The sequence below is a fragment of the Sarcophilus harrisii genome, chromosome 2, assembly GCF_902635505.1.
Source record: "Sarcophilus harrisii chromosome 2, mSarHar1.11, whole genome shotgun sequence".
In the NCBI taxonomy this organism is placed as follows: Eukaryota; Metazoa; Chordata; class Mammalia; order Dasyuromorphia; family Dasyuridae; genus Sarcophilus; species Sarcophilus harrisii.
In genome coordinates this window covers 562,993,361-563,065,449 of record NC_045427.1, presented here as the reverse complement: position 1 = coordinate 563,065,449, position 72,089 = coordinate 562,993,361, and positions in this window count along the sequence as shown.

Here is a 72,089-nt window from a genome sequence, read left to right as displayed (position 1 = left end):
AACATACATTTGACACATAGCAGGGCTGTTTTTCATTCCCTGTGACAAAACTGTCCATTCATATCTTTTATAAGGCTCATCTAAGTTCACCCTGGGCACTGAAAAGGCAAATCTTTTCATATCTTCCTTATCCAGAGGGATAGAATAGAAACAATCCTTAATGTCTATAACCCAAAGAGGCCATTCTGTAGGCAATTGAGTAGGAGATGGAAGTCCAGGCTGAAGAGTTCTCACAGTTTCCATCTGTTCATTTACCTTTCTTAAATCAGTCAACATCCTCCAATTTCCAGATTTCTTTTTTGCAACAAATACTGGGGAATTCCAAGGACATAGAGAAGGTTGTAAATGTCCTTGATCAAGTTGCTCTTGTATTATAACTAATAAGGCCTGAATTTTATCGCTACCTAAGGGTCACTGTTCTATCCACACTAGTGTATCAGTTTTTCATTCAATAGGAACAGGTGAAAGTGTTGGCAGGCCTTCAACAGCAGCCCTCCCTAAAAAACCAAAGTACTCATTTTTAACCCTAATTGTTGTAAAATGTCTCTTCCCCACAGATTGATGGGGATTTTTTCAACTATAAAAGGAGTAAAAACTCCTGTTTTGTCTTTAAAAGCCCATCTCATAGGGGCACAACTAATTTCAACTGCTATTGATCCTCCTATGACAGACATGTAGGTGTCTGCTTTAATCTATGCCCAGTAACTGGGCCAGTTGGCATCTCTAATGATTGTACAATCTGCACAAGTGTCTACCAATCCTTCTAATGGTATGGTATTCCATTTATATAGATCGTGAGCAGAGGTTGGTCAGCTGTCACAACTGCTGTCTAGTATATTCCTGGATTTTGTTGCTTGGAGTGAAAATCCGGGCAACTATCACCAGATTGCCTATTAGGAGTCTGTATTGGTAAACCTGATAGTACGACTTCTCGTGGTTGATAAGTCACATATTATCTACCTGTATTAGTGATTAGGATATTCTCTAACCATTCTCCAGTTTCCCACATCAGTGTGTGGATGGACACTGTTTTGTACGTACTCTCAGGAGGTGAAATGATCAAGCCTACTGTACTTGGAGGCAAGGATCCATAGGCTAGAAAGGAACAGGTTTCACTTCTCCAGATGGTATCACAGTTGTCCCAGCTGCATACAACTCTATTCTTCCCAATTGTAATTCCTTTCTCCCATCAGGTTGCTTCCTGGCTGACTGATTGTGTAATCCCTTTCTCCCATCAGATGGCTTCCTGGTTGATTGGTCATGTCTGGGTACTGGACTTCTAGGCACTCTCTGGGTGCACCATCGGCTGCCATCATGCCTCAAATGTTTTTTGCCTGGGGTCCTGGAGCTGGACCCCTCATCCAGTTTCTCTGACTCAGTACATTCTGAGGCCCAATGGAAGCCTCTGTTGCATTTTGGACATGGATTATTGGGTCTTGTTCTCCCACCCTGTTTTCTCACTCTGTCTTTATACCAACATTGAGCTTTCAGATGTCCTACTTTACCACATTGAAAGCATTGACAAGTATCCCTGGAAGTACCTTGCCAAAAGGGATCCTGTCTTCCCATGTTGGGATCTTGGGAAGTCTGCATAATAGCCTGGCTATAAAAGGCATTTGTGCCCACTGTGGCACAGCGTCTTATGATCTCTTCTAATGGAACATCCGTCCATAGTGCTAGTATAATTCTTCTACAAACCTCATTAGCATTTTCTTTAGCAAGTTGCCTTATCAAAATGTCTGTTATTGCATTTTTACCATTAGTTCATATGATAGCTGTCTGCAAACATCCCACAAAATCAGTAAGGGGTTCATTTGGCCCTTGTGTTATTTTTATGAAGGCCTCATTCTTGTCATTTTTATTGTGGAGAGAAACTCACACTTTGATAGCAGCAGCACTAATTTGCTCATATGCTGCTTTGGAGTAATTAATCTATACTGCAATGTTTGCATAAGAACCTACACCTGTTAGTTGGTCATAGGTGATTGGAGTATGAACTCCACTTTGACTATTTTGTTGGCCTGTATCCTACAGAGCTCATTATTATTCAGAAAGCCGCAACAAGTTTTGTTCAGGTTCTAAGCATATCCTTGCAATAGATTTCCAGTCATTAGGGGTTAAGACTTCATAAGCCAAATACTGTAATAACATCTTAACATAAGCTAATGTAGCCCCATAAAGAGTGCAAGCTTTTTTCAGGTCTTTGAGGATTTCTATATCAAAAGGAGAGTATTTTCTACATTCTTGACCTGAAGAGTTAAACTGTTGAATCACAGGATAAATTTGTAGTCTTAACTCAGTTACATCTTTCCCTTCCTCAGTGGGTTTCGGTTGTGCCTTTTGCAATCACTCATCGAAGGGGTTGGTTGCTGAGGGCGAGGTGCTGGTGGTGTCACTGCTCCTCCCACTATTTTTCCTCCCTTCATCCCTAAAGGTGTAGTTGATAGTGAAGAGTCAATTATCTGCTCTGTAGGCTGGGTTGAAGCTTCTTGGTGGGAGGTAAAGTCACCACACCTTTGAGCCTCCCTTAAATCTCCATGCCCTGTGGGGATATGGTCTTTAATCTGTTCATTGTCTTCCTCTTTTTCCTCAGGCTTCCTCATCTGGGTATTCCTAGAACTTTTTTCTATAACTTGCAGAATTCTTTAAGGCCAACTATATTATATTGCATACATAGAATGCTTTGATGGAAATTGAACGAGGACTCTTTTCATTGTAACATTCACAGAGTTGTTGTCCTATTAATCTCCAATTGTCTGGTGAGATTTGTTCTTCCTCTAAAAACCAAGGAGATGTGTGTTCTAATGTACCCAAGAGTCCAGTGATCTGTTCCCAAGTTATATTTAAGCCTTGTCCCTTGATCAACTTAAACATGCTTTCTATAGCACCCCTTTGGTGCAGGGGTGGGGATGGAGGAGAATCTTTTCCTAACATCTGCCCCATTTCAGCCAGAAAAGGTTACTAGTTTAGCCCTTAACAAAGTAAGTTCTCTATTTGTCTATTAAAATACTGACCTAATTTCCTGGTCACCGGAGACTTTTTCAATGAAAGTAAGGGGTTCTTGGTTTGACAATGGGCGCCAAATGTGATGAGCTTGGTTTAGCACCCAGGGTATTTTAAAATCAGCTGGAGTCAGGATAAGTGAAAGTCCTTGATCTTTATTCTTTGTGGAAGTAGGGGGATGGCCATATGAAGTGAGAGCAATTGCTACACAAATCTGGCCAGCAGTGCCTCTGGCTCTCACACTCCACCCACCAAATCTTCTACCCAATCTCCTATACAACACATCAAACTTGCACAGAGAGTGGGTAGGGCCATTCTTTCTCCAAGCATATATTAGTAGAGTATTGTCCAATTGGTAATTAGCTTTAAGTGCTCGGACCTCAGTGCACCCACTCAGTTTCAGCCCATTACAATCACTGATATAGAGCAAGACAGGATCATAAAGATAACCTATTCAATTCATTCTATAAATAAGAATTGCAGCCCAAAATGATGAAAAGACTTTTTACCAGATCACAGAGTCCCTTCAGAATGTCACTAGCATGTAGCTATGCATCTTCCCAGCCATATAAGTGGATGTTGATCAATTGTGAATTTGACAAGATTTCTAGAAAACACTACTTTCATTATAAATAGGTCCACTAAGAATGGGAAAAAAAAATTAAAGAACCTGCAATTGTATAAGGTGAGTAGAAGACTACCATTTTATGAAAGGGGCTTTGCTTATGGTTCCTGAAACAAAGGGCTGTTAAGAACACAACAAATGGACAGTCTATAGGGGTGCTAGTTAAGCTCTATCAGGAGATTCAGCACTCTGGACAGTAAGGCTTGCCAGTAACATTCAAACTAAAGGTATTCTTTAAATCTCTCTTCTTATTTTGGATTATTGACAATTACATTGACAGACATTGAAGTGGCAAGAATATGAAACTGTTAAGTTTCTGCATATGCAAGTTCCCCAAAGTGACTACTCCCTACTTTTTTTTAATTGAATTTTTTCAATTTTCAAAGATCAATTGTCTCTCATTTCCTTCCACTTGGGGGAGTGAAGAAAAAGGAAAATTAGAGGAAATTATCTCACATGATGAGTATACATGTGGAGACTCTTTTTTAGACAAGGTAAATAAAAAGTGCATTGTTGTAATCCATGCTTGTAATAAGGATTTTATTTTTTCTTACTTTCTCAAGGTGGAGTGAGAGGAAGTAAGAGAAAAATATTTTCTGAAGATCATTCAGATAATTCAGAGTCATTCTAAGGTCTTGTTTATTTGAACTACTATAAACTTTAGTAATAAGAGAGTTCAGAGAGATATGTGTTATCATCTCTCCATGTTTGAATGAAGGCACTTTATTGTTTAGTCCTTCATAATGTTTGTTTATTTTTACTTTTTATTTTTCTCTTCATTCTTGAGTTTATGTCTCAAAATTTTCCTATAGTTCTGGTCTTTTAATCAGGAATTCTTGAAAGTCCCTTATTTAAATAAATTCCCTGACCCTATATTGCACAGCATAATTATGCTTTTTTTGTTTTTGTTTTTGTTTTTGTTTTTTTTGTTTGTTTGTTTGTTTGTTTTCTATGTGTGGTATTCTTGGTTGTAAGCTTACATCTTTTGCCTTCTGGAATATCATTCCAAGTTTTCCATCTTTTTTTTTTTTTTTGTAATAGTGGCTACTAAATCATCCTGACTCACTGACTTCTCATACTTGATATCTTTCTTTCTGGAAACTTGAAGTATCTTTTTTCCTTTTGACTGGGAAGATCTGGAGTTTGGCTATGATGTTCCTGGGACTTTTCATTTGGGGTTTTCTTTTAGGAGATGACCAGTGGTTTCTTTCTATTACTTATTTGCTTTTTAGTTCTAAGAACTCTGGGCAATTTTCAGGTTTCTTAAAATGTAATATCTAAGCTCTTTTTTGAGGGAGTGGGATGGGCATGGTGTTCAGATATTCCAATAATTACTAAGTTTTTCCTCTTTGATCTGTTTTCCAGGTCAATTATCTCAGCAATGAGATATTTTACACTTTATCTGATTTTTTTTCAGTTTTTCTTTTAATATTTCTTATTGTCTTTAAGGTAGACAAACGTTTGTCTCATTCCTATGATGTGATTCTTTGAGGGTGAAGCTATAATTGATTTCCCCTTTTAGCTCTACTTATAATAGACAATTATCTAGTAAATCTCTGAAGACACAAATAGTAGACAATCATCTAGAGTATTTGAACAATATTAACCCTACCCATACACCCACCCACAAATTAAAGCCTCACCATAAAATGTGACAGTTTTCCTGAGACTTGAGTGGTCCCTTCCTCCTTTGATGGTATTTGCTAGTCATCTAAAGACAAATACCCCAAACATGAAGAGTCAGGGCCTCTCTATTTGAAGGTTTCACAAGTAGTCTAATACTTAGAGAAATAATTATGGGGGAAACATATGTATAGAAGCTAAATTCCCTTCTCCCAGAGGGGCAAAGTAAAGGTTGCCTCTTACCTTCCTCTAAGAACTCAGAAATATCAAAAAGTGTCTTTGCTCTACAATTTATTTCTGGAAAAACGTTACTTGAACAATTCCATACAATAGTCTGCTAAAGCTGGAATACATGAACAATATATTTTTTTATTGTAGTAAGTTTATTTTCCATACCTATTGCTTTCTGAATAATACTGAGAAAGAAAAATCACAGCAAAAGAGGAAAATCATGGGAGAGATAAAAAAAAAAAAAAAACAGAAAAAAGAAGTGAACAAGGCATTTGCTGATTTACATTTATTCTCCTTTGATCTTTTTTCTGGATGCAGATGGCATTTTCTGTCCAAAGCCTGCTGGAATTGCTTCAGATCACTGAATCACTGAAAAGAACCAAGCCTTTCATAGTTGATCATCGCATATTCTTCCTGCTATTGTGTAAAATATAGTCTTGGTTCTACTTGTTTCACTCAACATTAGTTCATGTAAATCTTTACAGATCTTTCTATAATCAGCATATTTTATAAACAATAATATCCTATTATCTTTATGTACCACAGCTTGTTCAGCCATCTCCAATTCATGGACACTCACTTTTCTTCCAATTCTTTGCTACAAAAAAAGAGCTGCTACAAATATTTTTACACATATCCTTTCCCCTCCTTTATGATTCCCTTGGGATACAGGGATAGTAATGGAACTGCTGGGTCAAAAGGTTTGCACAGTTTGATTGTCCTTTGTGCCTAATCCCAGATTGCTCTCCAGAATGGTTGTATCCTTTCACAACTCCACCAACAATGCATAAGTGTACCAGTTTTCCCACATTCCCTCCAACATTTATCATTATCTTTTCCTGCCTGAAATATATCTTTATCATGTTCTGAGCTTTCTGAGGAACCAATAACCCTGAGGGTAAGTTATTTATTTATCTATTGCAGAGGAAAGAATAGGGAAATACCAGAGAGGATCATCTAAAAGTATGTCTAAAACCAGTTCATTCTTTTTTTTCCCCCAATAACATTTTATTTTTTTTTTAAATATATGTAAAGATAGAATCCAACCCTCATTTTTGTAAGATTTTGTGTTTTAATTTTTTTCCCTTTCTCTATTACCTTCCCTCTCCCCAAGACAGAAAGCAAGGTCAAATTTGTCCAATCATTTTAAACATATTTCTATATTTGCCATGTTGTGCAAGAAAAATCAAAGCAAAAAGGGGAAAACATAAGAAAGAAATAAACAAACAAAAACAATGAAAATATTATGCTTTCATTCACATTCAATTACCACAGTTTTCTCTCTCTGGATGCAATTAGCATTTTCCATGCCAAGTCTATTGAAATTGTCTTGAATCACTCCATTTTTGGGAAGAGCCTCATCCATCACAGTTGGTCATCATATAATCTTGTCATTACTATGGACAATTTTCTCCTTGTTATACTTGCTTTGCTCAGTATCAGCTCTTGTAGGTCCTTTTATGCTTTTCTAAAATTAGCCTGCTCATCATTTTTTATTCTATTTCCTTAATATACTATAACTTATTAAATCTTTCTCTACTTGATGGGCATCTATTTAATTTTCAGTTCCTTGCCACTACAAAAAGAGCTGTTATAAACATTTTTTTGACCATCTGGGTCTTTTTCCTTTTCATTTATTTATTTATTAATTTTTAGGATATAGACCCAGTAGTGAGACTATTGCATAAAAGGGCATATCAAATTTTATAGCTCTTTGGGCATAGTTCCAAATTGTTCTCCAAAATGATTGGATCATTTCACAATTCCACCAGTAATGCATTAGTGGTCCAGTTTTTCCACCTCCCATCCAACATTATTATATTTTCCTGTCATCTTAACCTATCAGAGATGTGAGGTAAACCAGTTCATTTTTATTAGATAATTGCTTCTAGGAACTGAATCTGAAATATCAATGGACTAGAGGTTTCTTCCCCTTCCTGGGATGGCATGGATATGTATGGCAAATATATTTGGGGGGGTGGATAATGAGCCCAAACATTCAAAAGAATAATTGTCATGCTGTTGATTATCAGGGATAAATCTTTTTCTCTATGATGGAAGAATTTAATTTTACCAATTGGGGACAGATTGAAAATAACATGGATTACATTAGTGCCTGCTTGACATCAAGAAAAACTTAATACAGGGAGAGTTATGTTTTTATTTTGAAAATAATATAGTCTCATGCCCAAGATAGCATAACATCACCATCCCCAGTGACCCTATTAGCAATGTATTCACTCCCCCTTTTGGGTCATTTATGTTTGCTATTTGATGTAAGTCATATTTTATAATTTTTAACTATTATTTCATTTTGGAGCTTTAGAATTTTTTAGTTTTGTTTCCCCTTATTCTCTTTTTTCCAAGATTCCCAGTATTTTGGTATAATTGCTCAGTATATACTCCAAGCTATTTATCCTCCTTCCAAGATTTTTCCCAAGAAATTATTGGTCTAATCATTTTTTTCTCCATTTTTCTTAGAAGGCTCTTTGTGCATTCTTCCATAATTCTTGGGATCAATTCATTCTTTAAAAAAATTCACTTTCAATTAGTCCTTTTTTTTTCTGGATGCTCCCTAAACTTTGCCTCATGATTATGCTCCAAAATTTCTTCACGTTAATATTTTTTTCTTTACTTCTTTCTACTTGAAATTTGTGGAAAATCCTTTCCTCTTCTTTCCTATACTTTACATGTTTATTCTGGATATTTTTTTTGGCTTTCAAAATGCTTGAGTTCTTATTCTGTTAGCTTATAGTAGGACCAAAGATGGAAACTAAAGCTTACAAGACAGTGTATAGAGCTCTCAGTCTTTGATTTGAATTAGGCCACCTTGTAATTCAGGCTGATACTAGCTTCTGGCCTCCTCCTTCTTGACACTGGTCCAGAAAGGGCAGATGTAGGCTGATATAGAAAAGGAGGTAGAAGTGCAAACTTCCGTTAAGGATGTTGGTCTTTGGAACCTTCTTCCTTTTCACTTGCACAAGACAACAATCCCTTTTTCATTCCCTCATCTTCCAAGTTTTAAATCATGTCTGGCTTTTCATGGCTATATTTTGGGTTTTCTTGGTAAACATACTAGAGTGCTTTTCTATTTCCTTTTCCAGCTCATTTTACAGAAAAGGGAACTGAAGTTAATATAGTTAAGTGACTTATGCAGGGTCACACAGTCAATGAGTGTCTGAGGCTGCTTTGAACCAAGAAAGATGAATCTTTCTGACTCCAACCATCTCCCTCTTAGTTTTAAAATGTTATAATTCTAAAGTAGTAATACACTAGGCAATAGAAATTAAGCCCTTATTTTGCCCCAGGAAGTGAATCCAGATTTAAAGGAGTTGTAATGATCTTAAAATGATAAAGGATATTGGAATGTTTTTGTCTCATGTATTTTGTACATTTTTGAGTATGAATGTGTGGGGTGAGAAGGGGGGTGAATGTTTATAAAGCCAAGGAATGATTAATAGGGACAGTATCTCATTCATTCACTGTTTAACAAGGATGCTTTTTTTTTTTTTTTTTTTTTGAGATATTGGGCGTTGGGATGGTATGCTCACTTCCTATGCATTTCTTTCAATCACAAGGCAATGATGCTGAGCTGTTGGTGTCCAGCTATGGATCCATTTACTAATCCCCAGGAAAGGAGAATCAATAGTGATATAAGCTAATTGTAGTGCTTGGACATAGGGAATCTTAATTGAAATAAATCAATGGTACTGAAGATAGAATGAAGAAAAGCCCAATTGGAGATCTTGGAAATGGAAAATAGCAATGGCTAAATTATACTTTTAAACTTTCAATGAATTTTTCAGTTGCTTGAGAATAGAATGTTTTGCTTCAGAAAAGTAACTAAGCAACTAGTATGCAAAAAGACAGCTGCATTCCCAAAATTACAGAGTGGCCAAGTACTTATCAGACATTAAGGACAATTAGTGGTTGAAAGTTCACCATAACCCTTTAGCCTAGGAAAAATAGAAAGGAGCTATTGAAATTTGATGGAGAAAGGTCAGTTTCTAGATCACTTATCTATGACATGAAATGTAGCTTAGCTTTTTGAGGCATGTCCTTTTCCTCTCATTTCTTTCTCTCTCTCCAGATTTCAGCAATTATATGTGATCCTTGTTACAGAACAGAATAACTTAGGATACTTGTATATAAAGTGCATTCACTACAATTAGGACAAAAAAACTAGTCTGAAGATAAGTCTTTTGGGTTGAGTATCACAAAAGTGAATGAATCCCCAACATCACTGTGGATTTTGAAAATCTACATTTGCATCAGTAAACAACATGGTCATTTGAATTTATGCTACTGGCTAGAAGCTTGAGAGGTCAACATTCAATAAATTCATTAGAATTTACAAGAAACTGATTAATATTCCTTGTATAATTCCCTGAAAAATGTGTTATATCTTTTGGTTTAATGAAGACAAAGCAGAGTTATTTAGGTGTTTGTTAGTGAAGCTTATTTGCATATAATTGGAATCTTTTTATTTATAATTTTAAAAAACTAGTTTTGCTTCTTTACATAGTCTTTGCTAAACTTCTCTATCATCCAAAACAGAGTTGCTCTTCAAGATTAAAAAAAATATGTCAGTTTGACCCACTTGTTAAAAATTACGTGTGTTCATAGGAAAGTAGAAGGACTCCCTTTATTCAATTTGTGGCTCTATACAGTGGCTCTATACATTCAATTGCTGTCTTTTATTATGTCCTATCATTTCTGAAATAATAGGTACTTTGGTCAAATGCATAGGAATGGATTCTATGGGTAATTTGCACCTAAAAGCATTCTTGGGATTTACTCAATAAGGAGAATGGATAGTAGTTCTAAACTACTGTTTTTGTATAGTCATTCTTATGAAATTATTCCATTCCATTATAGGAGATTACAAATCTAAAATGTTGCAAGAATGACCAACTAGTATATTTTTTGCTCAGTAAACAAATTTACTCATGGTAATAAACTAGATTCATATTCTTATTTATAAATAATTCTACTATTTAACCAAATAGAATAAGCAATGAAATTGCACAGGTAAATCCTTAAAATATTTGTATTCTCTGATTATTATCCTAGTTGGAAAGACCTGGTTGTCCAAACACTGAAATCCCAACCGGAGGCCAGGAATTGGAAAGTGGTGGGAATGTTTCTATTTTAGAAACAAGTTAATAAAATTCAAATTGATCCAATTTTTCTTTTTTTCCATTTTTGTTTTTTTTTTTTTTATTAAAGTGTTTATTTTCAAAACATATGCATGGATTATTTTTCATCACTGACCCTTGCAAGACCTTGTCTTTCAAAATTTCCCCTCCTTCCTCCTATCCCCTCCCCTAGATGGCAAGTAATCCAATTTTTCTTAAACATGTTAAAATATATGTTAAATCCAATATATGTATACATATGTGTAATAAATATATGTATACATATTTATATAATTATCTTACTGCACAAGAAACATCAGATTAAAAAGAAAACCAAATGCAAGCAAATAGGAACAAAAAGAGTTATCCACCCTTAGTTCCCACAGTCCTCTCTCTGGGTGTTGATAGCTCTCTTCATCACAAGATCATTAGAACTGGCCTCAATCATTTCATTATTATGATTCAAATTTTCATAACAATATTAAGATAGTAGAGAACTTCTAGCAATGGAAGAAATCCTGATTTTGGTTTTGTTTTCTGATGGGAAGTGCTGGTATTTACACTAAAAGAAAAATATATATTTCCCCCCAAATTTTAAATGACCATTACACATTATATCAGAATATATATATACATATGTATGTATGTATATATATATATATATATATATATAGGATTATGTATTAAAAAGCTGACTAAATCCAAAGTAATAATACTAGATCTCTACTGATAATGTCAGTAATCAGTAAGTATTTAATATGTTCCTTGATTTTTTAGTTATGTATAACACTATATTATGTGTTCTACTTTTAATGTTTTTATCATCTAACATATCATAAGGTCATTCAATCAAATATCATCTATAATTAAGTTAATGGGACAGTCATTAAATTAAGTCAATTTTTTCTATCAAACCTATCCATGATGTGGCTCTCTTCAATAAGATGATTCAATACAATTCTGATGGTCTTGTGATGAAGAGAGCCACCTGCAACCAGTGGGAACTGAGTGTGCATCACAACACAGTATTTTCACTCTTTTTGTTGTTGTTTGCTTGCAATTTGTTTTCTTTCTCATTTTTTTTCTTTTTGATCTGATTTTTCTTGTACAATATTTGTAGAAATATATAGAAGAATTGCATATGTTTAATATATATTGGATTACTTGGCATTTAGGGGAGGCAATGGGAGGAGGAAAAGACAAAATTTGGAATACAAGGTTTTACAAGAGTGAATGCTGAAAATTATCCATGCATATGTTTTGAAAATAAAAAGCTCTAATAAACATAAATAAATTAATTTTAGTTTTTAAAAATAAATTAATTAAAACAATTAAAAAGAAGACTATCCATGAGATATGCTTCAATGTATTAATTAGATGGAAAATATATTTAGCTGGTGTATATTACTTATTTTTAGGATGTCAAATCCATCATAGGGTTAGCTGACCAGTCAAGGGTGTAATCCCTTTCTGTCCCCAACTCCTTTGGGGGGTTAGTGCACTTGCAAAACATCACAATAGATAATGCCTATTTGGGCTCTCACTCCTTTTTTTTAGTTTGACAGTAAATGGGGTAATACCTCACTTGCCATGCTAAGATGGTATCTTCTTCCTTAATGACATCTTTGGACTGTTGTTAATTGCTAAAATCACTTTCCTTGCTAAAACCCTTATGGATTTAATGAAGTGATACAATAAAATTGTTGCCTCTTGATATGGGAAAAAAAGAATAATTAATGGTATATACATATTTGGTTGAAATTTTCCCCATAATCCCTGTGTACTTTTTGCTCCAAAGAAGAACCATTGAATGATTCATGCATCCAACCAAGGGATTAGAAAAATGAGCTTATTTTTTTTAATAATCATAGTGAAAGAATATGAAAAGGACTTGAATTGCTGCACCAGGTGCCTTTAGTTATCTACTTGATAGTATTAATAGTACATGCTGATATGAGTTGGCTTTAAGAAAATCAATTATTTTTCAATCATGATACTCATTCTCTCATAACTTTTTTCACCTTCCTTGTTTCCTAACATTTTTATTTCTCTAAAGAAGTTAGAAATGGTCTTTAAACAAATTTCCTTAGGTGAATGAATAATTCAGTGAGAAAAAAAAAAAACACTCATTGAGCACTTACTATATTTGAGGCACTATATTAAGTGCTGGAGAGACAAATAGAAAGGTAAAATAATCTGATGTGAAGGAGCTCATTCTTATAGGAGGAGACAATACAAAGATAAGATTTCAACTTCAGTTTAGATAGTCTTGAAAGTCCTTAGAATTTAGAACTTGAGTACTAACTAAAGAAGTTGCTAACATATCTTCTTTACTATTGCTCCCACTAATAACATTTTATCTAGTTCTGCTATTGAAATGTTCATACATGCCAAAATTTTGGTGGTGAGGACTTTTTTAACCAACTCTCCAGGACTTATTACTACTAAGGGAATGAGGACTTTGGCACAAACAAAAAAATAAAAAAAATTTGCTGGAGAAAATCACCCCATGCATTGATTCCTTGAGTAATAGATTTGGGAATGGTCTGGAAGGAGGCTTAAAGGTTTGGGGAGGCTCTTGAGGGAGTAGTGAAATGTTTTGGGGTTATGAGAATGATGATAGTGATAATGATGGTAGCAACAATAATAATATCGCTATGATAGGAGAAAGAAAGACTTCACAATAGTTTCACTCAGTGGTATTTATTGTATGTCTTATACTCTTGGGCAAGGAAGAAACACCACCTAAATTAGAAAGCTAACTTTATTAATTTAAAGCTATTTTCCTTAGAATCACAGATACTCAGGAAAATAATTTCTATTATAGCATATTCAAGAAGTATTCAGTTTGCCATTACTTCTGGGCTTCTAATACATTCTTAGGAAATCCCATTCCACTTTTGTAGCACTTAAATTATTAGATATTTTTCCCTTCAGTCAAGTTAGATTGGCTTTTTTGAATCTCCACCTATTACCCTTGGATTGGCCTTCCACAGTCAAGTCATCAAATCTAATTGCTCTTCCATGACACAGACATTTAAATACTTGGAGTTGGTGATCAAATCCCTTTTAATTCTTTTTTTCCACTCTAAATATTCTAAGTTCCTTAAGTCAAGGTCCAAAGGACAAAATATCCCCTCTTTTCTTTGAGAGGTTCTTGGTGTTATTTTCTACCACCTGCTACAGAAACAACTCTATTTCATGAAGGCTCTAAGATGATCTGTTAGAAAGGGCAGAGAACCAAAGTAATATAGTAAAACTGTGGCACATTGAAATCAGAAGACCTGGGTTCAAATCCCATATCAGGTACTTATTATTTGGGGGACATGGGAAAAGCCACTGAATGTCAGGTCTCTTTCATCATCAATTTAAGGATATTAAGAAGTATATACTGGGTGCTTTTGGGGTCACTTATGTCACAAAATTTATCATCCTATATTGGATCCTAAGAAAAGAACCCAGCTACAATATGCATGACTGGAAGTATTTGGGACAGGTTGTTAGTACATTCTTATAATGCAAATATGACTTGAACATTCCTGCATATACCCATAATTTGGTGATAGGAACCTGAGCTTCCTCTATTAAAATTTTAGTTGGATGTTTGACTTATTGGTTAAAATTACTATTCAAGTCCTCTTGAAACCAATCCCCCCACTCCAATTTTTCCTACTCTTTTTCTTTAGACCAATAATTCCTTTTTCATGGAATGCTTTATCCCTTGTATCCATATTTCCAATTCCATAATAAAAGCTAGAAAATTGCCCTGTAGAGTTCTTGGGGAGAGAAGACAGTGGATCACTAAAGATTAATTTCACTCACCCTTGTATGATACCTAGGTGAAAAAGGAGAAGAAAGGAATAAAAAAGAAGAAAATAGTTTGAAGTTTGGATTTCTATAGAAAGTAACTGCTTAATGTTTTTTTTTTTTTTCTATTTCTTAAATGAGGTGCTAGAAGGGATTTACTAATTACAAATCCATCTCTGCCTGGGTAAAGTAGTGCTAGATAATTCTGGGAAAGTCTGATTATAAAGGCTCACTTGGGAGCCTCTGACATGGGCCCAAGGTAAAAAAAAAATACTAAGTTTAGTGAGGAAGTTGTCAGCAAAACTTGCAGAGAAATGCATATTTCACTAGGTGAAAAATTTAGAGAGTAAATAGATTGTTCCAGTTATCTACAGTGATATGCATTGCTTTCAGGACCAATCAACAACCACGCCTGTAAAAAATCAAGGTTGATTTCCTTCCTAGCGAAGCAAGAGAAAGAGATGGAGAAATGTCTTTTCTTTCATGCTTACTAGGATAATCTAAACTCAAATAATTTCTCACAATCATTATTCCCTTTTATCTAGTTCTCTATCATTCTCATAACAGTAGGTATTCCAAATCTCTCTTATAATTTTTATCTTATAATTTTTTATATAATCTTTTTTATAATTTTTATAATCTTTTTCTGTTGTCCCCCAGGGGCATCCATGATGTCTTATATAACCTGGGATGTAATATTCACTTCCATAATGCTCTCAATATTTGTAAAGATTGATTACTTAATGTTATACTCTTACCAGAGGACCAAACATGAGAGGTGAGAGATTAGGAAAAGAGAGATTCTAGTCTTATAGTTTCCAGCTTTGAGAAAGGAGACAAGTGGTTGTGGACTTCCATATGTGAAGTAAGAGAAAGAATATGGGTGGAAGCCAAGATATAGAGGAGCTGGGACTTTGGTAATACTCTTACCTTTAGTTTTCTGTATTAAAGTCTTTGAAGAATTTATTCAGGTGAGTTCTGTGTAGAGGAGAGATTTGGGTGAGATATGGAACTCTTGGTTAATCTGAGATATCTCACTATCAATGGAAGAATTCATTCTATATATATATATATATATATATATATATATATATATATATATATGTATGTGTGTACATATTGCTATTTCTGTTTGCTATAATCTTCAATAAATGGACTTATTTTCTATTGGACAACCACTGTGACATTTGGTCAGAAGAGAGTCAAGCCTTATAGTTATAGCTTAGACACTTCTTCCATCCAAAAGGATAATGATCAGAAGCTCAATTTGATTCTAGAAATTATTTCCTCTAGCCAAAATATTTAAGGGGGCAAAAAGATATAATTATAGTGATATATCATACATTTTTGAGAGAACAAAATAGTTAACCTTTGGATCCTCAAATTCCCCTCCTGGAAGGAATCAATCTTTCTTGAAGGAATGAAAGAATTATACTGAAAGAAGATATTTATGTGTTCATGCCTCCCTAACTTTTCCCAATCGAAGTGCAGCACATACCTTAAAAAAACTTCATAATGTATTTTCCAATACTTTTTCCTCTCTTTATTTCTTTGTTATTACATTGCCTTTCTTTCCCCATATCACATCTGACTATTCATTCTCAAACTTCTTTGATGTCTCATGATCCATATCACATCCCCTATCTGTAGGTATTGTCCAAGGTCTTTTATTTTTAATATTTTATTTTTTTAAAAAAATTTTCCTCTACAGTATTTCTCTAGTTTACTTCATTAGCTCCCATGGGCTTGTTATTTATATTTAGATGACTCTCAAATATGTGTGTCTAGCCTCAGTCTCTGCCCAATCTTCATTACATCATTAATTTTGTATTGGATAATTGTAATTCAATGTCCAGAAGACATTTTAAACTCTATATAAAACTAAATTCACCATCTTTCTCCATAAACCTCCCTCTCTCCCAGACTTCCTTATATAAGATACTGCCATCATTTCAGTCTCCAAGATTCAAAACCTTTGCATTATTCTAAATTATTTATTTTCTTGATCCACACATATTCAAACAGTCACAAATTTTCTGTTTTTTTTTTTCTCCAATACATCTTTTGATTCCAACCACTTTTTTAGTTTACACAATTAACATTTTAATTCAGGTAATTATTATTTGTCCCTTAGATTATTATATGCTCTCCTAATTGTTCATCCTGTCTTAAGCATCTCCAATTCTAATCCACCTTGCACACTGCTATTAAGTGGTTTTCCTGAAATTGACATGTGATCATTTGATTCTCTTGATCACGTAACTCCAGTGAATTCCTATTTTCTTTAGATAAAAGAGTCTAACCTCATTTTATTAATTTTTAAATTAATGGCCACAAGCAATCATTCCATAATCATTTGACATTATTTTCCTCGCATTCTTTGTGAATATGTGTATACACTTATACAAATAAATGTTTTCAACTTATATTACACATATATGCATATACAAATATATGTATATATAAGTATATATACATACATTATATACAAATTGTTTCCCCTCCTTAGAATGTAATATTCTTATGAATAGAGATGGTTATATATATTTTACTCGTATCCCCAGTTGAATGCTTAGCACATAATAGGCACTTTATAAACACTGAATTTTTTGGGTGATGGATATATGGCAATGTAATGAGTGAGCAAACCAGTTCCATAGCAGAAATGGCTGCTGACTTCAGATAGATCATATCTATATAGCCCTTTACAATTTCTAAAGTGCTTTTGAATACATTACCTTATTTCATCCTTAAAATGATGCTGCATGGTAGACTGGTTGTTAAAAACAGTTGTCTGAGGTTTCAGGATATAATTGGCTTCTTTTCATAGCCAGAAAAACTTGGACCTTTTAAGCAAGTGGCTGATAGGCAAAATTCAAAGATACGAAGAAAAATATTGAATAAAAAGTGATAAGCATATGGAACCTTATGGGGGAATTTCTAGCTTAATGCAAATACATGAAGTGATCAAAAATGATCACTACAACTTGAGAATATAATTTTTAAACATTGTCTTAAAACACAGTACCCACAAGTGTTTCCTGGAAATTAAAAGAAAGTAGCTTATAAAACAATATTTTTCCTAGAAATAAGATTAAAGGAGAAAGGTGCTTTTTATGTGGTGGATTCCTTTGACAATTTGACTGGGCTCAGTCAAACTGTTATCTATTAAATACCTTAGTTTAAAAAAGAAAAACCTCTCCCATTGCATCCAGTTTATCTCCAGTCCTCCTAATATGTGTCTCACCACTGGACTTAGATGTCTCTAGAGGGGGAAAGTGAGTCTGGTGACTTTGCACAGCCTTCCTTCACTTCAGTCCAATTCGCTTACATATCATGGCATAACCTCCCTGATGTCATGGTCCTCTTTAAGAATGAGAGACAAACAGCAGCCTCTGTGAGGAATAATAGGACTACTTCACTGGATACCCAAATGAAACTGGCTAGATGGGCAGCACAGCTTCTTATTTTTCTCTTTTTCCCCTTTTTCCCTTCCTCCCTTCCTCCCTTTCTTTCTTTCTTTCTTTGTTTCTTTGTTTCTTCCTTCCTATATTTCTTCCTTTCTTCCTTTCTTTCTTCCTTCTTTTCTTCCTTCCTTCCTTTTTCTTTCTTTCTTCCTTCCTTCCTTCCTTTCTTTCTTTCTTTCTTTCTTTCTTTCTTTCTTTCTTTCTTTCTTTCTTTCTTTCTTTCTTCCTTTTTTCCTTCCTTCCTTCCTTCCTTTCTTCTTTCTTTACTTCCTTCCTTTCTTCCCTCCTTCCTTCCTTTTTCTTTTTCATTTTCCTTCTTTCTTTCCCTTCTTCCTTCGTTTATCTTCTTTCTTCTATTACTTCCTTTCTCTTTATCCACATAGCATATTATGTCTTTACCTGCTGGTGCTCTCCTCATAGGAATGCGAATTTTGACTGCTGAAATATCAGGAGATATCTTAGTTTACAGGTTAGATTTCTTTTTTAAGGCCCATGCCTTACATCCAAATCATTCTGACTTTCATTGATTAGCCAAGAGGTTGCAGACTAAGCCCAACATGGTAATTGTTTGGGTCTTGTTCAGAGTAAATGTAAATGTAAATAGTAGTTGTCTTATCCAGAAACCCTAAGATTCTACCCCTTCCAGATTGATATACACACACACATTCATATGTGCATATTATAGGCATATAGATATGTTGTTTGTGTGTATCTGTATGTATATACATATATGCATACATGTGTACATACATATATACATGTATACATAACTGAGACCTATCCTAAACTTTAGCTTTAAGAGGCCAAGGTCTCTCATTGCATCCAAGGCTATCTACAGTCATTCTGATCTACATCTTGTAAATGAATCCAGATAACTCTGGAGGAGAAAGTGAGTCTGGTGATTTTTCACAGCCCTATCTAACTTCAATCCAATTTACTTACATGTCATGAAATCACCTTCATAAAGGCATGATCCTCTTTAGAAACAGTGGCAGTAAACACTTACTCAAAATAATGCTCTTGGATGAATAAAGTAAAATATATATAATTACAAATGAAGCAAGTTATATTGAACTAGCTATCAAAATATAAAATAGTATAAGTTACTAGCCTTAGTTTAAGCATCTTCTCTCTGAAGGATATTCCTTATAACTTTCTGAAGGTTTGAGGTAAAATCATATGAGATTTTGATGATCAGTTTAGAATTATTGAAATTTTTATTCATTTGATGATTTTTGTCTTGTGAAAGTTCAAATCAATTAATTTTGGGATGTCACTTAATCAAATGACTCATTGTTGTCCCATTTTCACAAGATTTAAAATTTTGAGTTAAGTACTTGAAGACTAATATCATTATATTTCCAATTCTAAATATAAAAAAATAATAAAGAATTGAAATTTTGAAAAATGCCAAATATAGCTAAATAGACAAGACAAAATGTTCATATAATAGTTTTATTTCATTTTACTTTTAATGGGTATCAAGAGGTGGTGGTGGTTCTATGAGTATAACTGCATACAGAACTCCTGGAGAAGAAGACCTTTTAACATTGTAGGCCAACAAATTCTTCTGTAGCTTAATAATCTTAGGCAGTTACCAGGGACATCAAGAATTTAATTGACTTTTCCAAAGACCCATAACCAACATTTGTGATATGAATATGTTGATCCTAGGCTTGTCTGGTTCATAGGCCACTTTTTTGGATTTTGCTACCAAAGAAATATAGTTTCAGAGAGGCTAAGGTTAAGATAATTTAAACAAGATTACATGTCTTGGTGGAGTTAAAACTGAAATCCACTCTTTAGATTCTGAGTTAGGATCATGTTATTTGACCCTCCGTCTACTTGTTACCATTTTTCCTTTTGATCTGTTTCCTGGGTAGAAAAATCAAATTGCTTGGTTTGATATCTTTTTTGAAGTAAGAATAAAAAAAAATCAATTAAACCAAATATGTAAAGTCTTGGACTGTAGATATGTGAACTCTACTGGGTGTGGGTTAGATGAACTGAAGGCTACAACTGTATGTTTCACCAATACTTAACTGTGGTTGTTAGAAATAATGAAAGGACCAAAAAAAATCTTCCTTCCACATATAGGTTGACAGATTCAAATATCCTACAAAATAAAATAAATTTATTAGTCTTGTAGATCTCAGCAGATTTCTACTGACTTCCTATTATGTAATATGAATAAAATAATATAATGATTGGTCTTTGTGTTCTTGTTCTCTCTCCAGATATTTTAACAATCTTTACTAAGACTGACACTAATGAAAGTGCTGTTCACAGAACACAGGGGACGTAGAGGCTAAGTTTTCTTATTAGTTGCCCCAGGAGTTCAATAAAGAAGCATGACAAGCAAGAGAAATCTGAGAAATCCACCTGTCTCTGGTGATAAGCATCAGGAAAACTGAGGAGATAAAGAACAAAGTATGTAAAGAGCTGGAAACTCTACTCACATCTCTCATTCCATGTAGAGATAATAGAAGATTGGGCAGAGGAGAATGAAAGAATAGAAACAAGAGAGAAAATTAGAGAAGGCAAACAAAGGTAAATTTTTCATTTAAGACAATGGGCAAGACCATTTATCTGTTAGGAGTTTCTTATTTCTGTTACAGTGGCCTTTCTTCCATGTAGCCCAGGCTGAATGCTGAATGTTCTATGTTACTTAAACATGTTCTCCCTCTTCCCTATACTTTTTTAAGGTGTGATATTAATATCTACCTCACAATTCTCTTAATATAATCTGGCAGTCCAAGAGAAATTATCATAACATAGTATAAATTCAGTGAACTGTGCATTGTCAACTGACTTCAAACATTTTCTTTCTTTTTTTTATTATAGCTTTTTATTTACAAGATATATGCATGGGTAATTTTTTAGCATTGACAACTGCAAGACCTTTTCTTCCAACTTTTCCCCTCCTTCCATCCACCCCTTACCCCAGATAGCAGGTTGACCAATACATGTTAAATATGTTGAAGTAAAAGTTAAATATATATATATACATACATGTCCAAACAGTATTTTGCTGTACAAAAAGAATTGGACTTTGAATAGTGAACAATTAGCCTGTGAAGGAAACCAAAAGTGCAGGTGGACAAAAATAGAGGGATTGGGAATTCTATGTAGTAGTTCATAGTCATTTCCTAGAGTTCTTTTGCTGGGTGTATCTGGTTCAGGTCATTATTGTTCTATTGGAACTGATTTGATTCATCTCATTGTTGAAGAGGGCCATCCTCTTTGATTATCATATAGTATTGTTGTTGAAGTATACAACTATCTCCTGGTCCTGCTCATTTCACTCAGCATCAGTTCATGTAAGTCTTTCCAGGCCTTTCTGAAATCATCCTGCTGGTCATTTCTTACAGAACAATAATATTCCATAATATTCATATACCACAATTTGTTCAGCCATTTTCCAATTGATGGGCATCCAACCAGTTTCCAGTTTCTGGCCACTACAAAGAGGGCTGCCACAAACATTCTTGGACATACAATTCCCTTTCCTTTCTTTAAAATCTCTTAGGGATATAAACCTAGTAGTAACACTGCTGGATCAAAGGGTATGCACAGTTTGATAACTTTTTGAGAATAGTTCGAAATTGTTCTCCAGAATGGCTGGATGTATTTACAATTCCACCAACAATGTATCAGTGTCCCAGTTTTCCTACATCCCCTCCAACATTTTGCATTCTTTTTCCCTGTCATTCTAGCCAATCTGACAGGTGTGTAGTTGTATCTCAGAGTTGACTTCAAACATTTTCAACCACACTAACGCAGTTTTGGAAACTAGAGAAAACAAAAAGTGATGAGAGGGAGCATACTTTTTTTTTTTTAAATAGCCTTTTATTTACAGGATATATGCATGGGTAACTTTACAGTATTAACAATTGCCAAACCTCTTGTTCCAATTTTTCACCTCTTACCCCCACCCCTCCCTAGATGGCAGGATGACCAGTAGATGTTAAATATATTAAAATATAAATTAGATACACAATAAGTATACATGACCAAAACGTTATTTTGCTGTACAAAAAGAATCAGACTCTGAAATATTGTACAATTAGCTTGTGAAGGAAATCAAAATGCAGGTGTGCATAAATATAGGGATTGGGAATTCAATGTAATGGTTTTAGTCATCTCCCAGAGTTCTTTTTCTGGGCATAGCTGGTTCAGTTCATTATGCTCCTTTGAAATGATTTGGTTGATCTCGTTGCTGAGGATGGCCTGGTCCATCAGAACTGGTCATCATATAGTATTGTTGAAGTATATAATGATCTCCTGGTCCTGCTCATTTCACTCAGCATCAGTTCATGTAAGTCTCTCCAGGCCTTTCTGAAATTATCCTGTTGGTCATTTCTTACAGAACAGTAATATTCCATAATATTCATATACCATAATTTATTCAGCCATTTTCCAACTGATGGACATCCATTCAGTTTCCAGTTTTAGCCACTACAAAAGGGCTGCCACAAACATTCGTGCACATACAGGTCCCTTTCCTTCTTTATAATCTCTTTGGGATATAATCCCAGTAGTAACACTGCTGGATCAAAGGGTATGCAAAATTTGATAACTTTTGAGCATAGTTCCAAACTACTCTCCAAAATGGTTGGATTCTGTTCACAACTCCACCAACAATGCATCAATGTCCCAGTTTTCCCGCATCCCTCCAACAATCATCATTATTTTTCCTGTCATCTTAGCCAATCTGACAGGTGTGTAGTGGTATCTTAGAGTTGTCTTAATTTGCATTTCTCTGATTAATAATGACTTGGAGCATCTTTTCATATGACTAGAAATAGTTTCAATTTCTTCATCTGAGAATTGTCTATTCATATCCTTTGTCCATTTTTCAATTGGAGAATGGCTTGATTTTTTATAAATTAGAGTTAATTCTCTATATATTTTGGAAATGAGGCCTTTATCAGAACCTTTGACTGTAAAAATATTTTCCCAGTTTATTGCTTCCCTTCTAATCTTGTCTGCATTAGTTTTGTTTGTACAAAAACTTTTCAGTTTGGTATAAACGAAATTTTCTATTTTGTGATCAGTAATGATCTCTAGTTCTGCTTTGGTCATAAAGACCTTCCCTTTCCACAGGTCTGAGAGGTAAACTATCCTGTGTTCCTCTAATTTATTAATAATTTCATTCTTTATGCCTAGGTCATAAACCCATTTTGACCTTATCTTGGTGTACGGCGTTAAGTATGGATCAATGCCTAGTTTCTGCCATATTAGTTTCCAATTTTCCCAGCAATTTTTATCAAACAGTAAATTCTTATCCCAAAAGCTGGGATCTTTGGGTTTGTCAAAGACTAGGTTGCTATATTTGTTGACTGTTTTATCCCTTGAACCTAATCTATTCCACTGATCAACTAATTTATTCCTTAGCCAATACCAAATAGTTTTGGTAACTGCTGCTCTATAATATAATTTTAGATCTGGTACAGCTAAGCCACCTTCATTTGATTTTTTTTTTCATTAATTCCTTGAAATTATTGACCTTTTGTTTTTCCATATGAACTTTGTTGTTATTTTTTCTAGGTCATTAAAATAGTTTTTTGGGACTCTGATTGGTATAGCATACTTTTTTTTTTAAGAAAATAACTGGGGGGGTGGAGAAATGGCAGAGAGTATATATATATATATATATATATATATATATATATATATGTAGCTTTCCGACCCCCTCCCAACTTTCTTCAAATAACCAGCAGATTAAGCATTTGAACTAGTTTTGGAGTGACAGAACCCACAAATATTTGGAATATTACAAAGTTCCAGAAGAAGACACTTTGAAAGAATTTCAGAATAGGACTGTTTTAATTGGACAGAGAGAGAGAGAGAGAGAGAGAGAGAGAGAGAGAGAGAGATTGAGAGAGAGAGACTGCCAAGCCCAGAGCTCAGCTCAGGGATCCTAGAATAAGGAGCTGGGTGGTGAACTAGATCGTTGCCAGATCTGGGCACAAAAATCTACTGTGAGGTTCTTAGGCTATTCTGTCCTGGTTACAAACCAGTAGATCAGCATATTCACTGTTAAACATCTGAAAGCAAATACCAAAAGGCAAGTGTAAGCCACTGAGCCCCAGAACAAGACAGAATCTGTTCATGATTACCCCTGTACTGGAAGTCAATCACCAGGACCACCCCAGGGCAAACAAAAGTGGCTGTTGCCCCTTTGCCTTAAGAATAGACTTAACCTTTTAAAAAATGAGCAAAAAAGCAAAAAGAACTGTTATCATAGTCAGCTTTTACGAAGAAAAAGAACTGACCTCAAACACTGAGTATCCTAAAGGTATAGCAGCTCCAGATGAAGCTCCAAAGGGTGATATGAGTTAGTCCCCATTTCAAGAAGGTTCTCTTGGAAGAATTCAAAAAGCATCATGAAAGAGAGTTATAAGACAAATGGGGAAACAAAATGAGATCTTTGCAAGAGATTATGGAAAAGTAAAACCAGAAATTATCTGAAGAAACCTCCTTAACAATGGACTTTATGAAAGGGAAAATGTATGTAACTCCTTACAAAATAGATATGAAAAAGAACCCTATTCTTGAAAAACAGAATTTATGAAATGGAAAAAACAAATGCAATGACAAAACACCGCAACTGACCAAAAGCAAAACAACAACAACAACAACAACAACAACAACAACAACAACAACAACAACAAAAACTAACTGAAAAAATAATTCACAAAAATTTTGAATTGGACAAATGGAAGTGAATGACTCAATGAGACTTCAAGAATTAGTCAAATAGCCACCCCCCCAAAAAATGAAATAAAAAAAAGAAGAAAATATGAAATACCTCATTGGAAAAACAGCTGATTTGGAAAATAAATCTAGGCGAGACAATTTTAGAATTATTGGATTTCCTAAAAAACATGATGAAAAAAAGAGCCTCCTCTTTGAGGAGATTGTCATGGAAAACTACCCAGATTTAAAATAGCCATTAAAATAATTCACCAATATGCTCCTGAAAGAGACCCCAAAAATGAAAACTCCAAGGAATATCATACCAAAATTTCAGGATTGTCATATCAAGGAGAAAATATTGTAAGCAGCCAGAAGGAAACAATTCAATTATCAAGGAGCCAGAATCAGAATTACCTGGGACCTAGCATCTTCTACTTTAAAAGATCAAAGTGTCTGGAATTTAATATTCCAAAAGGCAAAGGAACTTGGATTGCAGCCAAGAATAAATTATCCAATAAAAATGAGCACCATCTTCAGGGAAAAAAAGATGGATATTCAATGAAACAGGTTAATTTCATCTATTTCTGATGAAAAGATCAGAGCTGAATAGAAAATTTGATCTTCAAATATGGGACTCAAGAGAAGCATAAAAAGGTAAAAAAGAAAGAAAAAATAACTTGTTTTTAATTGTTAAAAAGCTTATATCCCTATATGGGAAGATGATATGTTTAATTCTTTAGATCTGTATCTGTTGTGGGTATACTTAGAGGGTGCAGATATAATTTGATTTTATTGTAATTATTTAAAAAAAAAACTAGAGGAGGAAATGTGATTCTACTTGAAGAAGAGGAAAATGGAGTTAAAATAGGGGAAATTACATCTCATGAGGAGGCACAAAAAAACCCATTGCAATTGAGGGAAAAGGAGGAGGAGGATGAGCACTGTGTAAATATTACTCTCATCAGATTTGGCTCAAAGAGAGAATATCAGACACATTTAATTTAACAAAAAATCTTGTTTCACCCTACAGGGAAGTAAGAGGAAAGGTGAAACAAAAGGGGGAAGCTAATAGAAAGGAGAACAGAAGTAGAAGGAGTATAAGAAAGGAGGAGGTGTTACAAAAGGGAGAGGTGTTTGAGGGAGGGGTGATTAGTGACAAAATATTGGGGAGGAGGGAAAGGGGGAAGGGAAGAGAAAAATTTGATTTGGGGCAAATAAGATGGCAGGAAATATAGAGTTAGTAATATTATTTGTGAATGTGAATGGGATAAACTATCCCATAAAACAGAAATGAATAGCAGACTGGATTAAAAGCCATAATCTTACGACTTTTTTTTTTTTTTTTTTTTTACAAGAAACTCACTTGAAGCAGAGTGGTACATATTAAGTAAAAGTAAAAGGCTGGGGCAGAATCTATTATGCTTCAGCTAAATATTAAAAAAAAAAAAATAGGTGTAGCCATCCTAATCTCAGAATAGCCAAAGACAAAAATAGATCTAATTAAAAGAGGTGGAGATTTCTCAAAAAGTCTATGAGATAGATTAGGTCAGACTAGGCTCAAGTCACATGATCCCTGTTCCCAGAGCCAGAAGATCAGGCTTTCAATCCTGTGTTGCAGGCAGTCAAATGATCTCTAAAGGTCAGACCCTAAGTTAGTGACAGGAATTGACAGGAAGTGGCATGCCCATAGGAAGCAGACAACATTGGTGACCATTGGTCAAGGATAGTTACTTCCTTTTAGTCTATCCTTTGAAAAGGCTTGAGTCTTTTGCTATTGCTTCCAGCTTGTCAGGTCCATGAGCATATGCTGGGAGCTGGGATTCCTCCCAGGTATGTTTGAGCCTCTCTAAATAAATAAATGCTTTCTCTTTGTACCTGAAGATGTCTCTGATTAATTAATTTGAGAAACCCTCATTCCACATAGAAGAAAACTTTATACTACTTAAATGTACCATAGATAATGAAATAATATCAATAATAAACATATATGCCCCAAGGGATGGAGCATCCAAATTCCTAGAGGAGAAATTAAGAGAAATGCAAGAATTAAACAGCAAAAGTATACTAATGGGGGATCTCAACCTTGCACACTCAGAACTAGGTAAATAAAACTACAAAATAAGAAAGAAGTGAAGAGGTAAATAGAATCCTAGAAAAGTTAGCAATCATATACCTTTGGAGAAAATTGAATGGAGACAGAAAGGAATGTACATTTTTCTCAGCAGTACCTGGAAACTACACAAAAATTGACCATATATTAGGGCATAAAAACCTTAAAAATCAACTACAGAAAGGCAGAAATAGTAAATACATTTTGCTCAAATCATGATACAATAAAAATTATATGCAATAAAAGGCCAGAGAAAAATAGATCAAAAATAAATTCAAAACTAAATAATCTAATCCTAAAGAATGAGTGGGTGAAACAACAAATCATAAACACAATCAATAATTTCATCCAAGAGAATGATAGAATGAGACAACATACCAAAATCTGTGGGATGCAACCAAAGTTAGGGGAAATTTTATATTACGAGATACTCACTTGCATAAAAGAGAAAAAAGAAAAAGGTTAATGAATTGGGCTTACAATTAAAAAAGCAAGAAAAAGAACAAATTAAAAACATCTCAAATAAATGCCAAATTTGAAATTCTGAAAATAAAAGGAGAAATAAATAAAATTGAAAGTAAGAAAACTATTGAACTAATAAATAAAACTGAGTTGGTTTTATTAAAAAAAAAATAAACCGTTAGTTAATTTGATTAGAAAAAGGAAAGAAGAAAATCAAATTGTTAGTCTCGAAAAGGAAAAAGGATAACTTTCCTTAAATGAAGAGGAAATTAGTGCAATAATTAGGAGTTATTTTGCCCAATTATATATCAATAAATTTGATAATCTAAATGAAATAGAGGAATGCCTACAAAAATATAGAATGCCCATATTAACAGAAGAGGAAGTAAATTACTTAAATATTCTCATTTTAGAAAAGAAGTAAAATAGCTCCCTAAGAGAAAAATCTCAAGGCCAGATGGATTTATATGTGAATTCGACCAAATATTAAAAAAAAAGTTCCTATACTATGCAAACTATACAGAAAGAAGGAATCCTACCAAATCCCTTTTATGACACAGATATGATGCTGATACCTAAACCAGGTAGGATGAAAGCAAAGAAAGAAAATTATAAACCAAACTCCCTAATGAATACTTTCACAAAAATCTGAAACAAAATATTAGCAAAGAGATTATAGAAAGGCATTCCCAGGATAATATACTATGGCCAAGTAGGATTTATACCAGAAATAGAAGGCTGGTTCAATATTAAGAAAACTATTAGCATAATTGATTATATCAACAACCAAACAAATAAAAACCATATGATTATTTCAATAGATATAGAAAAAACATTTGATAAAATCAACACCGATTACTAATAAAAACATTAGAGAGCATAGGAATAAATGGAATTTTCCTTAAAGTGATCAGTAACATCTATTTAAAACCATCAGCAAGCATCATATGCAATGAGGACAAACTAGAACCATTTCCTATAAGATCAAGGATGAATCAAAGTTACCCACTATCACCATTACTATTCAATATTGTATTTAAAATGTTAGCTTTGGCAATAAGAAAGGAAAATGAGGTTAAAAGAATTAGAATAGGTAATGAAGAAATCAAATTATCACTCTTTGCAAATGATATGATAGTATTTTTACAGAAACTTAGAGAATCAACTAAAAATTACTAGAAACAATTCACAACTTTAGCAAAGTTGCAGGATACAAAATAAATCCACACAAACCATTAGCATTTTTATATATTATCAACAAAATCTAACAGCAAGAGATATAAAGAGAGATTCCTTTTAAAATAACTGTTGATAATATAAATTATTTGGAAGTCTACCTGCCAAGGCAAAATCGGAGACTATATGAACACAACCACAAAACACTTTCCACACAAATAAAGTCAAATCTAAACAATTGGAAAAATAACAAGTGCTCATGAGTAGGTGGAGCAAATGTAATAAAAATGACAATACTACTTAACTGAATCTACTTATTCAGTGCCATATCAATCAAACTCTCAAGAAATTATATTACAGATCTAGAAAAAAATAACTTAATACCCTATACAAGATAAGGTTGGAATGGGTTCATGATTTAGACATAAAGAGTGATATTATAACTAAATTAGAAGAACAAAGATAACCTATCTCTCAAATATATTCATAAGGAAGGAATTTATGGTCAAGGAAGAACTATAGTGCAAAATGGACAATTTTGATTATCTTATATTAAATAGTTTTGGTACAAACAGAACCAATACAGAAAAGGTTGGAATGGAAGCAGAAAAATGGGAAAAATCTTTATATCAAAGCATTCTGATAAAGGCTTCATTTCTCAAATATATAGAGAATTGACTCAAATTTGTAAGAATTCAAGCCATTCTCCAATTGACAAATGGTCAAAGGATATGAACAGACAATTTTCAGATGAAGAAATTAAAACCATTTCTAGTCATATGACAAAGTACTATAAATCACTATTGCTCAGAGAAATACAAATTAAGACAACTCTGAGATACCACTACACACTTCTCAAGATGACAGGAAAAGATAATGACAAATCTTGGAGAGGATGTAGGAAAACTAGGACACTAATACATTGTTGGTGGAGATGTGAACTGATCCAACCATTCTGGAGAGCAATTTGGAACTATGCTTAAAAGGCTATCAAAATTTGCATACCCTTTGATCCAACAGTTTTTCTACTAAGCTTATATTCTAAAGAGATCTTAAAGGAGTGAAAGGGACCCACATGTGTAAAACTGTTTTAAGCACCCCTTTTTATAGTGGTAAGAACCTGGAAACTGAATAGATGCTCATCATTTGGAGAATGGCTGAATAAGTTATACTATAAATGATCAACGGGATGACTTCGCAGAGGCCTGGAGAGACTTACATGAATTGATGCTAAGGGAAATGAGGAGAACCAGGAGATCATTCTACATGGCAACAAAAAGATTATACCATGATCAATTCTGATGGACATAGCTCTCTTCAACAATGAGATGATTCAGACCATTTCCAATGATCTTGTGATGAAGACATCCATCTGCATACAGAGAGAGGACTGGGAACTGAATGTGGATCACAACATAACATTTTCACTCTTTTTGTCATTGTTTGCTTGCATTTTATTTTCTTTCTTATTTTTTCCTTTTTGATTAGATTTTTCTTGTGCAGCAAGATAAGTGTATAAATATGTATACATATATTAATTTTTGACATGTATATTTTACCATGTTTAACATATATTAGATTACTTTCCATCTAGGGGAAAGGGTGGAAGAAGGGGGGAAATTGGAACACCACATTTTGCAAGGGTTAATTTTGAAAAAATTATCCATGAATATGTTTTGAAAATAAACAGCTTTAAAAAAGAAAAAAAAACTGTCTTTTTCCTCATGCCACTCTTCCATCATGATAATTTTTCCACCTAATGCTTTATTTAAAATTATTAAAACAAGACAAATTCAGTTGGGGAAAGATAATGGCAATGAAAGAGACAACAAACTAACTTATTTTCTGCGTCTGTTCTTCGGAGTCTGGTTCATACCTCTGAGACTCAATGGAGGATAGATGGGTCTTGGAATGTGTTCCTGAAAATAGGAAGCCAAGAATTATGATAACATGTAGTGTCATGATTTAATATATTTACAATATCCTCATACATATGAAACCCTTTCTTGATCCTACCTTTGTCTATGTCTTCTTTTCTCAATTAAATCTCCTGAAAAGTGTGTCAAATAAGAGCTAATCTTTATATGGAAGCATTTTTTGTTATGAGGATTCTCTACCTGACACAATGCAAAGAGTTTCCAAAACCTAAATTCAAATTTAAAACCAGAAATTTAGCAGCTCTAAGATTGGGAAGTCATTTAATTTCTGTCTTCCTTGATTAGCTTTTCTTTAAAACTGGAGAAATAATAGTACCTACCCCTTATGGTTGTTGGAAGGAGGAAATGTGCTAATATTTGTACAATTCTTTGCAAATTTTAAAGTACTATATAAATATTGAGCAACTAGATGTAACAGTGAATAGAGTTCCAGGCCTAAAGTCAAGAAAATTCAACATTCTAAATTTAAATATGACCTTAGCCACTTACTAGCTGTACAACCCTAGGTAGGTCACTTAACCCTGTTTACTTCAATAGTTTTGTCTCTAAATTGAGGTGAAGAAAGAAATGATGAATCACTCCAGTATCTTTGCCAAGAAAATTTCCTATGGGGTCATGGCATAAGCCATAACTGAAAAATGACTAACACAACAAATACATGTTGTTATTAAAAATATTAATATTTATGATATTAATGATATTTTAAGATATATATGTACACACACACATATAGGTACATATAAATTGTTATTTTACTGCTTTTCTTCTAACCACCAAAAAACTTAACTCTCAATCTCATCACTCAACTGGAACTGTTCTTACTAAAGTTATCAGTATTCTCTTACCTACTAAAATTAATGGCCTTCTCTCAATTCTTGTCCTCTCTGACTTCTCTGCAACATTTGACATGTTTGATCATCTCTTTCTTAATACTATCTCCTTTCTAGGCTTTTCAACAACACATCTTGATTTTTCTCCTATCACTTCTGATCATTTTCAGTTTCCTTTGCTTTATCTTCATCAAGGTCACGAATTCATAAACTATGGGAGTTGACCAAGGCTTGGTCTTAGTCCTTTTCTATCTCTTCTCTTCCAGCTCAGTGATCTTGTTATCTCGCATGCATTAAATTGTCATTTCTGTGTAGATTCATTCCAATTCGAGATATATATATATATATATATATATGTGTGTGTGTGTGTGTGTGTGTGTGTGTGTGTGTATGTGTGTGTATGTGTATGTGTGTGTGTGTGTTGTGTGTGTGTATATCCCTAATTTATCTCTTTTTCTCTACAGTTTCAAGCCTGCATTACCTGCTGCTTATTACACATCTCAAATTGAATATCAATATAGGCAGATCAAAATTAATCTTTCCAAAACAAATTCATTCTCTTTAAACCCTGGCTTTTTCAATTTTCTTTGCTCCTTCAATTGAGTCACTGAGGTTCACAATCTTAGGTTCAGTGCCTAACACTAATTCTACATATCCACATGTGGTCAAATAGCTTTTTCCCTTCATAACATTTTTCATATATGTCTCTGCTCTCTAGTTACAGTCATAATTCTCATCAAGACCTTCATTACCTTCTATCTAGATTATAATTATAACCTCTTAATTGATCTTCCTGCTTAAATCCATCCTCCTCCCAGCTATCAAAGTGATTTTCCTAAAGAATATATCTGATTATGTTGCTAAATATAGCAATATCTTGTGTAATCACATTACTGTTAGGGCCAAATATAATGGCTTTTGTTATGCATTTAAATCCATTCAGTACATACTGCCTTCCAACTTTTCCAAGCTTCTTATAATTTACTTTTCTTTCTTTTCTAATATTCAATTATTTTGTCCTACTTCCTACTCTTAATATACAGCATTCTATCTCATCTATCTCATCTATCATCTACCATCATACCTCTTCACTGTCTCTCTCCTCCTCCAACCCCCTATCACTAGAATTATCTCTCTCTACTCATCTCCACATCTCAGAATCCTTAATATTTAGGGCAAATATCTTTCCTATAGGAAGCCTTTCCCAATCCCTACATACCAGATAGGTGCTCTCTGCTACCTTCTACCCTCTCTACATTTACCTTTAATTTATTTTCTTCTTTTGGTTATCTCCTTGACTAAAATATGTCCCTTGAGGACATGAGCTAATTAAAAAAAATTTATAATTTAGCACAATGTCTGGTACCATAGTAAATGATGAATAAATAATTTTTGAGTGACTCTCATGCAAACGAACCATCACCACTATAAATGAGAGGCAGGAGACCAGTATAGACGAGGAATTCCCTGGATATATATACTTTGTACAGATCCCCGGTGTCCAGGGTAGTCATATCATTGCCATTCATTTGTTTCACATACTTATGTTTACTATTGATCTCAAATTACCAAGAGGAGGTGACAAAGTACTATCTTAAGGTAAACTGGTACCACTAAAATGTGGGAGGATAAGATAATTATACATTATCTTTATATCTGAGTTCAAACTTTTCATCACAATTTAATAAATAACATTTAATCTTCTCAATCTAGTATCAATTTTATATATACAGGGGAAAGAAAATAAGGAAAGAGAATTGGCTTTTATACAATGCCTGCTATGAGCTAGTATAGCATATGGTTTACTTAAGCAAACGTTATTTATCCAGTGACTTATTCAGGATCACAAAATTAGAAAGTGTCTGAAGAGCAGTAATGAATTGAACAAGCTACACCCAACAAAAGAACTCTGGGAGATGACTATGAACCATTACATAGAATTCCCAATCCCTATATTTTTGTCCACTTGCATTTTTGATTTCCTTCACAGGCTAATAGTACACTATTTCAAACTCCAATTCTTTTTGTACAGCAAAATAACTGTTAGGATATGTATGCTTATATTGTATTTAATTTATACTTTAACATACTTAATATGTATTGGTCAACCTGCCATCGGGGGAAGGGGTTGGGAGGAAGGAAGGGAAAAATTGGAACAAAAGGTTTGGCATTTGTCAATGCTGTAAAATTACCCATGCACATAACTTGTAAATAAAAAGTTATAATAAAAAAAAAGTGTCTGAGACTGGACTTGATTGAGCTCAGGTCTTTCAACTCCAAGTTACCTAGCTACCAGCTAGCTGACTTATGGAACTTCTGTAAGACTTAGGGAATAATCTGTAAGTGATTATTGTTCTATATTGTGTTAGTTAATTTTGACTTCTTTCTGCACTCCTGTTATTATTATTAATATTCTTATAATTTATTATTAATTAAATAATTATTAAGTCATTCATTCTTTCTTCATTAACTTAGTACCCAGCCATGCACAATTCACTATCCTAAGTAAGAGGATGATACAAAGATAAGACATACCTCCAGCAGTTGGGAAGCACTCAGACAAATAGGTTCAACTCCCATTTCTGATACTTACTGGCTGAACAAGTCAATTAAATTGGTCATTAGTTTTTTTTTTTTTTGTTATGCCAGTTATGTCAAAAGGCATTTAATATCCAATCTATCTTTGATCCTATGATGATACTACCAGATTAAATTTTGCAAAGATCACTTTTATCTTAGTAAAACAAGGAACAAATTCATGGAGACATTTGAATTTAGCTTCATAGGTTTGAGGCTTCCTTCATACAGGAAGAGATGGGGCAGAGTTTGGGAGAGCAGTGGAGATTTCAGGAATGGAGATATCATGTGCAAAATTCTAGAAGCAGAGAAGCACAGGACAGGACTTATTTAGTCAAATTTGACTAGAGTGCAAAGTATAAAACAAGAAAAAAGATTGATGTGAAATAAAGATGAAAAATTGGGCTGGAGTAAGGATATGAGATGTTTTAAAGGTCATGCTAAGGAGATTGAATTTTATCCTCTACTCACTGGGGAATCATTGAATATTTCCGAGCAGAAGAAAGACATGGTTACTTTCGAAAAAATATTCTCCCAACATGATTCATATGGAAATATGTAAAAATGAACGTATATGTGTAATCAAAAATTAGCTTTACATGTAACTGAGAAAAAATACAAAAGAAAAAAAGAAAAATTAAAAAAGAAAGATTATCCTAATATTTGTGTACAGAATATATTTAAAGGGGAAAGAGATTAGAGGCAGTTGTTGCTGGTCAGTCCTTTCAGTGGTGTCTGACACTTTGTGACCCCATTTGGGGTTTTCTTGGCAAAGATACTGAAGTGATTTGCCATTTCCTTCTCCAGTGCTCTTATGAAATCATTTGCTAGTCTCCACTGAAACCCTCAATTATATCATTACTGCCTACATTGACTCTCACTTCATACTTTTTCCTTGATCCTTTTAAAAACCTACACTGAAAAGTTGAGAATTTGGCATTTTATTAGAGATGTACAATTCCCTTAAATACTATCTTTCTGGTCCAAGACTGAATTCAGGATGGTCTAAAAAGAGGGGAATTTTCAGGATTGGAATGAAATAAAACAACTGTTGACCACCTAATCAGTTAATGAAAAAAAGTTTATGTAGAAATGGCATGGAAAAGATGTTCAGCAAGGATACAACATTGATTTAGTTGAATGCAACTTCTCAGTCTCTGTGTGGTGGTAGATGGTAGATATTGTTCTTATGTCATAGTACTATTAGGTGCCAAGTTCACAAAAATGTTCTGGTAAATGTTCATCAACTGGTTCTGGGTAGAAAGCACATTTATGCACATACACTTTTAAATTGCATCTGCATTATTATATATTTTTGCTATACTCTGTTTTTTTTCTGGATGATCAACAAAATGACAGCATAATACCAAATTTCTATCATTTGCTGATTTCAGAATTATAAATGCACACACTGAAAACAAACTCTCTTAAGACTATACAACTGGCACAACAGTTTAGGCTATTACTGGATAACTAGGACCCCAGAGATTAGAGAAGCCTGGCATAGGAAATAATGAAATAATGGAAAAGGAGCTTATTGCAGGTGACTGGAAAATAAAAATAGAAGGACAATATATCAAGCAATGTCATAGTGACCACTGAAGAAGAAAGTAAATGTAGAAGACAAAGACCTGAAATCCTAAGCTTCATCTCTTTCCTTTGGATGGAGTAAGTCCCAGAACATAAAAGTGCGGTCCATGTGATGAGTGATGCCAAATCACTATAATTAACAGTGAATCTCAAAATGTAAAGTAATGATGAGCAGGAATAGTCTCAGAAACAATCAGGCTTCAACACATATGATAAAACTCCTGTCATAGTCATCAATCCTCATCACAGGTCAGGGTTATCTGTAGTAATTCATCTAAAAGGTTATTACTTTCTTGCATATAATCTAGTTTCAACACAAAGGTTGAAAAATAGAATCATTCTGTATTGATACCCACTCATTGTTTGCTCTCCAGACATGAATTCCCTGTCTCCAGGACCCCTTTAGTGTGGTGTAGTGTCTGTGTCTGTGTGTGTGCATGTGTATTTCTGTAGGAATGGATAGTGACGAGGGAATAACAATTATTCAGTTGGGAATAGAAATTTATCTAACTCTATTAAGAAGCAGGAGGAAAAAGAGGAAAAGACAAGGGAGAGACAAGATAGAAGAAAGGGCAGAAACACTAAGGAAAAAAAGGTTAGAGAAGGGAGGAGGATTGATAAAAGACAAGGTAGTGGGTGGATAAGCTAGTAAGTGAGGTGAGTTAAAAAAAATTAGTAAGAGAAGGGGGAAAAGTGATGAGATAGGGTAGTGGATGGGGTGGGTAGGGATGGAGTGGAAAGAAAGAATAAAATTACATACAGGGGAGAATAAAGGATGGAGGGTAAATATACTACTAGTCATCATAATTGTGAATATCAATGGCATGAATGCTCCCATAATATGGAAGTAAATAGCAGAGAGGATTAAAATGCAGAATCCTACAATATGTCATTTACAAGAAACACATTTGACACAGATAGATACAATCAAAATAAAGATAAAAGGATGGAACAAAATTTATTATGCTTCAGCTGAAGTTAAAAAAAACAGGGGTGACAATTCTGATCTGAGATAAAATAAAAGGAAAAATAGATCTTATTAAAAGATATAAAGAAGGAAAGTACATCTTGATGACGAGTACTGTACATAATGAAGTAGTAAAGCTACTAAATGTGTATGCACTGAGTGGTAGTACAGCCAAATTCCTAGAGAAGATTTTAAGTCAGTATAGGAAGAAATTGATAGCAAAACTATTCTAGTGGAGGACCTCAACCTTCCCGTCTCAGAATTAGACAAATCTAACTACAAAATAAACAAGAAAAAATTAGGGAGGTTAATGAGATCCTAGAAAACCTAGATATGATAGAGCTTTGAAGAAAATTGAATAAGTCCAGAAAGGCATATAACTTTTATTTTTTTGCTAGTACATGGCACCTACCCAAAGCTGACCATGTATAAAAACCACACAATTAAATACAGGAAACAGAAACAGTAAATGCTTTTTTAAGACCACAATGCAATAAAAATTATATCCAGAAAAGGTCCAGGAAAAGATGATAGATTAAAATTAAATTTGAAATCAAATAATCTAATTCTAAAGAATGAATGGGTCAAAAAGCAAATCAGAGAAACAACCCATAATTTCATTCAAGAGAATGACAAGAATGAGAAAACATATCAAAACCCATAATATTCAGCTAAAGATGTTGTTAGGGGAAATTGTATATCTCTAAATAGCTAAATTAATAAAATAGAGAAAGAGGGGATCAATTGCATTAGATATTCAACTAAAACAGCTAGAAAAAGACCAAATTAAAAATCACCAATTAAATACCAAAATAGAAATTCTGAAACTGAAAATAGAGATTAATAAAATAAAAACTGAGAAAACTATTGAATTAATAAATAAAACTAAGTGTTGGTTTTATAAAAAAACAATAAAATAGATAAACTTTTGTTTAATTTGATTAGAAAAAAAGGAAAAAATAAACAAATCATCAGCATCAAAAATGAAAAGGGCTGAATTTATCACCAATGAGAAAGAAATTAAAGCAATAATTAGGAGCTATTTTGCCCAACTGTATGGCAGCAAATTTGATAATTTAACCAAAATGGATGAATATTTACAAAAATATTAATTGCCCAGGTTAACAGAAGAGGAAATAATTTACTTAAATAGATCCATTATTTATGTGTATATATGAACAGACAATTTTCAAATGACAAAATTGAAGTCATCTATAGTTAAATGAAAAAATGCTCTAAATCATTATTGATTAAAGAAATGCAGATTAAAACAACTCTGAGGTTCCACATCATACTTCTCAGATTGGTTAAGATGACAGGAAAAGATAATGATAAATGTTGCAGGGGGTGTGGGATATGAAATGATCCAACTATTCTGTAGAGCAATCTGGAACTCTGCCCAAAGGGCTATAAAACTGTGCATACTCTTTGATCCAGCAATGCCATTACTGGGTCTGTATCCCAAGAACATCATAAAGAAGAGAAAAGGACCCACATGTGCAAAAATGTTTGTAGCAGCTCTTTTTGTGGTAGCAAAGAATTGGAAAAGGAATAGATGCCCATCAATTGGAGAATGGCTGAACAAGTTGTGGTATGTGAAAGTTTTATAAAAAATGATGAACAAAATGACTTTAGAAAGGCTTGGAAAATTTACATGAACTGCTGCTATATGAAACAAGAGGAGCCAGGAATACACTGTATATGCAATAATAGCAAGAATGTGTGATGATCAACTATGAAAAACTTGGTTCTTCTCAGTGGTTCAGTGATCTAAAGCAGTCCTAATAACTTTGGACAGAAAATGCCATCTGTTTCAAGAAAAAGAACTAAAAAGACTGAATGTAAATCAACACATGCTATGTTCATATGTCACTATTCATTCCCATTTATTTATTTATTCATCCATTCATCTGTTTATTTATATTTACTTTATAATATGTTAAGCAATGTTAAAATACATATATAATATACATTTATTTTATAATATGTATATTATATATATATATATAATATGCATTTTTTAACATTGCTTTGTGAATCATGTTGGGAGAGAAAAATCAGTAAAATGGAAAAGTCAAGGAAGAGATAAAAAAAAATGAAAAAAAAAGAAGTAAACATATTTCAAATGAACTGGGTTACATTGGAAAAAGTGTATAGTGTCCTGGGGAGGTGCAAACAAATAGAAAGTTACTTAAATGGATTTAGTTCTAACCATTAAGAACAGTTATATCTTGAGAGTAATTTGAAAACAAACAAACAAAAAATCTAACTTAGTCTGGAAAGGATAATGTTGTTCCTTCAATATCCCTCATCACATACAAATGGTGTGGTCCTTGTAAAATATTAAAATAATAATAAAACATTAATTGATTATATCTGTCATGATATATTTTGGGTGTTTTCTAAGTCAACATTTAGAAGAGACCTATGATCTCTGCCCTGACTGGTTTATTGAAAGATATCCATAAAGGTCACTTTATCAAGAGACAATAAAATATTCTCTGTGGTTTTTGTTCTTTTTTCCCCTCAAATTGCATACTTTAGTACTCTTCCCCTCCCCACTACCTTTCAAATATTTACTGAGTTTTGGGTCAAATGACAACTGAAGCTTTCTGTGATCAGAAAAGTTCATATGTTTAGCGTTGGAAGGGACCTTAGTGAGCATGGAGTCCAATCCAATCATTTTCCAGATAATGAAAATGAAGCTGAGTGGTAACTTTGGCCAGAAGCAGATTTTGAAATCAAATTTTCCTGAATCTGAGCCCAGTTCTCTATTTACTCTGCTATACATAAGATTTGGCATAATATAATAGATCAGCAAGACTGATCTATTATATTTTGCAGGTGAGGAAACTGACGCTCAAAGAGTTTAGTAACTTTTCTCTTTTCTGAATTATTATAAAACTTTCATGACATTTAATTCATTTTTCCTAATATTGTCATTATTCAAGTCTATTTCTTACCTTCCTTACTCAATTGTAAGGACATTGAGGTCAGAGATTGTGGCTTCATAATGCTGGTTTCCTACTTCAAAGAATGTCTTTGACATAATAGGAGCTCAATGATTGTTGAATGATGAATGAATAAATGAATATTAAAGTAAGATAATAAGTAGAACTAGCATAGGCAGCATTGTGGAATAATTGAAGCTTATCCTTATTTCTGCTTGACATTTTAGGTTTATTGCACTTTCCCCTAAACTGAGGTGTTTTGTAAGTGTGTGTGTGTGTATGTGTGTGTGTGAGCACAATGTGCACATGATGGACCCTTTTGACAATCCAGTACTCCTCAGCATAGTTTTTAAATGCATAGAATATAATACATAAAATTATAATGGAAACCCAAGTATATTAAATTGAAGACATGAAGTTTCCTAAATATGTTTTAAAAGAAACAACAACAACAACAACAACAACAACAAGGTCATGAACTCCAGGTTAAGAAGTATAAGACCCCTATCTTATATTGAAACTACCTCAAAACGATTGACTTCCCAGGACCCCATGATCTCGAGTTTAACTTGCTCTTATAAAATTTATCTGTCTCACTCCTCTCTTTGAATCTAAGACTTGGATCCTTAATAATATAATTATGACTTAATATTCTACTTTATTAAAGGTACAACTATATTTGAATGAGATTTTTCTGGATGTAATATTATTATCTAAAGAAACTAAAGTGGGATAAAAGAAAAGACGTATGGTATGTACTAGAAAAGTCAGCCATTTAGCACTCCTCAAATTTCAACAAGTAGGCTAATCAATCCAGAAAAATATAAAATCCCTGCTTTTATATCAGTTGCCTGTCTATTCTTTCTCTCTATTCCCACCACGTCCCTGTTGTATATAAATGAGGAGTTTTACTGCCTTTTGATTCTTCTAGACTTTATAACATTCTCTTAGAAAAAAGGTGTCATACTCATATTGGAATTGTAAGGAAAAACCATAAAAATTCTTGGTTCTCAGAGACAGGAGTGTTTTGCTGGAGGATTAGTCATTAAGTAGGACCTGATTCAATAAAAACTAAATCTTCCCCCAAACCCATATTATGTCTATGACAGAGTACCAAAGGGATTTTGGGAGTGACCAGGTCTATAATGAAATTATATCCTTGGCTACTGAGCTAGGAATAATTCTTAAAATTGGTTTTTATAAAAATGAAAGCAAACCATGTGACTGAGCACTAGAGCTGACATTTATGGCAGGAAACCTGACCTATTTTTCTTTCTCATTTTAGTTCTTTTAATATCAGAACTCATAGATGAGCTCTCTCCTATTCATACATCTCCCAGTGAAATAAATGGCTGTATACAATTGTGAGTCTATCCCATTTTAATCAAATCTAATGCATAAAAATTCCTATAGAATCATTGTGAATAGAAATTGTTTCATCTTTTTACATATATCCACAGCCCTAGGATGGTGTTTGGAATGCAGTAGGTGATTAATAAGTATTTGTTGGTTGATTCACTCACTAATGAGTTAATTTCAGGAATGACATTTTCTGTAAAAAAGTTATTTTAAAAATATTATGTGAAATTTGACTATTGGCTTATTGAAATAACATCTTTGAAAGCATTTAACAGTAGATTTCTGATGCCAATCAATTCATTAGAAGTCTATCAAAAATTATTAAAATCTTACTCTATGCAAGGCCTTGGGGATACAAATAGAAGAATAAGACAATCCTGTTTTTTAAGGAATTCACATTTGAATGTGAGGTACACTTGAACCACTGTAAATGATATCCTTTCCAAAAGGTTGCCTCAGTAAAAATGCTAATAGTTCAGGCTCTTCTCAGCTCTAAGGAGGAAAAATTGTCCATTTCAGCTCTCTGCCTAAAGATAATTTAAAAAAAAGAACTATGTGGCAACTAAGTGGTGCAGTGGATAGAGCACCAACCCTGAAGTCAGGAAGACCTGAGTTCAAATATGATGTCAGACACTTATCATTTCCTGGCTGTGTGACCCTGGGCAAGTCACTTAACCCCAGTAGCCACAGGAGGAAAGAAAAAAAAAACAAAACAACAAAACTGTCCAGTCTTTTATAATAATTGAGTTATTGATATTTTCTTTGTATGAATTAGTGCAAAAAATACTGGATCTATCTGGATTTTAGTACCATCTTTGATATTAGTTCACATGACCTTGAGCAAGGCATTTCACTTTAACTTGCATCAGTTCCTCCCTTGAGACTGTACTGATGATCTCTACAATCCTTTTCAACTCTTGCATTCAATAACTTATGACCCAAATGTAGGATACACTTTTCTGAGGGTCTGGCCACCAAAGGAAGCAGCTAAATGAATATTTGCCTCTTATGCTGCATTAGAGTGGGTAAAGAAATCAATCTCCCAAATATCCACAACAGTTTATTTTTTTCTATAATCATATTTAGATAAAGCAAATCAATCATCAGAAGTCTACCTCCCATTTGCATTGCATTTTATACTTTACAATCCATTTCCACATGTATAGTCTCATTGGAACTTTCCAGGCACTCATTGAGGTAGGTAGGTTAGGCATTATTCAATCACAACCCAATTGGGGAAATTGAAGGGTTGATTGATTTAATACAAGGTCAAACAACAATTTAGTGATAAAAGTTATTAGGAAAAAAAATAAGTCTGTAGAACACTACTCAGCATCCATAAGAGAGGCTTCATGGCATTTAAATAAAGTCCTGGGAATAGGCACAAATGACCTGGTTTTGAGTTTATAGATCTGTTGTTTGCTGCACAGGACTTCAATTAAGCCCCTTAACTATATATCTGTATTGACTTATCTGTAAAATGGGAATAATACTTGAAATCAATTTAAATAAATTTATCAAGCACCTATTATATACAAAGTATCTTGCTAGATGTTGGGAATTCAGAGACAAAAATACAACAATACTTGTCCTCAAGGAGCTTACATTGTTCTATGGATTTTTAATGTGGACACAATTAAATCATGTTAAAGTAAATATTAAGTGTTTTCAAGAACTAGAGAGTTGTGTCCTTCCAAGAGGTTGCCTTGATAAAAATGCTAGCTCTCTTAGTTCGGAGACATCAAGAAAGGTCTTACTTGATATTTTCTAAATTTTAGAGTATCTCAGAAATTTAAGCTCTTTGAGGTACTCCTTACATTACCACCTGCTGTCTTCTGAATGTAACTAAATGAATATAATGCAAGATATAAGAAAACCTACTATAAATATTTAAGGTATAGCATTATTGGTTTCTGAAAAACTATATGTGCATGAGGAGGAGTTATTGAAAAATGTAAACTGGTAATTTGATTGTGTCTATGGAAGTGCTATTTTCAAGCACTAAAGTTTTAATTAAAAGCTGAACTTTTTGTCTCTGGCCGCGCACAATAAACTTTATCTGTTTGCTGTCTGGTGCTCGGTGTTTGCAAATTAGGAACTGCTGCTTCTTTCCATTTTAATTAAAAATTGTGAGCTTGACATAATAAGCTCCCATCCCTTTTTTGGTTATTTAATGAACATTAATGAAACACAATTAAAGTGCTGTTTAGCATTCAGCCAATTCATTGGTGGCTTGGTCAGGCACTTTTGGTTTCAGGAATTAAGGAAGAATTTGATTAATTTAATAATTCTGGGAAATTACCTTTCCCCAGATCATTTGATAAAGTCACTTCAAGGCAAAGGGTTAGCAGGGTCTGGTTGCCACCTCAGTGATACTTTTGTTTGTAGTAGAATGGGGCATCATCAATTCAAAAGAAATCATCTGTTTTCTATTATGTAATTACTTCTTTCTGATTATCACCTTAACATTTCTAGTGGGGGTAAAAGTACTGTTTTATAATGTTAGTGCCACTGCCTTTTAATCTTCAGGCAAACATGAGTACTGTTTGCAGACGAGTTAGGTAACCAGCCATTTTTCCTCACCTATAAAGTTTGGGCTAGCTTTCTGGAGGTCTTTTGGAGGGGCCTTGGTCTTTAGGTGGAGAAGTGATGAAGGCAGGAGAGCCACCAGGAGGAAGGTCAAAAATGGAATGGCCATTTCCAGTCCTTCTCATCCCTTAAATACCCTATTACAATTACATCATTACATCATACTGATTATGTGTGAACTAGAGAACCATTACATCACCATGCTAAGTACTAAGTATACATGTGAACTATAGAACCATCATCTCATCAATTCCACTGAATTAACACCTTGTTTTAAGTAACCTTTTTTCAAGTATACTTCTCCAAAGTTCTGGCCCTCTACAATGACCAGCTAGAAATACTTAATAATAACTGACATTTATATAGTGCTTTGCAGTTTGCAAAATGCTTTACATTCATTTTCTCATTTGAATTTTCCAAAACCCTCTGAAGAGGTACTAATTGTATTGTTGTTTCTATTTTTACAGCTGAGGAAACCAGGTTAAGGGACAGCCAATTAGTAACAGAGACAGAATTTGAATCTAACTCTTCTGGACTCCAAATGCAGTTTTGCACCCACTACAATGTAACAAAGATTTGATGTATTCCAGATTGAATCTGCTAATTATGTATCTCCTGCCCTCATAATGTCCATTGCTAAAATCTATCTTTGGTATATTTTTACTTTTTCATTCCCTTGGATCCAAATTCTTAAATCTTGCCTTATTGACTCTGTAAATTAAGTCAGCCCTTGACAGGACGGATGTAATATATTCTTGATTAACAATAATCTTTATTTTCATATCTTGTTATTTTAAAGTTAATCTGATTGTCAATATTCTAATCAATCAACAAGCAGTTATTAAGTATGCCCTTCATGTCATAAAATATTCTAGGCTTATTGACAATTATATTGTACTGCATATATGCATATATATGTACAAATGTATAAATGTAATACATACAAGATAAATTTTATATCATTATCTATACATACACATAGATGTTATATATGTATGTATATGTGTATGTGTATATACATGTATGTGCATGTATCATTATATATTACAAATATTGCAATACTTCAAGGATATACAATTTGAGTCTTTTAAAGACAGGCATCCAGAACAGGATAGCATTTGAAGAATTTTTAGCTTAAAAGTATCTTTTAAAACATGTATTCCTTTGACGTAGATTTAAAAAAAAAACAACATAGGGCCATCATTCTACCATGGAAAGGCATGGGAATAGAACTTTATTGAGGATGTATATAGATTATGCAGTAAAACTCTTTTTTAATAGCTTTCTAATCTCTTCCCCACCTCCTATATTCTGTTTTTCATGTTGCTCAGGACAATTTTTCTTACAGATAAATCTAGTTATGTCACTCCTCTACTCAGAAATCATTAGTGGCTCCCTATTACTTCCCAAATAAAGTCCAAATTCCACTGCCTCTCATTCAGTCTGATACAAGGTAAGTGCATGCCATCTGTGCTCCAGACAAATTGGCATTCTCTTTATTTTGATTATACTATGTACAGCCCACCTTCTCACCTTTTCTCACACTGGTCTTTGTGCCTTTCTTTTCTCTTCATCTGTTTAATTGTTCCTTATCCTTTAAAATTCAATTACAGCCACTTCCCACCTCCCCAGATTCTTTTTTGATGGATACTTTTATTATTTTTTTTGCCTTTAGGCCTCATCTAGCCTTTAGACTTGTGGCTTCTGAATACATTTACCTTCATATTATCTTCAGTAGTTATCTTTTGGTTTTTCCCACCACCTAGAAGTTCTTATGAACTTCATAAAAAAGAGACTATATGTTAACAAAACATTTATCTAAGTGACTACTATTATTATCTGTACATAGTAGGGCTTCAATACATGTTTATTCAATGAACAAATATATACACAACACATAGATTTATGCATGCAAAAGCACATAAATGTTTTATGTGGGACACATGTTATATATTTAAAAAAATTACCAGAGCAGTCCAAAAAAGCCAATATCATACAATCTCATGTGATTTTGGATTCCATTGTAAAGGTTATACTTTCTAGGAATATAGAATGAATAATTATATGGTATTCTGGCCTCATCAGATTTCTTTTTTTTTTTTATTATAATAACTTTTTATTGACAGAACCCATGCCAGGATAATTTTTTACATTATCCCTTGCACTCACTTCTGTTCTGATTTTTCCCCTCTCTCCCTCCATCCTTTCTCCTAGATGGCAAGCAGTCCTATATATGTTGAATATGTCGCAGTATATCCTAGATATAATATATATGTACAGAACCACAGTTCTCTTGTTGCACAGGGAGAATTGGATTCAGAAGGTAAAAATAACCCGGGAAGAAAAACAAAAATGCAAACAGTTTACATTCATTTCCCAGTGTTCTTTCTTTGGGTGTAGCTGCTTCTGTCCATCATTGATCAATTGAAATTGAAGTAGGTCTCTTTGTCAAAGAAATCCACTTCCATCAGAATTCATCTTGGTACAGTATTGTTGTTGACGTATATAATGATCTCTTGGTTCTGCTCATTTCACTTAGCATCAGTTCATGTAAGTCTCTCCAAGCCTCTCTGTATTCATCCTGCTGGTCATTTTTTACAGAACAATAATATTCCATAACATTCATATACCACAATTTACCCAACCATTCTTCAATTGAAGGGCTTCCATTCATTTTCCAGTTTCTAGCCACTACAAACAGGGCTGCCATAAACGTTTTGGCACATACTGGTCCCTTTCCCTTCTTTAGTATCTCCTTGGGGTATAAGCCCAGTAGTAGCACTGCTGGGTCAAAGGGTATGCACAGTTTGATAACATTTTGGGCATAATTCCAGATTGCTCTCCAGAATGGTTGGATTCGTTCACAACTCAACCAACAATGCATCAGTGTCCCAGTTTTCCTGCATCCCCTCCAACATTCATCATTATTTTTTCCTGTCATCTTATCCAATCTGACAGGTGTGTAGTGGTATCTCAGAGTTGTCTTAATTTGCATTTCTCTGATTAATAGTGATTTGGAACATTCTTTCATATGAGTGGTAATAGTTTCAATTTCATCATCTGAAAATTGTCTGTTCATATCCTTTGACCATTTATCAATTGGAGAATGGCTTGAATTCTTATAAATTAGAGTCAATTCTCTATATATTTTGGAAATGAGGCCTTTATCAGAACCCTCATCAGATTTCTTTATTAAATTCTGAGCACTGTGAATTAAGAAGAACTTTAATAAGAGACTCTGGAAAGGGCGACTATTAGGGTAAAAGGAAGATTGGAGCCTATATCATATCAATAAAATATTGGTTGGAGAAATATGAGATCTTAATCATAGAAAAGAGATGACTCAAATATAATAACTGTCTTTAGGTATGAGAAGGGCTGAAATATGGAAGGACTAGACTTCTATTAATTATCCTTAGATGGCGGAACCAGAAGAAAGCATGGAAATTGAAAAGAGTGTAGTTATAAAAGCTTGGGATGATAAAAATCTGGACTACCAAATTGGGGGATGGACTATTTAGAAAGAAACTAATTTTGAATATGGAAGCTATTAGATGGCCACTAATATTCCATATAGCTCTTGAATTCTAGGATTCTTCTTTGTTATTGGATATTCTACAATAAAGAATTTTCTCCTAAAGATTTTTATACATCTATAATATGATATGTTGCATTATAAAATAAAATAAATATATATTCATTGAGGGAAAATAATGTGAGTTCACAAAGAAAGGTAAACAGTAAGTTGTCTTTATTTTGAATAATATAAAATGTTTAAAATAACCATTTCTTAAACTACAAACAGGCAATAGAAAAAATGTTAACAAATACTTAGAAGTAAAAATAATCTCATTATGGCAGTGAATGGAAAGATTTGGGGTAGCCAAGAAAAAGAAAGGCTGATGGTAAAAAATAAAGAGAGGTAGATGAAAAGACAGAAGCAGGAGAGAGAACATGATAATTGCTACTGTCTTCCCTTATACCTGGAGAGAAAAGGGAACATATCTTGACATCTGAAAATATATTTGGAAGCGTTTGATTGTTAATATAATCAAACTGTTAAATGCCAGAATTTATTTTTGCTTTATGTATAAGTTTCATGGAGAATCATGTCTAGCAGATTGAGAAAAAATCATTTTTCCTGAAAGAAATAAAGTGTATGTTTAGACAAATATTATTATATATGACACAAGAACATCTATACATATGTATATATGTATATAATGTATATATATATGTATATGTATACATACATTTTACATTTTTGGGTTTTTAAAATCCTTTCCTTATTTTATTATGTTTGTAAGAAATCCTTAAATTTAAAAAATGATTAGTCTAGTTGGAAAGCCTGAAAGGGAACAATAAAGCCTTTAAAATTGTGCGTGCACACAAACACACATACATATGCATACTTTTGCATAGTATATATACATCCATGGATATATTTATGCACATGACTATATATAGTAATTATCTTTGAATTATTCCATAATTCATAGTTCATCAAAATAAAATTGCATTTTTAAAAGTATTTTTGAAAGCATAATTTCTGACATGTCAAATTTGTCAAAGTCCCTTATCATTATTGTTCTGACTTTTGGCCAACAATGAGACCTTCTTCAGGAACTAATTAATCATCCGTTTTCATATTCTGGCTGAGTGGTCTATAACAAAGTAATTCTATCCCCGTAATTCTATCCTCTTCAGATAAATGACAATTTGAAACCATTATTTTAGGGGTATTCATAGTTTTCTTCTAAATTCCTGATTTTAAAAATATTCAATCTCTTGAAGGACATTACTGATAATGAGAATGAATTAACTCTCCAAATCTTGGTGAAATCCTATTTAAATTTATAAGGAAGTATGGAAAACCATTGTGTTCTAATGAAGTTTGGATGGAGACAGATCCTCTGGTATAGAAATAGATTCTCTGTCAGAGATTGATATGATGTTACTCTCAGCCCTTCATTTTAATATGGCTCACCTATCATTATGTTGTCCAAACAGAGTCAATTGCAGACTTTCATTGAATAGCTACTCATTAAAGGACATACAAATTGTAAGTTCACCATCATAATGCTTTCATCTAAGAGAGATGGCTAAATAAGCATGCTTTTATTAATAACACTCTGGCCTTATTAATAAAATTATTAAATTATCCCCAAACTATGTCTTTTGAATGCACCACATTCTGACAATATCACTTTCATTTATTTATTAGTTCTACATAATTGCTATTATTTTCTCCATCTTAAGGATACACACACATACACACACACACACACACACGTACACACATATACACGCATGCAACCCCTAAAAATTAAGAGCTTATTCAAGCAAAAAACTACTGCCAACAAACTGTCACCAGACAGGAGGCAAGTCAGTTTAGTTAAAGAAGAAAACACCCTGGCAGACAGAACACAGCTTGTAATCTAGTCAAGTCAAACCACTTTTGCCACTTTAAACACCCAATCTCTTCAGCTGGAATGGAGAGAGCCTACATCTGTAAACCCAAGGACACCTAGAATGGTATATTCCACAATTCCCCAGCCTTACCTTTAGCCTACCTATAATCTAGGGAATCACTCTTTTAGAGATGAAATCATGCAAGTATGTTTGCTTCTTTAGCAGCCACAACTACAAATTCTGAACAACAAAGTCCTTGATATTGTCAAAGTGTTCAGCCTCAGAAATGGATATTATTTTAAGAATAGAAATATCATTAAAGAAGACACATTTCCAGATACTTGTCATTGCAACAAGGACATGAGGCCTTCACTTTTGAAGGAGAAATCTACCACGTGTTTTGTCTCTTTCTAGAATAGGAGCAGATCCAGTGCTTAACAACGGACTTTGCATATATCAAGTGCTTAAAATGCATTTTCATCCCTTTATGCATTATATTATCACTCATAAAAAACAGAGATACCATTTTCAATACAGACATGCTAACATGCTTCTTGTTTACAATTCAAGAAAGGCCTTTATCAATCATGGAATCATGCTTCCTAGAACTAGAAGAGGCCTGAAGAAATCTTATAGATCAAAGGTGAATTTATTTTCATCTGTACATCTGAAGAATTCTAAGAAACATAACTTAATAAAGAAATAAAATGAAAAAAAGAAAAAATGTATGAACATAGGAAAACAAAACAAGTGATCAGTGGATGTGGAATAGGGATGATATATGTAGCAAATAGTTGCTCTCAACTGGTTCCTTATAGATTTTTCACTAGTGGAGATTCATTTCTGCCATGTGTGGGGAGCATAATCTTTCTCTTATATTTCATATGATCCATTATACTGGCACAATAATAAACTTGGTCTCTGACTTTGAAATGTAGTGTTTTGGACTTGGTCTCACTGAATTTGATGGAAAGTAGGAAGTATCCTCAGAATGAAATATTGTAGGTGATTTTAATGCTGTTTACATATTGTACTTTCATTGGAACTTATGGTATATAAACTACACTGTATGACATGTACTAGGGATACTGAGATTTTAAACCCTTCCTCTTTCAATGAAAGGTTATACAAACATTTGTGTTAACTACCTGAACCATTCAGTGAGGCATGTTTTCATTAATAAATCTCTTCAACTGAAGAAGGCTATATCTTGTTTAGTCTCCACTTCACTATTTTAGTTTCAGTACAATCTTAAAGGTCACTCTCTCCACTGCTGTGGTTAATAAGACTTTCTCTTTTAGAAGAATACTATAGCTTTCTTTAGTTAGCTCTCCTGGGTAATGGGTAGGAAAGTTTTCTAAAGCTGGCTGTTCCTAGGAAGTACTAGATGCCTAAGATTATATCTGCTCAGTGAATTGACATTTGAACTCTTTTCTCCTGAATTACTTTCTCTGAGTCTCTTAATCACTGTTTCATGAGACATAGAAACTCAAAAACTTTCTTTAGTTTTTAATTTTTTGAAATATTTGTTTACTATAATGAAAAAATATGTGAAATTATGGTGAAGAAACTCCTTTTAACCTTCCCCATCAGATTTTTCTGCTCTATGCAAATGACAAGGTCTGAAATGCCTAGTAAACAAAAATGGAAAAACTGAAGACTTTTGACTCACTACTTTGCAGCTACACACACATATTGGTATATATATTATCAGTTTCTCTGATCTCTTAATACAAAGTTAGTATATTAATATCACTTGATTCATAATGTTGTAAGAGTGAAATGAGACAATATTTCTAAAATACTATATAAATGAGTGCTTATCAAATTAGAAGAAAATAGGATAATTTACATATCATTTCTGTGGAGAAGAAAAGAATTTGTGTCCAAAGAAGAACTGGAATTCATAATTGAACACCAAATAGATGATTTTGATTATATTAAGCTAAACAGTTTTTGTACAAACAAAACTAATGCAGTCAAGATCAGAAGGGAACACATAAATTGTAAAAACATTTTTACATTTAAGAATTCTGATAAAGGCCTCATTTCTAAAATATACAGAGAATTGACTCAAATTTGTAAGAATTCAAGTCATTCTCCAATTGACAAACAGTCAAAGGATATGAACAGACAATTTTCAGATGAAGAAATTGAAACCATTTCTAGTCATATGATAAAGTGCTCAGAGAAATGCAAATTAAGACAACTCTGAGATACCATTACACACCTCTCAGATTGGCTAAGATGACTGGAAAAGATAATGATGAATATTGTAGAGGATCTGGGTAAACTAGGACACTAATACATTGTTGATGGAACTGTGAACGGATCCAGCCATTATGGAGAGCAATTTGGAACTATGCCTAAAGGACTATCAAACCTAAGCAGTGTTCCCACTGAGCTTGTATCCTAGAGATATTAAAAAGGAGCAAAAGGGACCTACATGTGCAAAAATGTTTATGTCAGCTCTTTTTGTAGTGGCAAGAAACAGAAACTGAGTGGATGAATAAATTATGGTATATGAATTTATGAATATTATTGCTCTATAAGAAAAGATCAGGATGATTTTAGAGATGCCTGGAGACACTTAGATGAAATAATGCTAAGTGGAGTGAGCAAAACCAAGAGATCATTGTATATGGCAAAAATAAAATTATACAATGATCAATTCTGATGAACATGACTCTTTCCAACAATGAGATGACTGATGCCAGTTCCAATAATCTTGTGATGAAGAGAGCCATCTGCATCCAGAAGGAGGACTGTGGGGACTGAATGTGGATCACAACATAACATCCTCACTCTTTTTTGATGTTGTTTGCTTGTATTTTGTTTTTTTACTCATTTACTTTCCTTATTGATCTGATTTTTCTTGTGCAGCAAGAGAATTGTATAAATATGTTTACACATATTGGATTTAACACATATTTTAATATGTATGACATATATTGGATGCTTGCCATCCAATATGGGGTGGGGGGAAGGAAGGGGAAATCTAAAACACAAGCCTATGCAAGGGTCAATGTTGACAAATTATCAGTGCATATGTTTTGAAAATAAAAAGCTTTTAAAAAATGAGTACTTATTAGGAAAGGAACCTTATATCTCAGAAAAAAAAATGTGATTCTGTTACTCAGATACTTGGTCAGATAGTTTTGTTCAGTATGATGATTTTCATTTGAGTGTCCCAAACTCATTCTCAAGAAAGGGAGTTATGGTTTCACTCTGCTAAGTCCTTTCTATTAGAGAGGCTAGACGCATTTTATGCCTTCAGTTCTCTATTTTGAGAGGTCAAGAAAGTATCTTTAAATCCGGATGTAGTGCATTAAAGCATTGACAGATCTTTTGTCATGTAGATCCCAAGATATTATTAAAAATGGACCTAGACAGAGAATCCTGCCAGCAGCTTTATAAATTACTCTAAACTAGAGAGCCAGTGGCAAAGCCCTCTAAATAATCCAGTCATCCATCACTCTGTGAATCAACAGCTGGAGGAAAAGTCTCAGTCTCCTTGACAAGGCAGACAGGTAGGCACTAAGAAAGGCTCTATCTTTGGCTGATTTAAGGGATATTTGATAACAAGGCTCTGGCATTTCTGGTTGCCTGCAGAAAATTTCTAAGGATGTCTAAACCAGCACTATTTCTCTGTCTGTCATTGGCTTTCTAAAGGTAGGCAGAAATTTCTACTGATCTACCCTTCCACCTTCAGCTGTCTCCCCTAACCCCACCCTGCACCTTGCCCCACCGATGACGATCATGAAGGAGAAGGAGAAGAAGAAGAAGATGAAGAAGAAGAAGAAGAAGAAGAAGAAGAAGAAGAAAACAGCATCAAAAAAAGAAATGTGTAATCAAGTCAATGCCATTGCCTAAATACAGCTTCTTAGATAAGTCAGTGGAAGTGAGTGTGAAGCTATTCATTTTATAGAAGAGTCAAGAACAGTGATCAAGGGAGAAGCTTGTCCTTAGGACTGTGGACTCAAATAGAATTTTAAATTGTTTAGACCTTTTCTTTTTTCTTCCTATACCAGGTATTCTATCAATTGCCTGGAGTCAGAGACCTCATTATAGGAATTTTGGAGGCTAGTCCTACAATCTGGCCAGGATCAGGACATGTGAAATCAATACTTTAGAGTAAATGCCTAATAAATGCTGTTCTTTCATTTACTATGAAAGGTCTCCACAAATCAACCTAAATTGTCAAAAGTATTTTTAAGCTAATTTTTAATTAAACATTTACTTCATCCCCTAAACATTTCCTCTTTCAAAAAATAAAAATTAGAATTTAATATAAAAACAATAACATAATCTAACAAAATAAATTCCCTTATTGGCCATGTGCCCTCCCCAAATACATACAATCATACACACACACACACACACACACACACACACATATATATATATATATATATAATTTATACAAAATCTGCATTTTGCATGTCATAACTAACTGTGGGAAACATTTTTCTAATGCAGGTCTCTGTCTTTCTGATTAGTCATTGATTTTATTAGCATTTTTAAGTTTTTTATAGTTGAATATTTTTACAAAATTCTTGTTATTTTAAAAAATTGTTATCCTGATTTGACTCACTTTATTCTATTTCAGTTCATAGAAATTCCCAAGCTTCTCTGAAAAAAAATCTCCTTTTCTAATTTCATATTGCATAAGAGTTTACCATAAATAGTTCAATCATTTCCTTACTTTCCTATTTTTTGACACTACTTGTACACACACAACACAAAAACGCATATACACACATAAAGATAGAGGGACAAATGAATATATCCTTCAAATCTATCTATCTATCTATCTAACCGATTCTATTATAACTCAATATATATGTTTCTAAAAATCATTATACTATGCAAAATTGTACATTAAAAATCACAGGGATTATGGAAAAATTGAATAAGAGACTCACCACTCAAAGATTTTATCAATAACATGTTAAAAAAGATAGCAAAATAATAACAGCTGCATATTTTTATATATGTTAAATAGTTAAGAAATGTAAAAAAGTACAATAAATAGAAGTGATGTCTCTGACCTTAGGCTGTTGCCCAACTGCAACCAAGGAAAACATCTCTTTAAAAGTTACAGTTGGGGAAAAGTTATCAAATTGTGCATACCCTTTGACCCAGCAGTGCTACTACAGGGCTTATACCCCAAGGAGATACTAAAGAAGGGAAAGGGACCTGTATGTACCAAAATGTTTGTGGCAGCCCTATTTGTAGTGGCTAGAAACTGGAAAATGAATGGATGCCCATCAATTGGAGAATGCTTGAATAAATTGTGGTATATGAATATTATGGAAATATATTGGAAATATATTTCCATATATGAATATTATGGAAATATATATGGAAATATTCTGTAAGAAATGACCAGCAGGATGAATACAGAGAGGCTTGGAGAGACTTACATGAACTGATGCTGAGTGAAATGAGTAGAACCAGGAGATCATTACACTTCAACAATAATACTTTATGAAGATGAATTCTGATTGAAGTAGATTTCTTGGACAAAGAGACCTAATTCAGTTTCAATTGATCAATGATGGACAGAAGCAGCTACACCCAAAGAAAGTACACTGGGGAATGAATGTAAACTGTTTGCATTTTTGTTTTTCTTCCCGGGTTATTTTTACCTTCTGAATCCAATTCTCCCTGTGCAACAAGAGAACTGTTTGGTTCTGCACACATATATTGTATCTAGGTTATACTGCGACATATTCAACATATATAGAACTGCTTGCCATCTAGGGGAGGGGGTGGAGGGAGAGAGGGGAAAAATCAGAACAGAAGTGAGTGCAAGGGATAATGTTGTAAAAAATTACCCTGGCATGGGTTCTGTCAATAAAAAGTTATTATAATAAATAAAAATACATTTAAAAAAAAGTTACAGTTGGGAAAGTGGAAGCTAATAACAATCAATAAAATAAGTTTAAAAGAAAAGAAAAAAATAGAAGAAAATGTATTAAAAAATTGGAAAAACAACTTACTGGGAAAATTAGATGCAAGAGAGACAATGTCAGAACCATTGGACTACCTGAAAGTCATAATCAAAAGAAGGACCTGACAGTCTCTTTTAAGAAATTATCAAGGAAAACTTCCCTGATGTCCTGAAAGTAGAGGGCAAAATAGGTTATGAAACAATTCACCGATCGTTTCAAGAAATCGATCCCCAAATAAAAATTCCAAGGAACATTATGGTAAATTACAGAACTCTCAGGTCAAGGAAAAAATGTTGCAATTGGCCAGAAAAAAATTCAAATATCAGGGATTACAAGCTTTCATAAGGAGATGACCATAATTAAACAAAAAAAAATTCATCTCCAATATCAAGATCCAAGAGAAGCATAAAAAAGGTAAAAAGAAAAAAAAAAAAAAAGAAAACATAAGGGATTCCATAGAGCTGAACTGGTTACATACCTACATAGGATGATTATGCTTGTATTTTTTTTAAATAGCATGAATAGTGTAGCTAGAAGGAAGATAGGTGATAGATAGACATATCTATATCTATATCTATATCTATATCTATATCTATATCTATACATACATTATATATATATATATATATATATATATATATATATATAGTTACATAGAGAGTATAAGGAGAATTTGAGGGAATGACATACAAATAATTAAGGATTACAAAAGAGTAGTAAGTATATTGTATGCAAAAGGAAATGAGAGCTACAGTGGGGTAAATTATTTTACTTGTAGAGGCATGAAAGACATAGTATAGGGGAAGATGGGAAGTTGGGTATTAAGTATCCTTACTCTCATCAGTTTTGGCTCAAAGAAAAAGTAATATATACAGTCAATTGTATATAGAAATCTATCTTACCCCACAGAAAGGTAGGAGAGGAGGAGATTAAGTGAATTTGGGCATTGGTAATGGGAACTTATGTAAGTGAAGGCAGATGGGGGAGGTGGTGAGAGAAGCAAAACACTAGGGAGAAGGAAAGGAGTCATATGAGAGTAAGAGGAAAATCATGAGAAAGAAAAGGATGGAAGAAAATACATAAGTAGTAATGATAAGGGTAAATGTTGAAAAGATGAACTTTCTCATAAAATGGAAGTAAGGAACAGAGTAGATCAGAAACTACAATGCTACAATGTGTTGTTTATAACACGCACATCTTTACATACAGAGGAGAGATAAGAGTTGGATCAGCATCTATTTTGCTTCAGTTAAAGTAAAAAGACGGGGGGGGGGTAGAAATTCTGACCTCAAATTAAAAGCAAAAATAAACTTGCTTAAAAGAGGCAGGCAATTAAGCTACATTTTGTTAAAAGCTATCACAGACCATGAAATATTAAAGATATATGCACTAAGTGACATGGCATTCAAATTCTAAAAGGCGAAGTTAAATGAGTTAGAAAAAGAAATAGGTAGCAAAATTATATTGGTGGAAAACCTCAACTTCTCTCAGAATTTCTCTTAGAACTCAATAAATATAATCAAATATAAATGAAAAAGAAATAAAAGGAAGTAAACAGAATATTAAAAAATTTAAACATGACAGAAACCTCAAAATCAAATTTAAAAAAGCACAACTATTAAATGGATTCTTTTGAAATCCTAATGCAATAAAAATTGCATTCAGGGAAGGGGCAATGAAATGGTCTCTCTGTCCCATCAATAGGTAAAGGAAGAATTCATGACCAAACAAGAGATAAATAGTAATCAAAACTATGAATGTAAATGGGATTAGCTCTCCCTAAAATGGAAATAGATAGCAGAGTGTATCAAAACAAAAACAAAAACAAAACAGTCTCCTACAGTGTGTCGTTTACAAAAAAAAACAAACAAAAAAAAACAAACACTATAAATAGAGACTCAAACATAGGGTAAAGTTAAGGGACTAGAGACAAATCAATTATTCTTTAGCAAACACAAAAAAGAGTACTAGCAATCCCAGTCTCAGATAAAGCAAAAGAAAAATGGATCTGATTAAAGAGATAGAAAGAAAACCATATCTTACTAAAAGATACCATAAATGATGAAATATAAATACTAAGCATATGAGCACCAAGTAGTATAAATCCTAATCCTTTAAAAAATAGCAATACTATTTTATTTTACAAATTGGATGTAAAAATTGTTTTAAACTTTCCTTTTTGTAAGATTTTGTGTTCCAAATTTTGTTCTCTCTCTCTCCTTTACCTTCCCCTTCCTCAAGACAAAAAGGGATCTGATTTAGATTATGCATGTACAATAATTTTAAAGATATTTCCATATATGTTATGAAAGGGAAAACCACAAGAAAGAAAAAGCAAGAAAAAACAAAATGACATGCTTCAATCAGCATTCAGTCTCCATAATTCACTCTCTGGATGCAGATGGCAATTTTCGTCTGTCTCAAGTTTATTGGGATTGTCTTGAGTCCATCACAGTTGATCATTACACAATCTTGCTATTACTGTGTACAATGTTCTCTTTGTTCTTCTCACTTAGCTTAGCATCAATTAATTCAAGTGTTTCCAGGCTTTTCTGAAATAAGCTTGCTCATAATTTCTTATAGAACAATATATATTGCATTGCATTTATATATCATAATTTATTTAACCTATCCTCAATTGACTGTCCACTTCTTTTCAATTTTTTGCCACCAGAAAAAGAACTGTTACAAACACTTTTGCACATGTGGGTCCTTTCCCCTCTTTTACATTCTCTTTGGGAAATAGACCCAGTGATGACATTGCTGGATCAAAGGGTATGCATAGTTTTATAGCCCTTTGGGAATAGCTTCAATTTTTTTTTTCAGACTGCTGCATCATTTTACAATTCCACCAACAATGAATTTCCCACATCCTCTACAACATTCATTATTCTTTTCCTTTCATCTTAGTCGATCTGATAAGTGTGAGATGGTACCTCAGAGTAATGAGTTACAAGTTCATAATACAACAAGAGATAGAAATTATTATAAAATGTAAAATAGATTATTTTGATTACATGAAATTTAAAAATATTTTTGCACAAATAAAACCAAAGAAACCAAGATTAAAAGAAAAGCAGAAAGATGGAAACTTGTCCTTATAGCAAGTGTTTCTGACAAAGGCTTTATATCTCAAATGTGTAGAGAAGTGAGTAAAGTTTACAAGACTACAGGCCAATTGATAAATGGTAAAAAGATATAAACAAACTGTTTTCAGGTGAAGAAATAAAAAATATCTATAGGCATGGAAAGAATGCTTTGAAGCACTTTTGATTAGAGAAATGCAAACTAAATTAACTCTAAAGTACCTCACACCATCAGATTGACTAATTTGACCAAAAAAAAGAAATGATGATAGATATAGGAGATATGGGAAAAATGGGACACTAATGCATTGTTGGTAGAGTTACAAACTGATCTAACCACTGTAGAGAGTAATTTGGAACTATGCCCAAAATGTGCATACTTTTAGTCTAGTAATAACACTAATAGGTTTGAAACACAAAGAGATCATAAAAAGATAAAAGGATCTGTATGTACAAAAATATTTATACTAGTCCTTTTCATGTTGGCAAAATATTGGAAATTGGAGGGATGCCTTTCAATTGGGAAATGGCTGAACAAATAGTGGTATGTGAATGTTATGGAATACTATTGTGCAATAAAAATGATGAATAGTCAGATTTCATTTAAAAAATTAGAAAAACTAGTATGAAATGATGAAAAATAAAATAAGCAAAACTAGGGAAAAAATTGTACAACAGTATTGGCAACATTGTGTAATGACCAACTATGAGTGACTCAATTTTTCTCAGAAACATAATGATCCAAGACAAGTACAAAAATTCACAAAGGAAAATGTTATAAACATCCAGACAAAGAACTAATAGATTCTGAATACAATTTCCCTCCACTTACTTTATTCTTTTTTTCCTTTTTGATCTCTGTCATCCTTCACAACTGGGACTAATATGGAAATATGCTTAACATGATGCCATATGCAAAATCTATATCAAATTGATTTTTATTTTAGGAAAAAGAGAGAAGAGGGGGAAAATTCAGAATTAAAAATCCTGTAAACATGAATGTTAAATTTTTATTGACATAATTGGGAAAAATAAAATTCTATTAAAATAAAAACAAAAGCCCCAAATCTTATAAAAGGAATGCTACATATTGTCATCATGTGAAAATACAATAAAAATGTAAGATCATCAAACAATGCAGGGTTAAAAAAAAGTAGTCCATAAAACCACGATTGGCATGTAAGTTTCCCATGAGTAACAGCTATTTTTGTTTTGTCTTTGCATCACCCGGCACCCAGAAGAATGTTTGACACATAGTAGATACTTGGTAAATGTTTGTTGAATTCAGTTGAGTTGAAGGCTAAGATTTGGCTCTTCCACTTTCCTATCATATCATCTGCATAATTATATTTTGGTCCTTTTCTTCTGACCGGTTAATCTATAAGTTCCTTGCAGAGTCAAATCCATTAATAGAATTTTCATAGAGTTTAGAGCTTCTACTTTAAAAACAAACAAAAATCCTAAATGCAAATTGGTGCTTAATCTCTCCTATTCATGCAATAACTATATTACCAATATCTAATTGACTTTATTGATAGTTGGACATAATTATCTTTAAACCATTAGATTGAGGCTATTTGATTCATTATCTTTTATGTGAAAATGAAACTAGAAACATTAATGTGTCTCTTTTTATTATATTTAAAAGATTTAACTGAGATGTTGGTATATATTTAAATGTTTCATTTGAGTCTTCACTAGTGCTCTGAAGCTCACAGATTTTTGAAACACAGATTATCATATACATTTATGATGCATATACCTCTTTTACTTAGGGTAAAATGTTATTTATTCTTAACTTTTAAAATTACTCAGCCAGTGTTGGCTGCTGCTATTCCTTAAACATTTGATCTTTTAAATTATGTGTATTTAAAGAGATTTACAAAACTTAATCTTTAGAATTTATTTCACATTAAAGTTTATATTTAAAATGCCATTCTTTTTGTATGCAATTTCTGTTGGCAATTTTGATTAACTGTCTACTAGTCTGCATACTCAAATCACTATAGTGATGTAAATTATTAGCAAACAAGTAATGTTAATTACCATACAATAATTATCACTGGTAGAGTTAGTTTAGGTAGCAGTTCTTATGCCCCATAACTTTAAAATCAGTATGACAATTGCAAATTACAATAATAAAAAGGAAATTAAATCATATAACACAATATATTACTGTCCCAATTATCAGACAACATTTCAGTTTCTAAAATGAATAGTGCTTAACCTCTTAATTCATGTTAAAGGGTCTCAGAGATTTCTGTGCAAGTGCACCATTTAGAGGTTGATGTATGCAACATGAATTAATAGATACTGCTGGGACAGAATGCCCACTTGGAAAGTCTAGTCAAAGTCAGTTGCTAAAAGAATTTCATTCATTATTGCACATGTTTAACATAAATTGAATTACTTTCCATCTAGGGGAGGAGGTAAGGGAAAAAGAGGAAAAAAAATTGGAACACAAGATTTTGCAAGGGTGAATGTTAAAAATTATGCATGCATATATTTTGAAAATAAAAAGCTTTTTTTTCAAAAGAAGAATTCATCTGTAAATAAAAATTGCATTCATTCTCCCTTCTGTATTGGAAAACCCAAATGGCCACAATGATTTTATATCAATTAGCTTTTACTATGCTCATAAAATGGTCCTTCTGGGCTTGTTGGAAGCTCATCTTCATTTTATTTCCTTTGATTACTTAATCATTCATCAAGGTCTCTCTCTCCAATTCTACATACTTTGGTAATAGAATCATATTTTTCTAAGCAAAGTTCATAAATGGGCTTTTGCTTGCAGGGTAATGTTTAATTTAAAAAGATCAATATGCCTCTCTCCACTACTATAAATAGTATAAAGGCCCAAATCTCGTATTTAGAATGGTAAATGGCATAATATGAGCCTGTGTGTCATTTTCCCCCCCAAATGAGTGAATCTCAGATTTTTTTTAGGTTCCTTCCAGCTCTTGGATTTGTTGTGTTAGGGTCTTTTTACAGATGAGTTAGCCCAATGCAAACAAGAAGTTATTGAGTAGCCCAGGAGTAATTTCTGCGGACAGAGACTGCCCCATGGGCAGGACCCTGGTCATATTGAGATAGCTTCGTAATGGGATATGGCTCCTTCTCTGATTGGCTGTGTGTAACCTCACAGACCCTTCTTAAGCCCACTGTAGCAGGAAGTCACTCTCTTTATCCTAGGGTAGATAAACCAAGTGGATGGATAGCCAAGAGAGATAAAGAATTTGATAGTGAACACGTGGGTCTCTTACAGACCAGGTGTTCACTTGGGAGTTAACAGGTCAGGGCATTATGTGAACAAGTATAATAAAGACTTTAAGTTTGCTCATGGCTGTTCTTGAGCACGCTATTGGTTATTAAACTACGATTCAAGAAATCATAGCCAGAGACCTCTGAAGGCTTCAAAAGAAGCGAGTCAGGTTAAAATTAGTTGACACTGCAAAGGTCAGTGTCCAGAGAATTCTCTGACACCCTGGAAATTAGGAGAGACTTGCAATGTAAAAGTTACAGAGTAAAGCTGGGCCATTCACAAATGAAGTGACTGCCCAGGGTTAAGTATTACTGTACTTTTCAGTTGCAAAAAAAAAAAAAATATATTCAGCATATAATTCAACATTCAGAAGATATGGCTGTTTTTATGGAATCAATAGATAATAATTTTCACCTTTCTTGTGTTCAGGTTTTTTTTTTTCCCTCTGTTTATGCCATCTCACTTAAAAGCTTCCTAGGAAAGGATAATTTTTCACCTTTACCTTTGAAGTACAAAAGGAAAAGAAAATGAATTCTGTCAGAGTGTTCAGTTTATTACTGTTGTTTAATCATATAAGTTTCCTTTGACTTTCCATGACTCTATATCAGATGTTCATGGCAAGAATATTGGGAATGGTTTGCCATTTCCCTCTCCAGCTTGTTTTCCAGGTGGGAAAACTGAAGTAAACAAGGTTAAACGAGTTGTTCAGGGTCACACAGCTAGTAAGTATCTGAGGATAGATTTGAACTTAGGAAGAAGAGTCTTCCTGCCTTCAGATCTAATGTACTATCCACTGTACCACCTATTTCCCCAGTTCATTTTCTTATTAGCTTGCTCTTCATGCCAGCAATGAATTTCTAATTCTCCAAATGGCTTTGGAAAAATTAGCAAAATTCTATGATGATAAATGCCATAAGAACTTTCTCCAATGTTAACATGTTTATTAGAAGGGAATATCATCAGTGGACCCCCTCACTATTGCAAATCCACATAGTCTATCCATCCTCAAGCTTCAGAGCAAAAAAGGGTTACCAGCTGAATTCTGGAAGACATTTTTCTTTGGTACTTTTTTATATTGTAGACTAGAAGAGGTTTATGCCAAGCCCTAAAGCATGGGCTGTTTTTCAGACCAGAACCCTAGACTCACTGCAATTGCTAATTTGATTCCATGGAAATGTGTGAGTTCCCTAGAAAATGTTGATGGCTTGTGACCATAGAAGCTCTAAGAATGAATCTGTAGTGATTTTATATGATAAGATTCAGTTGCTATCACACAGTTCCCACATTTCAGCAGGTATGTGTGGGCAGCCAGCAACTTCTAGGAAAGTCATGTGAAACAGAATTGTGTATGGATTGGAGGCAATTTAAGATAATAGTAATTAACACTATGCTTCTGGTATTGCTTCCCCTGAGCAGGTCCACTTAGGTATCATGGGGTATTTGTTACTTTTCTGGATGAAAAAAAGAATTGGTATCAGCAGGTGGCAAAACTGAATATTCTTCAAATATAAGTGGTTACATATTATCCAAAACATTTCAATGACCTCAAATTCAGTACAAATGAGACACTATTTGCTGTTAAGTACATGTAAGTTTTAGGGAAAAGATGATTAGTAGGTTTATTTTTGAATGCAATATCATCCATTGCTATAGGTTTTCTGTTTAATTATTGGGAGAAAAAAGAAAGATAGCAGAATAAGGGAGAAGTGATAAGGTCACTGTTAGCCTGTCCCTATCCTGTATGTTTTTTGAGCTACTGCCCCAGATGCTTATACTTTGAAAACAACAAATATACCAAATTCATGGAATGAATTTCTCCCATGCTAAGATGTTACAGTGCTGAAAACTGCCAGCTACCAAAAAAAGGTATATTTGATCTATGGGACTTTTTGAACTGTTGCTATTGTTGCTATAGATTCTAAGATTTACTTAGAAGTAGAAAAAAGAAAGCTGTTTACCTTGTGTTCTTTAAATAGGAAAAGGCAACTTAAAAGATGGTTTTTGAAAATGCTTAAATACTTAGAAGTTATCTTGATTCTGGACTGAAATCTGATTTTGACTGAACATATTTATAAAAATCCAATGTCTTAATCCAGCATAGAAAAAAATTCCAAAGTGTGTACATTTCCATAAAATTAAGCTTTATCTTGGTAGCTATATGGTAATGGTGGTTCAGTTATAAGCTTGAAATAGCTACTCCTTCATTAAATCTTCCCTGAGTCCCAAAATGAGAAATAAACTTTAAATTTATAAGATCATGTTTTGTACTCCCAATTTCATATCTCAAAAAAAAAAAACCAGAAATAAGGATAAAATCATTTTAGAGACAAACCACTGGTGGCCAGCCTATTCCCCCCCTCCCCACACCCAAATAAATAAATAAATAAAAACATAACCAAAGCAAAATGTCCCTCAATCAGACATGCTGATTCTGCTACATTGTCATCCACAAAATTTAGACTTATTATGGTAAATAAACTGCATATATTATTTCAATCAAATGAATTAGTTCTATGTAGAACTACTGAGTGAGAAGAGTCCACTTAGGTCAAAGTGCTTAGGATTTTATTTTATTTATTAACTATATCTATATATCATCTAATTGTCCATCTACATAATTTATTTCATTAGATATTTCTCAATTACATGTGGAAATATTGTAAATTATTTTTTCAAAAATTTGAGCTCCTGATTCTTTTTTCCCCTCTTGGCTTTCCCCACTCCTTCATTATACATGTGAAATCATGCAAAGTATATATTCATAATAGCCATTTTGCAAAAGAAAAATGATCACCCACCCACCCCAAATTTTATACATACAACAAACACACATATTTATGTCTAATCTATTTATCTAAATATGTTTGAATGTTTAGATAAAACTGTGTTTATGCATAAATCTACATTCATCAGTTCTCTCTTAGGAGATATATAGCATTTTTCATCAAGAGATCCTTTTGGATTATCTTTATATCATTCTCTTGAATAAGGTAATAGTCTTTCACAGTTGATCATCCTTATAATACTGTTGTTATTGTGAACAATGATCTTTTTCTGCTCATTTCATTTTGTATAAGGTGATATGTCTTCCTTAGTTTTTCTGATCCTTCTCATTTTGTTTAAGACAATAGTAAATAAACTCACTTACACATTATTTGAGTCTTGGTGGCTCAGAGTGAATGTAAAGTATAATTTTTTCTCTTCTCACGAGAAGATAAAAGAGTAAATAAACAGAAAATCTAAGTTAGTGGGGAACTTCAACTTTCTGTTCTCAGAACTAGGCCAATTAATAAATGAAACAAATAAAAAACAAGTAATAGATCAACAGAATCTATGAAAAAATTAGACATGAAAGATCTCTGGAGAAAAAAAAATCAAATACAAAGGGATATACCTTTTTCTTAGCAGTATATGACAACTACACAAAAACTGTAATAAAATTCTCACTACAAAATGCAAAGAAGTAAATATTAAATACATCATTTTTATATAATAATACAATAAATATACTATACTATGATAACACAATAAAATACATTAAATCAAGGACAACGGAAAAACATATTAACAAAATTGGTCAACTAAGTAATCTAATCCTCAAGAGTGAGTAGGTCAAAGAACAAATAATAAAAACAATTAAGTAACTTTATTAAGGAGAATGATAAAAATGAAATAACATATCAAATTTGTGGGAAACAGCCATAGCTGTAGGGGAAAATTTTGTGTATCTAAATGATTATATCAATAAAATGAAGAAAGAGAAAATCATTGACTTGAAGGTACTTACTAAAAATAGAAAATGAACTAATTAAAAATATTCAATTGAATATCAAATTAAAAATCCTGAAAATCAAAGGAGAGATTAATAAAATTGAAAGCAAGAAAGATGTTGGACAATAAATTAAACTACAAGTTGTTTTTTATGAAAAAAAATGATAGCTAATTGATTGGTTAATTTGATTAAGAAATAAATAAGAAAAACAAATTACCAGTATCAAAAATGTAAAGGTTGCATTCACTTCCTATGACCAAGAAATTAAAACAATTATTAAAAGCTACTTTACCTGTGTGCCAATAAATGTAATAAAATAAATAAGATAGATGAAACTTTATTTTTAAAAAAGCTAGAAACTTTCTCAATAAAATCAGAGGTAATGGAAGGATGTCCATCTTCAATAGTACTACTCTAATACTACTGTGTTAGAAATGATAGCAATAGCATAGAAAAAAGAAATTGAAGAAATAAACATATACAATAAGGAAAAAAAAGATATGATGGTATACTTAAGTAATTCTAGTAAACCAACTTTAAAAGTATTTGAAACAGATTATTTTAGCAAATTTGCATGATGTAAAATAAATCAATGTGAATCATCAGCATCTCTACATATTACCAATAATATCTAGCAACAAGAGATAGAAAAAGAAACTGTATTTAAAATAACTGAATACAATTTGAAATAATAGTCTATCTGCTAAGACAAACCCATGAAATATATGAACACTATTACAAAACATTTTTATGTGAATGAAGTCAGATCTAAACAATTAGAGAAATATTACTTACTCATGGGTAGCCTATACTAATATAATAAATTCCCTAAGTTAATTTGTTGTTAATACTGTACAAATTAAATTACAATAGTTAATTTATAGAGCTAGAAAAAATAATAATACAATTCACCTGAAAAAAAAGAAATATCAAGAATATCAAGAGAATCAGTGGAAAAACTGTGAAGAAAGAAGGCCTACCAGCACTAGCTCTTACATAGTAGTACAAAGTCATTATCATCAGAATAATGTTCCACCAGTTGAGAAATAGAATGATGGATCATCGAAAGAGATTAGATATATAACAGAATAGAAAGTAGAAAATATAGTAATTTAGTGTTTGATAACTGTAAAAATCTAAACTTTTGGGGAAATAAATCACTATTTGACAACAATTGGAAGAAAAACTAGAAAGCAATTTTGCAGAACTTAGGTATAGACTAACACCTCACACCATATACCAATATAATGTCAAAATAGGTATGTGATTTAGAAATAAAGTATGATAGAAAAAGAAAATCAGAGAAGCATTTTACCTGTCACAGCTGTGGATAAAGGAAGAATTTATGAACAAGAAATACATAAAGAAAATTGCAGGGATGTAAAATGGATGATTTTGGTTACATTAAATTATAAAGAATCTGCACAAACAAAAACAATGTAGCTAATATAAGAAAAGAAAATTATAAGTTGAGGGTTTTTATGTCAAGTTTCTTTAATGCATGTCTCATTTCTCAAATATATGAAGAACTGAGTTAAATGTATAAGAAAATAAGTAATTCTCTAATTGACAAATATTCAAAGGACATGAACATAAAGTTTTCAGAAGGATAAATCAAATTTATTTATAGTCATATAAAAATTCTAAATCACTATTGATTAGAGAAATGTAAATTAGGACAGCTCCATTCACACCTTTAAAGTTGGTTAATCTTAGGAAAAGGGAAAATGTCAAATATTGGAGAGGATATAGAAAATGTGGGATGCTAGTACATTGTTGGTGGAATTGTGAATTTATCCGACCATTCTGGAGAACAATTTGGAACTGTGCTCAAAGAGCTATCAAACTATGCATACCCTTTGATCCAGTGGTGGCCAAATTGCTATAAAACTGTCTATTTTGTCTCAGAAATACTACCACTATTATGTTTGTATTCCAAAAAGATTTTAAAAAACAAAAGAAGAAAAGAGACCAACCAATAAGTATAATATTTATAGTTATTCTTTTTAGTGTGGTAAAGAATTGGAAATTGATATCAATTGGGAAATGGCTAAACAAATTATAGTATATGAAATGGAATCCTATAAAAAATGATGGACAAGGTGGTTTCAGAAAAACCTGAGAACACATATCAATTTAAATAATGTGAAATGAGCAGAATGAGAACAGTATACACAGGAACAGTAGTACGGTGTAATGATGAATTGAATATTTTAGCTATTCTCAGAAATATGATGATCTAAGAAAAATCTTAAGGATTTATGGTGAAAAAGTACTATTCACTTCCTTGCTTTTTAGTATGTTGTCTACTACAACTTTCTTTTATTTCACCTTTACCACTATCCAGAGGAAGTTCTCTACTGGTCTTTTATGTATGATATTTCTGTAAAAATTGGGCAGTTTTCTCTTTATCCCACTCTGCTTGGGATTAGACCCTAAAACCAATCTTCATTACAATCTGTGTTTAGACTATCTAGAAATGCCCATGAATCTCTTAGTTTGTTTCCCAGGAGTAGTTTTACCAGGTGGAGGTAGCCATGAAGCCATTACTATTCCTAGAAGCTTTAATCTTTTGTCATTTGCCTGTATTTCATGCCATGGTGTTTCATGCTGATCCTAAGTTTTTCTGTCCTATTGTATTCCCACAAGTCAGCATTGCTAATAATAATTTATAAGTTTAGATTGATATTTATCTCCATATATCATGTAGAAACCCATATCCATGCCAAAAGAAAACAAAAATTCCAGAATTCTATCTAAATAGCATTATTACTAGTAGTACATATATTACTATCATATATAACTCATATGAATATTACTCATGTGTTATAGTATGTTATTATACATTACTATTACATTATTATTGAATAGCAAGGGGCCCAGTGGCAAAAAAAAAATGTGGCTGACCAAAGATGAAAGTCATTCTGGTAATCAAAGATGAATTTTGATTCATCCCTGTCTCTGAGAAGGGATAAAATAGAACTAGCTTTTCTCAAGAGAAGAACATGTGGGAGAAAGACTAGAACAATTATCAAAGAGTTAAGGGATAGCATTTTTAGCGACATAAAGAAAATTTAACCAAATTCAGGCTTTAACTTAGGATAAACGTCCCAACAATTCGAACAAATACAAAATAAAATGGATTTTCTTTAGAAGTGGTGGATTCTCCTTTTACTAGAAGTTTTTAAGCAAAGGTTATATAATAACTTCTCATGTATGCTACAGTGGGAATACATTGCAGATATGGACTGGACAAGATATAAGTTAACAAAGTTCCTTCTGACTATAAATTCTATGTGTATATGTGTGTGGGGAAGGAGTGGAGAGGTGCATGCACACATGTATGCACACACCCTTCCATAAATAATCTAAGTTACAGGGTCACTCTGGGAGTTCTCAAAAATTTCTAAGAGCAATATGATATTGTAGTAGAATAGGCCTGACAGGCCAATAAAGAAGTTCAAGTTCAAATGAGATACCTATAAACATCGAGCAACTTACGAGATGTTTACTTAGCCATGGCAGGAGAAGGATATTTAGTAGAGATATAGCATTGATTGGTTATGAGTACCTTCCCTGTCTCTGTAATAGCATGTTAAGTTGTTGATCTGCCTTCAGATACATGAGGAAGTTGTTTTCAAATCTTTGATCCTTGTTAGCATTTACATTTAGGCCACTGAGTAGTTATTTCAGAATTTTAACTTTAGTCCTTTAAGTAAATTAAATCTTAGGAATGGCTTTAATGTCTTTTAAAGAAAAACTGGCCTGGTCTTACCTGGCAGATATTGTTCCTTCCACTTTCTACTTTGCATCTGCAGCATGACCTAGTGCCAAATCTTCAAAATGCCCTTCCCAGGTTATGCTCTTCATCTCTAATGAAGATTATCATATTGCTAACTCAAACTTTGGAGGACACTAGAGTTCCTCAGCCTCCTCTGCCTTGGATTCAAGGACTAGATGGTGGATTACTAAATTCTTCCTACTTTCATTTATAGCAGAAACTGATCTTTTCATCTCATACCACTCTGCAGCTATTGCTTTGACTCCTTTCAATTACTGAGAACAAGATACACACTGATCTCACCTTCTTTCCTGTCTCCTTCTTTATGTTTTCTCTTTCTCCCCCCCCATTTTCTTTTAAGACATTCCCCCAAATTCCTTGAAGACAGGAACTGTTTTTTATTATTATTATTAATTGCATTTCCAGTGCTTTGCATAGTGTCTGGAACATAGAATGCATTTAATAAATATTTATGGGATTGGGTTGCAATGTCTTTTCCCTTGCTAGCTGTCCTTCAGATCAGCAAACATGTCTAATATGTTTGTACCCTCATTGGGCCTCAGATAACACCTTCAACTTCCTAGCTGTGGATCAAGTATTTTGTAAAACTTTAATCTAGAGACATTTAATAGTGGATTAAGTATTACACTTAGGGGTCATAGTGATCTGAGTTGGAATACTTTGACTCTGACTCTTAACTGTGTGACCATGGTCAAGCCATTTCACCTCTATTAATCTCCTTATCTATAAAATGGGAATAATAATAGTTTGTACCTCATAGATGGTAATGAGTTTTTAAAAAATTATATAACTATAACATATAATTTTGTAAACCTCAAAATACTCTTTATATGGTGTTCTATCTATATAGCCATAACTATGAATCAGCAAGTAATTATTAATTATCTACTATGTGTCAGGCTCTATATTGGCATTAGAAATACTATCTCATCCTCATGAAATTCATATAGCAAACACCCCTGCGGCAAGTCATAGTCTTGTTATTATTATTTTAAATTTAATATGTGTATTATAGTAGGAAAGAATAAAATAACTGCTTTTTTTTAGTATGAGTATTAGGATTAGGATTAATAAAAGATAAGTTTATCTTTTCTGTAGACTAACAATTCCAGTAATAGAATTAAAATAATGATTTCTGTCTCACTCTGATTCCACATGAACTTCACTTAGACTTTATATTTTGAAAGCTTTTCTTATCAATAGTTTGGGGATTATAAATATTTGGTATGGCAACAGCTATTAACACATCATGAATTATTTCTAAAGGGTAAATTTAGAGAGGCTGAATATTTGGAAGTAAGAAGCTAATAGGCCCCATTATACCTTGTCCTGTTATTCATAACTAGAATATTTTATTCAGTTTTATGTATTACCTCTAGATAGTGTTACAAGGATGGTGAAGGAAATTAGAAGACACAAGTAAGGAAGGAGAGAATTTGAGGTTTGGGGGACAACCATGAAACATGTCTCAAGTCAGGAAATAATATGGAAGACAGATTATATTTCTATTTAGTCTCAGACTGCCAAAAGGAGAGCAGAAAGAGAAAGTTGCAAAGAGGAAAATTTTGATTTAGTATAAGGAATATTTCTTCTAATGATTATGGTTATCCAAAAGTAAAAAGAAGGGGCTTCCTCAGGAAGAAGTGACTTCCTATTCTCTTGAGGTTTTGAGCAAAATTTGGATTTTCAGATTTGCATATTTTCAGATATGCATTGGTAGTGAAATGTTTTAGTGAAAAATTGGCTTGAACAGACCTTAATATCCCTTTCATCTCAAAGGTACTATGATTCTGTTATACCCTATCCATAATTGTGGATTTAAAAAAACAACTGGGAAACATCCATTTGTTTCATTCCCAATATCTACTTTGTCCAACCATCCTGAAGGAGTTATTAAAATTGATTTCAGAGATTTTGAAATGTGTTTTATTGTTGTTGTTCTGGCTTTTCGCTTCTAGGATTTTTATTTATTTTACTAATTTTCTAATGTATTCTGAAAGACCTAATTAAACCATACTAAACAATGGCTACCTACCAAGGGGTCCATGGACTCCATAAGAAGTGTGTAAATAAATTTCAGGTGGTCATAAAATTGGATAAAAGAAGATACATCTTTCATTTCATTAATCTATAATAATAATATAACAATAATAATAATCTCTATTACAATTACTAAAAAAGAAGTCATTCTGACTGACTTTCAGCATGCTGCCAAAGGAGTCTGTAAGACAAAAAAAGGGAAGAATTCTTTCTTTAAATTGTGGCTGGGTGTTGATGTGAAGGAAGGAAGAAAAAGAAAGTGGAAAAAAGGGATATAGGGAATTGCAATAAGATTCTGTAATAAGCATATTCTTTTATAAGTATTCAGCTTCTTATTTCACAAAACCATTACATTTTTCAGAAACTATTTTTAAACCAATGGAATCCACTCAAGTTCATAGATATTATTTAGGATTGGGGGAGTCTTTTGTTTCTTGTGAGATCTCTTATTGTCTTAAATCACTGCTGTTGCTTACAAATCATCCAAACAGATTTGATGATTTAGTTTTCAAATTAATTATCAATCTGCCATCTACAAAGGAAAAGGATTAAAAAGAAATTATCTCAGTTGAGTCAGGAAGATTCCAAATAAGACAGAAGAGAATGCATTATAGGGGTACAGTTCTCATGTGGATGGCTTTTCCCTTATGACACACAAGCACAAAAACCTAAAAAAATGTGGGGAGGGAAGGGAGAAATTGAAAACTTGAAAAAGTGTAGAAAGTATCAAGAGGCAAAATAATCCCATTACTATCAATGTTTCTCATATTTCTGCCAGTTTAGGCAAAATATATATTTTGTATATATTTTAAATATATATACATATATTATTATTATTAAACAGTTCATGGAATAACTAGCTCTCCCTGTCCTATTGCCATTATTATGTCTGGCTTATTATAATGCCACAGGAGGAATGCTCTGAACAGAATGATGCATAGAATAATTTCAAACATTTGAGTTGTCTTTTCTCCTTCAACCTGATACTTTGGTGTTCCATGGTCATTAAAATACTCTCTGGGAGTAAAATACTCAGTCAAGGGAAATAAAACGAATCTTCCAAGTTTCTACTTAGTGACTGGAAAAGGAAGTTGTTCACATGAATGAGATCCTTCAGCTTTCTGGGCAGCAGGAAGTCCTTCAGTAAATTAACTTGTTCAATGGTACTAATAGCTTTTGGGTTTTCAAAAAGACTCGATTCATTCCTCTGTGCATTAAAAAATAAGCCTTCTAATCAATTTGCTCTCAATCAGATAAGAGGAATTGAAAACTAGCTTAAGAGTCCTGGCCAGGATAGTAAGTGGTGGTGTTGGTGGGTTGGCAAAAATGTTTCTTTAACTGCAGGCTATAATTAAGAACTTTATAAGAAATTATTCACAGGTAACATTTTGTCTTCTAGTTGTGAAATATGTACTTTTTTTTTTTTTACTACAGGCTTTGGGTCTAAAGCAAAGAAAGCTTTCACATTAAGCTATTTTTCATATCCACAAACCAGATTCAACCAATAGTTTGCCCATCTGACATACTTGTAGTTACTCCAATAGATTTATCTTCTTCATCCAATATTGGAAATTGGTTTACTTTTTAAAACCCAATTTATGCCAGAGCTAATAA